This window comes from Juglans regia, chromosome 10, assembly GCF_001411555.2.
Source record: "Juglans regia cultivar Chandler chromosome 10, Walnut 2.0, whole genome shotgun sequence".
Classification (NCBI taxonomy): domain Eukaryota; kingdom Viridiplantae; phylum Streptophyta; class Magnoliopsida; order Fagales; family Juglandaceae; genus Juglans; species Juglans regia.
Window position 1 is genome coordinate 16,630,689 of NC_049910.1, and position 72,089 is coordinate 16,702,777.

General features: G+C 38.0%; 2 protein-coding genes across 2 annotated transcripts; both read right to left on the reverse strand.

Moving 5' to 3' along the window:
• Nucleotides 1-28,120: 28,120 nt before the first annotated feature.
• Nucleotides 28,121-28,796, reverse strand: LOC109008005 (glutaredoxin-C9-like). The gene has a single exon (XM_018987930.2). It carries the CDS (start codon nucleotides 28,708-28,710, stop codon nucleotides 28,264-28,266), a length of 447 nt encoding a protein of 148 aa, XP_018843475.1. The 5' UTR covers nucleotides 28,711-28,796; the 3' UTR covers nucleotides 28,121-28,263.
• A 19,682-nt stretch (nucleotides 28,797-48,478) lies between these two features.
• On the reverse strand, nucleotides 48,479-54,813 carry LOC109008006. Its single transcript, XM_018987931.2, has 2 exons — nucleotides 53,164-54,813; nucleotides 48,479-48,876 (listed from the first exon to the last, which is right to left on the reverse strand). Exon 1 carries the CDS (start codon nucleotides 54,678-54,680, stop codon nucleotides 53,907-53,909), a length of 774 nt encoding a protein of 257 aa, XP_018843476.1. The 5' UTR covers nucleotides 54,681-54,813; the 3' UTR covers nucleotides 48,479-48,876; nucleotides 53,164-53,906.
• Nucleotides 54,814-72,089: the final 17,276 nt, after the last annotated feature.

Sequence of the window (72,089 nt, forward strand, 5' to 3'; positions counted from 1 at the left end):
ATGGAATGATATCTCCTAGACTATCAACATGTTCGGCCAAGGTTGTAATGGCCTTATGTAGTGGTTGGCTTTATGCTGGTGTAGGCTAGAGAATGCTTGTGGTGAAGGATGGTCATGCAAAGCCTAAGTGATTCTTGAGACGAAGTCACATGGACAACTGTTACCCGTAGAGCGGCGAAAGGAGCCATATCGTGTGCATGGATTTTTAGGGGAAGCCCGGCACATGGGTTTAATGCAAATAATGAAATATGGTGGTTTTCATGGATGTCGGAGCACCTAGAAGATCTCAGACTCACAAGTTGCGTTCTAAGCTTTATTGCTTAGGATTTATAATGTATTAAGATAAACACATGTTACTCAGAATACATCCGTTTTAAAGTTATACCTTCGTTGCTCGGGTTTCTTATTGAGTAAAAAGATATATATTATTTGTTGCTCGAGATTTTATACTTCCCTAAGGTATTGCATCTGTTTGCCTGTTGTTTTTAAGGGGATGTTTGGAATTGTTTTGGTATCACCACATTTTATCTCATCTCATTTCATTTTCTTTCTAAACATCACTCAAGTACAAACACTTCTAAATTAATTATTACAACATTTTCAAACTAATCATTACAACATTTTCAAATTTTCAAACAAAAAAAAAATCAACTTTTTCAAATCTCAAAATAAATATAATATTAAAAAATTATATTCTAACAATATTTTAAATTTATAATATTTTTTATTCAATTTTGTCTCTCTCATTTCCCAAAACTCTATAAGGCACCATTTGGATATTGAAATGAGATGAGATGATTTGTGAATAGTAATGAGATTGTTGAGTTGAGATGAGATGAGATAGTTTTTAAAACTTTTGTGTGTTTGGATTACGAAGTGAAATGAGATGGTTTTAACTTTTTAGAAATTTGATAGATGTGGGTCCCACCAATTATTGCATAGTATTTGTAATAAGTAATTTGATAGATGTGGGTCCCACAAATAAGTATTAGTAATTTATAAATTAACTTTTACACTGTGCATGGCATGCATAGTGGAATACGGGTGCACATAGCGTGCACCCATGTGGCTCACGGCTTCCAACAGTGAGCCCATTGTGGCTGTCGACAGCCTCTGAGCTATGTGCCTTCTGTCGCATTAGGAATGGTTACTAACCCATGAAGGTCATGCTCGCCGTGGCCCCAAGCCACGATGGCCATGAACATAGAGTGCATCTGTGACTCTCACTGCGAGCAGTGGGTGCACATTGTCGTGCACCCAAAGCGCCCTCCCCGTGGCGTCGTGGGCAGCCAAGGCCACCACCGACTATTTTTGTCATCGACAAGGTATCCTTCAACCGCCCAAGCTTCTCAGGCCACGCAATCACTACCAACTTCACACGGCCAGCTGAGGCTACCAGGGGCCACAATTGGACATGCTAGAGTTTTCTATCGTCAATGTAATGGTCCCCGACAACAAAAAGTGCTAGTGGGATCTTCCCCACCGGTCACACAGCAGCGGACTCCGGATCCCAACCATAGAACGAGTTGCTTGGCCGTGGACCTCGCCATAAGCTCCTTGGTGTGACAGGAAGTCTCCTCGGCCCAGTAGGTCCTCGCCCAATTCTGTGATGGGCAACGATAGTCGCTTAGCCACGAGCTTCTTGCCCAAGGATGGAGGATCTCGCCACCACCCCGCCCCCCCCACCCCCACCTCATCCATGGAAGGCCTTCACCACACCATCTCACCATATTCCCTTGTTCACAACATGCTTACTTTCCACCACGGCCATTTTCCCACCTTACCACAGCAAGCAAGCTTCTTGCTCACTCAGTGGAACCTATTTACATGAGCATCCATGCATGGTGGTCCAATCCATGTCATTGCACCAAGACGGAGGGATGCGATGTGGTTAATAGTTCCAATGAGGGGAAGGGGTTCAAAAAACCCAAAGATTGAAGCTTTGTGGTCTTGCTCACGTTGTCCTTTCATCTACAAAAGACTTGGGATAATAGGCCATTTGTCATTAGGGAAGTGAGATGGTTTTCAATCTCATAAAGGGAAACAAAGCATTTGGATAAGAGAGTATCTCTCCGTACAGCATAAGATGAGATAAATCCAATCCATCTCATCTCTAAATCCAAATAGGCCCTAAAACAACTCAATCTATCTCACTACTACTTACAAATCATCTTACTGCCATTCACAAAATTCGAATCTCATCTCATTCCTCAAACATCCCCTAAGTGTTATACTTGTATCATAGCTATAAATGTTATACTTCTTGTAAGATATAAATGTTATTAACAATTTTTAAGTGTTATACTTCCCTAAGGTATTGCATCAAAGATATAAATTGTTGCTCGGAAATTTTTAAGTGTTATATGTGTATGATAGTTGTCACTCCAAGCATTTATATCACTTGTTATGGTTTTTAACTTGCTGAAATTTTTGAAATCTCACCATGGTAGTCCTACTAAATGCATTTGTTGCTCGAAACCATAGACTTCAATAAATTTTAAGGGTGTCAAATCGTGTTAATGGGTCGTATTCATGTCGTATCTAGTCATGTATATTATCCGATATGGGTTAACCTGAATACGACCCGTTATGCTTAACCAGTCAAATTTTCAAATCCTAACATGGCCCATTAAAATAACGGGTTGACACGACACGACCCGTTTTGAAAACTTATGAATTAATTAAAAATATATCGACACGACTTGACCCGTTTCAACCTGTTTATGTAAATGAGTTGAATTAACCCAAATAATCCATTTGACTTGATTAATATAATTTCAAATAAAGTTAAAATTACAATATCTCCCAAAAATATAAAACTAACTACATAAGTCCAAAATTACAATCCAAACAATAAAAATACTAAAATTACAATCTAGAGGAAGTGTGGGAGGCGGTCGATTGTGACTTGTGAGAACTGAGAGAGAGTGAAGGCCTAAGAGAGAGTTAGGAAATACATAATAGGGTCAGGGTCTTGTTGTTTTTAAGTTTAAAAAGATATAGTTGTAATTTTGAGTAAAAAATTTAACAGGTCGCTAATGGGTTAAGTGGGTTGACCCATACTTATTTACCCATTAATGAATCAGCTCTTAGCAGGTCAACTTGTCTTGATCCGAACCCGTTAACATCAAACCTAAATTTGCTAATTTTATGTCATGTTCATGTTGGGTTAATGGGTCGTGTCACATATTAACACCCCTAGACTTCATTGCAGACATAAATGACAAGGTGTGTATGAGCAAGACGACCCAAACACATTGACACCCCTAGACTTCGTGCTGAGGGGAGGCATATGTCGAAACATGTTTGATAGGAAAAACAGAAAAAAGAGTTTCATGGAAACGGTGAAGGTGAAGGAAAGTAGTGTGGATAAGGGGAAGGGTAAAGTAGGCAAAGAACAAGAACATGGTCCTATCATTATTCAAACTTCAAATGCTGCCCACCTTGAGGTGGTTGAGGTAGGGAAGATAAACTCTTTTTGTTGGTGGATGATACCGTGGAAGAGAGAGGGCTACGAGGAGATTGAGTGTGAAACTAATCTGATAACCCTTCCAAAAGAGAATGTGATTCATGTCCCAGTGGCTGTGACACGGGAGGTGCTTCAAGAGACACCAATATTTAGAGATGAGACTCTGGTGGCTGAAGAGGTGTTTCCGAAAGCAAACTTTGATGGTGGTCAGAGAGGTGCAGTTACATAATTATTGGAGTGGGATGTGGACTTGAGAAGGTAGGCGTTATCCATATGCCATTGAAGGAGAAGACCATAACTTATGGTTCGGATGATGAGAAGGGGCAAATTCCAAATCCTGCTAAAGAAAAGGCCTATCATCGGAACCTGATCAATTTGTTAAGCAGTCCCAACGGAAGTAGCAGTTATAGTATAGTGTGAGGAAGTCCCAACGAGTGTCCACTCGCTCATCTAAATTTGACCTATGATTGAGACCTTTTTGGTCTAGAATGTTAGAGGTTTGAGACGTTCCAAGAAAAGGTTAAAAAGCTTAGTGAGGAAAAATAACGTGGCAGTGGTAGCAGTCCTAGAACCTTTTCAAGAGGCTACTAACATGTCTATATTGGCCCTATTTTTGGGTCTTCTTAATTTCTATTGCAATGAAGTGGTTGGTGGCAAGGTCTGGGTGCTATGGAAGGAAGATTATGATTTTGAACGTTCTAGTATAACAGACCAGTCATTATCTGGTTGGTTATGCGTGGCTAATACTAAAATGTTGGTTACTTTTGTTTATGCAAAATGTACTCAATTAGAACATAGAGGACTATGGAATGAACTGAATAATATTCATATGGAGGAACATCCTTGGGTGGTGATTGGCAAGTTTAATATTCTTTGGTCTGATGGTGAACGCATTGGGGGAAATCTGAGGCCTTTATCGACTATGAAGATTTCAATGAGTGTTTAGTTTTTTGTGGCCTTGTTGAGATGTGGTTTCAAGATTGAGCCATGGTGTGGTGCAATGGTCATGAGGTTCATTCTCATAAGTGGGCTCACTTGGATAGGGCGGTGATTAACATGGCCTTTGCCAACCTGTTTGGGTCTTCGTATTTGGAGTATTTGCCTCAAAAATCTTCATATCATAGTCCTATGGTGTTATTATTTGTTATGCCGAGGGTTTCTTATGGCCCTTCTCCTTTTAAGTTCTAGAATATGTGGTGTTCACACACTAGTTTCCTCCCGTGTGTGGAAGAAATTTGGAAACAGCTGAACCTAGTGCTAGATTAATTCGATTGGCTGCTAAGCTGAAAAAAACAAAGGTGGCTTTGTGATCCTGGAACAAACAAGTCTTTGGTCAAATGGATCAAACTATTAAGACTCTAGAAGAGAAGCTAAAAGTCCTAGAACAACAGTTGCAAGTTGAGTACATTCTTGAAGTAGAGGAGTAGTTTTTTATCACTAAAATGGATCTTGCTAAATGGAGAATAGGGAGGAAATTTGTTTAGCTCAAAAAGCAAAGAAAAAATGGCTACAAGAGTGGGATCAGAACACCAAATTTTTTCATGCAACTGTCAATCAAAGATGTAAGTTCTTGTCCATTACTAATATGCAGCTTCTTGATGGTACTGTGCTAGACACACTCAAGGCAGTTCATGCAAGGGGCTACGGTATATTTTTGTGTGTTTCTATCAACATTGCCGAAGGTTCATTCAGTGAATTTTTCTAGTTTGTTGGATTCAGTAATTTTGCAGGAGGAGAATGAGATGCTCTATGCATCTCCTATGGAAGAAGTAAAGCTTGCCCTATTTCAATTCCAAGACAAAGTTCTCTTGAACCAGATGGATTTGGATCCAGACTTCAGAAGACATGTTGCGAGCATGCGTTATGGAGCTAAGTGGTAATTGGGAAAGTCACCTGCCTTTGGTGGATTTGCCTACAATAATAGTTTTCAGGCTACCATTCAGATGCACCCTACAAGGCTTTATATGGAAGAAAATGCAGATCCCCATTGTATTGGGGTGAAGTGGGAGAAAGGAAAATGGTAGGACCCAAATATTTACAAGAAGTTCGAAAACAAGTAACCATGATTCAAGAAAGAATGAAAGCAGTCCACAACAGGCAGAAGAGCTATGCCGATAACCGACGTAGGAGTCTGGAGTTTGTAGTAGGAGATTGGGTATACCTCAAAGTATCACCCATGAAAGGAGTCGTACATTTTGGTAAAAAGGGGAAATTGAGTCCCCGATACATAGGACCCTATGAGATAATCGAAAGAGTCTATCCAGTAGCTTATAGATTGGATTTGCCAGCAGAGATGCAGGGAATACGTAATGTGTTTTATGTATCAACCTTGAAGAAGAGCTTTGGAGAATGATGGCCTGTGGTAATGGAGCACAGTGAGTTTCGGCTTCAACCCGACTTATCTTATAAAGAACGGCTACTGTAGATTGTGGACCGCAAGGAACAAGAGTTGAGGAATCGGAAGATACCTCTAGTGAAAGTACTCTGGAATAACCTAGAATTTGAAGAAGCAACTTGGGAATGGGAGGATACAATAAGAAGTGAATACCCTCATTTGTTTGTATCTTAGAATTATTTATGTATGCATGAATTGTTTGACATATATATAGTTGTATGCATGAATGTTTTGTTCTACGTGAAATCTGTATGTTCCCTATTTGTTAGCTTAAGCGTGGTACCCTTGCGTACACCTACCAAACCCTTGGAACAGGGGATGGCACCATCTAGAATGACCCCACGTATGTCTGTTTCTTTAGTGGCACAGTTGAGATAATGAAGTGAACGTCGTATCAGAGATCATCTCAAAAGAAAGCAACAAGTGATAGTGGAACAATCAAGACAGATGGAGATATTTGAGCATCATCACACTCATGTGATGGATGCAGACTCTCGAGGAAGGCTTCATTTTCAACGAGTATTACCACATGAGGAGCGGCAACAGTGGTGTGGCTCAAAGGAAGCAAAAAGAAGAAATCTACATAATTTTGATCCAGAGGAGAATCAAGTTGCACAGCAGAAGAACACACAAGTAGGTTTATACCCTGTGAGACCTTGAACACGTCTGCAGATCGTATTCGCTTCCATGAAGAAGGTCAACCAATTGAGGACACGGAGCTTGAGATAGAGCATAGGTTGAACGAAATGCTAATCAATATGTATTTTGATTACGACTTGGAAGCCATATTTTACTTTTCACAGGATTCAATGACAGAAGACGTAGATGAAGTGCCCTCATCCTTCACATCCTCCGAGAAGTCTATGGCCGTTTATGGAAGAGGTAGTAGCCCGGTATTCCTTCTTATGAGTGTTTTGATTAATGGTTGCAGTGCTGATTTCGAGGATGAAATCTTTTTCTAAGGAAGGGAGGATGTGATGACCCAAGTTTATCTAGACTTGGCCCTTAAAATTCGTTCTAGGTTGCCACGGCATTTTAGGAGCCTTAGTTACTTTGGAATGCCTTAGAGTCTTTGATTTAGTAACTTGAGCCCAATAGAAGAGTGACCTGAGATTACCTTCTAATTTTCGACCCTATTTAGAAACCCAGGCCCAATGGCTTTAAGCCCATGACCCAAATCTTAAGTCACTAGTGCCATGTATCATGTAAATGTTACATTAAGAATCTAGAATTGATAGTGGAATAAGGGGGAGAGAGAAGTGTAGGAAAGCACCAAGAAGTGGCTTACAAGCCTACCCTAGAGGAATTGCCACTTGTCAACTTGCTAGAAACCTTCTAGATAAATCAAGATACAAAAGGAACCTCGGAAGACTAAGGGATTTTCGACTAGCCCATCTTCCCACATGCCTAGACCCTTGTCTTACCCAAAATTCGAGTTCCATGGTAGATGTTTTGGGATTGGAAGTCTAGGGAAGTGAAATAGAGCTTTTCTAGAACATCTGCATGGGAAACCGAACGGAGGCACCTAAGATTTTGAATTTGGTCAGTTTTTGCACATGCACTAAGCTTCTAGAAGAATAGATGAAAGGACTTTTGTATCAAGGACAAATATGCCCTTAGGATTTTAGCTAACACACTCTCAAGCACCCCATTCACTTGCTACTTGTCACTTAGATTATTTTGGACCACTAGCACATGAAAGGTCACCTAGGGAAGGAGCACTAGGAAGATGAAGCATCAACTTGGGAAATGAAGAAGGAGTGCATGGCTAGGGTTATGGCACACGCCCAATGCCACTTGTCATCCATGACAAAAGTTACTTGTTAGGAAAAGGAAGAGGCATGAGATTTTTTACCATGCTACCTTTGAAGAAATATTCACTTGCTTAAGGAAAGGAAAGGCATAAAGGGGAAAGAAGGGAATTTTGGCCAAGGAAGGAGAAACCCTACATGCCACCCCAAGATGTCCCTTCCCAATGCATTCCAAGTGCGGAATTCTAAGAGGCATTTTCGGCAAAAGAGAAAGGGGAAGAAAAAACTCATACCACTTGTCATCCATGCATGGATTTTGGAAGCAACCAAGGAAAGAAGTGAAGAGCCTACTATAAAAAGGAAACGGTGCATGCCAAGGGGCTTTTCCCCTACCATTTTTCGGAATTTCCATGAACTCTCACTCTCTCCACACAATTCTCACATGTTCACTTGAAGGTTCTCTCACTTTCTCGTAGTTTCTTTCCAACCAAACAAGGAGGATCCTTTCAAGAAAGAGGATTTCGACACCATCAAGGATAGACAAGGTAAGGATCGGTTTTCTCTTATTTTTGCACTCACATGTCACTTTCTCAACCTAAAAATGAGATTCAAATATCATTGGACTTCGAGAATGATAGAACACCCACACTTTCTACTGATTTCTTGGAAAATGATTTAGGGTTTTCAAGAAAAACCCTTGAAGCCAATTAGTGGGGGGAGTTCATCCTCCATGTTTTTGACCACCACATGTATTTTTGCTTCACCTTAGTTTTTGTTTTACTTCATGCGTGAAATGAATGGGGTTTTAGCCCAAAAACCCTAGAAGCCGAGTGGTTTAAGATCAAGTGATGCCCTAAAAATCCTCACACACTCAAGAACATGAGATACGGTTTTTAGTTACTCTTTCTAATATAGTATGTTCAGATTTACAGCTTGCTAGTGTTTCTTTACACTAATTTTTTATATATATACTCAACTTACTCTTGGTTAATACTTGTATATATTTGTATAAATCCTTTCATCGTTGTGTTTGCTTTGTTTCCTTTCTCTTGATTGTTTGTTTAAGTATGCTAATATGATCTTGAGTAATTCTATGGAAGAATTATATGTTTCAGATTTGTGATGAAAATGCAATGAAATGTTCCTATAAGTTTCGGTTTCTACTTGATTAAGGTTGATGGTTTATGCAACATGATGTTCCGGTTTGAACATGTCTTGGAAGTTTTGGACCTTGGTCAAAAACTTATGATTTCATGTTTTGTTTCACTATGCCTTGATTTCTATATTATATGCTTGAAGTTTGGAACATGTTTAAGAGATGATTCTTCATGTTTTTGTGCCTATGAGTTTCGGCCTAAGCAAGTTCTCATAATTTCATGTATGTGTTTTGATATCGCATATGGTTTATGTTATTATGCTATGAAATGAACATGTTATGATTGGTTATTTCATGCACGGCATTTCACATGTCATATGTCAAGGGTAAGTACAGATGTTTTAAGTCTCATGTCACATGCATTTGGAAAAAAGTGTTTTCAAAGAAAATGTTTTCAAAGAAAAGAGTTTAAGAGTTTTATCATGACCCCAAATACTAGGGCGGGGGAATGTCCTAGTGGAACTCTTTTGTCCACTCTAGAGTGCTTAAGAATAGAGTGGTAACCCCTGGGTCAACAAAGTACAGTCGACGAGTCTCGAATAGATTCTTTTTAAAGGATGCAGGAGCGAGGAAACATCTAATGCTAATGGCTGCATATGGCATGTAATCCGACGAAGTAAGGTCAAGTTAATATAAATATCTGTATATGGCATATTAATCACAGTGTACAGACCGTTGATGGTAATGTAACTAACAAGAACACGCGGTGCTATGGGGAACCCTGTTGTGTCCACCCTCTAAACAAGAATATGAGCTTATGTGCTAAGGATCACTCGGTGCAAATCTTGTGATATGTTCTGATAAGGCAGTTCTGATTAAGATCACGTGATTAAGAAAAGTTAAGAAGTTTTTTCGAAAAGCTAAAGTCTCTGTTACAAGTCTTTTGAAAATGGTCAAGTGCACAAGTCAAGTTCTGGTCAAAGGCATAAGTCAAGTACATGTACACGCACGCATTTCATGATATACCTTTTGTTTGCTTGTGTTAACTGTGATATGTTGTGTGATTACCTGCTAAGATTTCTTGAAATCTCATTATGATAGTTTCCATTACCATTCCCCAACCAGAATGGTAGAAATTGTGACAGGTGTAGTAAACAATGACAATGACCAAGAGGAAGAGAGCGACACCTCCTCTTCCGGAGAGGATCATGCCTAAGATGGTTGTGAGTTAGCCTGAGCCCTCCATCCTAGAGCGAACTGAGTCCATCGACCCGAAGATCACTAGTATACTTAAGTTCATTGCGAAATTCAAGCAGCGTAACAACCGAGACAAATATAAGGCTTTGGAAAAACATGTGAAGCCCGAATCCTCGTGAAGAGTACGGGAATGTAAGTTATTTTATGGAACAAAGAAGAATTAAAAAAAGAGAAAAAAGTATTTTATGGATTTAGACCTGAACATTTGTAAAACTATGTTTTGAGAAGCTCTCGTGTTTTGGGAGTTCTAAACTATATTCTATGATTTGGGATGTTATATCTTTATGATACATATTTACGTTATGGGCAATGTTTGGGATATGATATTAGTACAGTGCCATGTGCTTTGCAATTGCTTATCGCGTTGCCTAGTTTATCCGACCTTTATTATTTTTGGCTGCTATGTTATTGCATACTGCTAGTGTACTTAGGTGCATAGCATATTATCTGTTACATACGAGGGGTGTGTAGCCTTGTGTTACATATCCAGGCATCTCAGTCACCGTTCAATCCCAAGCAGGGGCTAGTGTAACAACCCGCTAGAAATTCACTGGTGGAATTTCTATTGACTTTAGGAATCTCGTGAAAACCCCATGAGTTTTTACGAATCGACTAATCGTATAAGTTTTAGTCTGTCAACATAGTCAGTGTTATCACTCACTATGGTGCTATAAATATGAGTTTTATTTATTTGAGATAGTTAGAAGTGTCAGAATGCGTTATGGTCTACGCCATTAGACTCAGTTGATTATTTAGGATTTTATGGCGCAATAAGTTTATTTTCATATTTTCGGACGAAACGGCTGTTTGAAACTATGAAATTATTTTTAGGGGCACTTCGAGATTGAATTTCGGTAAAAGATTTTCATAGTAGGTTAATATGAATATTTAGAAATTTTTAGTGCTAAGTTTATGATTCACTTTTTCGGAGTGAATAGTAATCTCGATAAGTGCACCAATTGCAGTGTTTCAAAATCACAATATGAAATGTCCAAATTAGATTAGAGAAGTTTTATTTGGACACTTGGCAAGATCTTAGCCACACTTAGTGAATAATATTAGACACTTGGCACCATGAGGAGCATTTGATGGATTTGAAGGAATCAAGGTGTGAGATCATGCCACCTAAGCAAAACTTTGTTTCATCTGCTCAACCAAATTGTACCAAACCAAAGAAGGTTTTAATCGTAGCGAAACCCTAAATGGTTGGAATCCAATTGAAAGCCCAAAAGCTTGGTTGAAACCGAAACCCTAAACGGGTTCCCAAACCCTAAAGTTGGCCTTTAAACCCTTTCTAATCTGATTTCTAGCATTATATTTAATCACTTGATTAAATCACTTCCACATGCTATTAATCCTTCAATTTGTGTTAGAACATCATTATCCAACCTTGTTAACCTTGAAAAATTGATTGGGCCAAGTGATATTGGATTTGGGCTTGATAGCAACCCAAACCCTCTTTAAACCCCAAAATTTAGGCCCATCCGGTTTAGGCCCACGAAATTGACCACATTAGCATTGCTTCATGGCTAAGCTTTGTACGCCCACTTGGCTGGCCAGATCTTTACAATAAGGGCCTAGAAGGTTCTAGAAGTACAAAGCTAAAGGGGCCATCTCACTCTTTCACTTTTACACTCCACCTTGAGAAAAGATCTTGGACTGATTTTTATGAGAAGAAAAGGGAAACACACAAGCTTCCTTTCAGTCCTATCACTTTCCATAACTTGTGTAAGAGGCTCTCCAGTCCACGTCCCATGAAAAGCAACTCTCATTTACACTTTTCCTTCATAGAACACAGAAGACACTCTCAGACAGTTTTTCTTATCTCTTTTGAACGCCTGTTTCGAAGCTTTTGTAAGTGTTTTCTCGCAAACTTTCCTTCATGAAAGTTGTTTCTTTTGGAGTCTAGTTTACGTCGATACATTATTCATTCCATTTGAAGATCATTGGAATAGTCAAAAGTTGTTTAGAACCCAGAAAGGTCATTCTAGGCGATAAACTGGAGAGTGTGTTATATTTTGGAGTTTTTGACCAAGCTAATGAATAGATCTTGGTCCGAAACTTTTATGGAGTACTGTTAACATGTGTATATGATTATTGGTTGAGGATTTGTTGCATGATTAAAAGTTTTAGTGAAATATTTTCTTAGGTCTAGAAACTTAGAAACTGGTAGAGGAAAAACAGTTTCTATTTTGAGAAAGTTTAAATCTTTTATGGTTTAATCTTATTCAATGGCTTTGATATTTTTATTGGAAGATCCTAAGCCTCTTATATACATGTTAGAATGTTATTTTGAAGATATTTGATGTTAGTTTCGAGGATATGAAATTTTATGCAATGAGATATTCGGTTAGGCCAAAGTGATGATGTTCTTAGTTAAATTTATGTTTTGGTTGATGTTCAACCATGTGATCTTGAGTTTGATGCTTGGATCTATTTTATAACATCTTTTTAAAACATGTGATGTTTTGGTTCGAAGATCACATTTTTATAAGTCATGGATCAAGAGGTTGATCAAAACAAGTTAGAAACAAAAATCTGTTTTGAACTTAGAAGAGAAACCAAAATGTGCAAGTATGGTTTTAGTGATTGATGACTTTTGTTCATGATTCAAAACATGATTATTCTTAGGAATATGCTATGAGTATAGTAGAAGAAAAATTTTGATTTAATCATGAGTTTTGAAATTTGAAAGAATTACAACAAAAATCAAAGAAAATAGCCTTTGTAAGTTTCGGCCCTATAGAGTTTTAATGGTTGTGTTTAGTTTTAAATTTTTCTCAATTGATATTTGAGCTTAGGACAAAATTTACATAAGGTATGTAGATTTTGGTAATTTTTGGAGTTAGGATGCAATTTCCTTAAGTTATGAGTAAAATGGTCATTTTCCCACATGTAGAGGGTAAAATAGTAATTTTCCTCTAAGTTGATATTTTTTTCATATTCCTAATTGTTAGTGATTAAGTTCTAATGTTTAAAAATCACTACTTTCAATTTGTCGTGATCGCACTTGGGTTTTGTCTCGAAGCGCAAAGATCGAGGTAAGTTAGCTTTTAACTTACTATCAGTTTGTGTATGAGTGATAAGTAAGGGAACTAAAGTATATGTATGCATGTCATCATATGTGTCATGCCAAGTCATTACATTTTTATCTGTTACACAGAATTTATTCTGTCACAAATTATTCATCTGTTAAACAATATATTCTGTCACATATTACTATACGTTGATATACATTGCAAGTATGTCATGTTAAGTATGCCATTTGTTACATGTATTTTATGTCATGTAAGATTCACTGACACATGTTATGCCGTGTTAAGAAATGTTGTCTGTTTCATGATATGTCATGTTACGAAATGTTGCATATTACATGTATGCCATGTTATGAAATGTTGTCTCTTACATTTATGTTTCAAAGTATGTCATGTCTGTCATCTTACGTTTATGTCATGTTACATTGCGTCAGGATTTCTGTCTTTTATGTCACGTTTATGTCATGTTCATGTTACGTCACGTTACGAAATGTTGTATGCCAGTTAAGTTATTCATGTCAATCACGACCCTAAGTGCTAGGATGGGGTAATATCCTAGTGCAACTCCTTTGTTCATGTTGGAGTGTCTAAATAGGTGTGAAATTCCCTAGGTTGACGAAGTACAGTCAACAGGTTGCGAATGGGGTCTAATTAGCTAGTCACCGGAGCGCGCCAGGCACTAACGCCGATGGAGCCACACATTATGTTACATGTGTCCACAGCAAGTATGGCACAAACAAATAATTCATGGGGCCACAACAATTGTGGAGCATACACTACGTGAGACACAGCAATTGTGACACGTAGAATACGTGGGGCTACAACAACTGTGGAGTACGTATTAACGCATTCACAGCTATAGACACCTGTGATGTGATGCAGTAATCGGCAGGGACACACGGCTCAAGGGGACCTGTGTAGCACCCATATGGTCACTTTAATGATTAAGTCTATTAAATAAAATTCCAAGTTCATGCATTTCACGTTCAAGTCATGTTTCACGTTATGTTATGTTCAAGTTTACATTCACGCAATCATGGTAATCCCATGAGACAAGAATATGTTGCAAGTTCATGTTATGTTATGTTCACGTTCACGTTATGTTCCAAGTTCACATTTATGTTATGTCATGCTCAGGTTCATGTTATGTTCAAGTTCATGTTCAAATTATGCATGTTCACGTTCATGCTATGTTTCAAGGTCACGCTCATGCTATGTTTCAAGTCCATGTTATGTTTTAAGTTCATGTACATGTCATGTCACGTCAAGCTAAGTTTCAGTTTCAGTTCAAGTTATGTCAGCTCATGCCATGTTATGTCAAGTTATGTTATGCTTATTATTTCATACCATGTTATGCCAGGAAATGTTATGCTTACTATTGACTTTGATTGTGCATTCATGATTTTACTGCCATGCATGCATCATTAACTTGTGTGAAAGTTTTTTGTTAACTTAATGAAATTTGTAATCAAATCTCACTATGGTAGTCCCAACTATCATTCCCCCCGAATGGTAGATCTTATTATAGGATCTGAAGGAGAATCTGGAATCGATCAACTGGAAATGATCGACTAAGCGATGGTGTGACGTAGATAGTAGTACAATAGTTACCTCATTACTACTTGTATTTGTGGTGTTCAATCTCCAACACTCTTTTGATCACAACCAGTTTGGACTAGTGTTGTGATCTCAGTTGTTTAGTACATCATTATGTATGAAGTATGTTTTAAGTATTTGAGATATTTCGGTTTGTTGCATAGTATTGCTAAAGAAAAAAATTATCTGCTGCGAGTATTGCATAATGTTATATGCATGTTAGGAATATTGCATCTTATATGTCATGAATGGAGGCAGGTAACCTTGTGTTGGATGTCTCGATGCTTCAAATGTTCGTCCGATCCCAAGTGGAATTTGGGGGCGTCACAGCTGGGGCGCCACATCCTCTCTCACCTTATTTGTTTATTATTATTGAGGAAGTTTTGTCACGTTTGCTTAAGAGGAATTTTGAGGAGGGGCACATTGGTAAATTTTATCATCTTGTGGGTGCACCTTTGGTTTCTCACTTATTTTATATGGATGATCTTCTTGTTTTTGCTAATGGTGATAGTTGCCATGTTAGAAGGTTAATTCAAACCTTCGAATTATATAAGAGCTGATCAGGCCATAAGATCAATAAAGGGAAGTCGGCTCTTTTTTTGTCTAAGCATATTAGCCTTGGACGGCGTCATGGTCTTCTTAGAGTTTCTGGGTTTGCGGAAGGAACCTTTCCTATTTCTTACTTAGGGGTGCCTTTAGTTTCTGGTCATCTTATGGCTAGATCTTTGGAGCCGCTTGTGAATAAAATTTGTGACAAGGTGGCAGGGTGGAAATTCAAATTATGGTCACAAGGTGGGCAACTAATACTACTGAAACATGTTCTTTCCTACATGTCTACACATCTCTTATCAGTTCTCAATGTTCCTAAAGTGACTTTGAAGATGTTAAACTCAATCTTATCCTCCTTTCTTTGGGGTGATGTAAATGGTATTGCTAAGAAGAAATGGTGTTCTTGGTCCAAGTTGTGCAGGCCGACGTTAGAAGGGGATTTGCGCCTTTGAGACTTTTCTGATGTCCAGCGCTCTCTATACATGAGATTTGCTTGGCGACTTATGGCTATGGACTCAATTTTTTAAAGCAAAGTATGCTAGACGTGGTCATCTATTGCTTGTAAAAAATAGAGTTTCATGTTCAAGGTTTTGGAAATCTGTTATGTTAGTTTTACCTCATGTGTGTGAAAATATGATTTGGAAAGTTAAAAAAGGGAAAGGTCTCATTTTGGTTTGATCGGTGGATGGAAAATGGTCCCCTTTGTTTGAGGGTGCCTAAAGTGATCAATTCGTTGCTTCAAGTTAGGGAGTGCTGGGTCAACAATGCATGGGATTTCAAGTTCCTTGAAAGCTTGGTTGGTGCAGGTATTATGGTGGAAAGTTTGTCCTAGATATCTGTTGGGAAAGAGGGTTAGGACATCATTCTTTGGATGCCTTCCCCTAATGGTGGTTTTTCGTCAGCAAGTGCTTAGGAGATGATCCGAGTTAAGTCGGATCCTAACTCAGGTATGCACTGGATTTGGAATAGAGTGTTGCTGAAGAAGATCTCCTTGTGTATGTGGAAGGCCCGTTATCAGTGCTTATCAATGGATACATGGGTCTAGTCTTGTTGAATTTCCATGGCAACAAGGTATGATGGTTGTTTTGTTAGAAATGTTGGGTCGCCTGACCATGTTCTATTTTCAGGGGAGGTTGCAACACAATTGTGGCAGAGAACAGCACTGGAGTTGGGTGTTTCGGTTATGAACATGATGGGGATGCGTCTCCTAATGGTTTGAGCTTGCCAAGAAGACCTCGCAGAGAGGTATGCTCATTGGCTTGATTCCTTGCCTTATTACTTGGAAACTATGGCATAGACATTGCAAGGCTCAAATGGAGGGATGTGTGGAGTCTTTTGAAGGTGTCTGGTGGTCTTTAAAAGCTTGGCTGAGAACTCTGTCAGGAGTGTGCTCACTCTCATCTTCGGATGAACATATTTCGTAGTTGTTAGATCTTCCCATGCAGCTTGTTCACTGCAAACAATCTCGGATTGTTTCATGGAGTAAACCATCGTCTGGGTATGTCAAGCTCACTGTCGATGGTAGTTGTCGATGAAACTCGAGGACCTGCTACGAAGGAGGGTGATTCGAGATAGTCATGGTAATGTTTTGGGCGGTTTTTCTGCTTGTTTTGGCCAAGGTACAACTAATGCAGCTGAACTTAGAGCCCATAAAGAGAAGGTGGCTTTGTGTAAATCTCCGAATTTTTTTTTTTTCTCGAGACAGAGTGTGACTCTAAGTTAGTGGTGGACTCGGTCATTGCTGGGAGTTGCTCAATTTGGTATCTTTGGGATTTCTAGGAGGAAACCCTTAAGGAATCACAGGGCATTAGTTTCTTGATTCGACCTCAGTTTCGGGAAGTGAACCAACCTGCAAATTTTTTGGCTTGTAGAGGTGAAGAAGGTTTGACATGTCGTTTTGTGGGTCAAGCACCACTGCCAAGTTTTTTTAGGGTTATCATTCGGTTGGATAAGTTAGGCTTACCATATTTACCTCATTAAGCTTTTTGGCTTATTTAACTTACTAGTTTTTACATGCTAGATGTTTGCTTAGATTGGACTATATTGGTTTACCTAGTTCACAGGTTTAAAGTTTTATTGTACGGGTTTGGAATTGTTTGTTTTGTTGGTCTTTTGTCTTACTGGTTTTGGTTTAAAAAATAGTTATGTTTAGATTAGTTTATTGGTTTATTTGTTTAGTTTATTGCTTAGGTTATTTTATTTAACTGGTTTTTATGCTTATGATGGTTTTATTGAATATTTGTAAATCTCAAGTGTCCTGCTTGTTACCACAGTATTATTCCATTATAAGAGAGTGTAATCAATAAAATTAGGGTACCGTTTTAGTATATTAAATACAAAGAGGGTACTTGTTATTGGAGAATTTTTTATTGAATAGTTTCGCTTTGCTCTGTTGACTTAGTACCTTGGGAAGTTGGCATTTTTTTGAGACTTCGTCATATTCTTAGTTCTTTATTTTGAAGTAAATGGAATAAAGCAATGAGGTCTATGAGTAATTAAGGAATTTGAGTTTATATTTGTACAATGAGATATGATTTTAAGTGTTAAGAGGTAACTCTCTGACCCATCCGGGACCGAGGCGTTACAATTGGTATCAGAGCCAGGTTTGAGGTTCTGCAGACTATAAACATATGAGATTTGGATATCTATGGGTTGCAGGGAATAACGTTCCTTTCTGAAGTGTAGAGATTTGAGGACTATTGGGATGATAATGTGGATATAGAAGGTTTGGAATTCTGTAAACTTTATTGGTTGAGTTTTGGAATATGCGGTTTAGAGTTTCTGAGTATAATAAAAAAAAAAAGGAGAGAGTGAGAAAGATTTTGATGAGGTCGAAGGTTTTAGAAATTTTGTAGGTCCAGTATATGATTTTGAGGATATTTAAGACTTCCGCATTTGCTTACTCATGGAAGATGGCTTACAAAATCTGAGGTTTAGAGGTTCTGCATACTTTTAAAATGATCTGGATGAGACTTGAGGTCTTAGACATTTTAGTACTTAAGGAATCATTTTCATGAGATTTAGAATTTTGCATCTGGTAAGCTTATTTTTGTGGACTGTAGGAAATGATTTTGATAAGATTTAAGATTTAGATTTTAAAGGCGTATATAAGTTCATCGGAAGTCAGGTTTGACATTTGTAGACTCTATAGTTTGAGATTTTGGACTTCGCTTTTTATTTTATATTTAGATATATATATTTTGCCGATATGCCTCTTTTATTCATTTTTGGGTAAGTCTCTTGGTCCACCCAAATAAAATTATTTTTTTTTTCTTGTTGGCAACTCAAGTTAGCGTTTTGATCATAGTACCTTTGGAAACTATTTTTTTTTTATAAAGATTTTTTTCTTGTATCTTTTGTTAAAAAAAATTGTTTTTCAATGATATGACCAATTTTGAACACAACTACATAGTGTGATCCTCCTATTCTAGGTGCGAGTCAATTCTGTTTCGACTACCCAACCCTATCCACCCCAAGGGTTTGTTTTGGCGTATGGATTTATGTGTTCTCGAATCACTCCAAAACAAAAGGATGGTAAGGTTGTTGTGGGTAATAGTGGGTGGCCATCATACATGATTGTGTATTTAATGGCTATTATTTGCAGTTGAGAATGGAAGAGAGTATCTAAAAGTACGAGTATGCATGGATTTGGTAGACAAAAATCCTATTACATTATTAACGTGTGGTAACAGTTATCTTGGTAGGTACTGAAAGGCATTAGACTCTATGTTGATATATTTGTGGGTTTTAGTCTTAGAAATTTTACGAAGTTATCAAGGTGGCATAGCGGAAGCGTAATTTTTTATAAGACGATGGTTTGGTGATGATTGGGAAATGAGTTGCGACGTGAGATCACGTAGGTTTTAAATATCGTGGCTATAGATTTCAAGTTTGAGGATTTATAAGAATGAGAGATTTTTAGGGATCTCGAGCTAAGTTGGATTTTTTTCGTGCATTGAGTGTGAGATTAAGGACCTAGAACTTAGGAGAGTTTATTTTACTATCCATATGAGGTTAACAGTTTTATATGCTATTTTCAGATGAAGTTAGGTTAATCGAGCCGTTGTGGGAGTTACACTTTGAAATAGATTGCACACTTGGATGTATGATAATCGATGCAATGTGCGTGAATGTGCATCTATGGGAAATTATTATTAGGCTTGTAATTCCATTATTGAGGTTTATACTTTTAAGTTTGAATTGGTTCTTGAGTTATATGAAAATTGACACTAGGTGCATGAATGAGTATGACAAGAGGATTATAAGGTATTTAATGTACTTGCAAAAATATTGAAAAGTTAGAATATGGAAGTATTAGATTTGACATAGCGAAGAACGATTAAAATAGGCAAGGATCATGAGGTATAAGAATTTTTTTTAAAACTTTGCTTTAGGTGTAACAAATTTCGAGGACGATTTTTTTTTTTTAAGGAGTGGAGGATGTAATACCCAGCCCCTAAAACCCAAGCCCAGACAGAATGGAAGCCCAACCTTTCATGAGGGAACAATGCCGTTTTAGCAAGATCTTCCTCCTCACATTTCAATTGTTGTCCTTGATTTCTTCTCTTCCCTTTCAGTTTTCTTTACTCCCGAAGTTTGCTCCACCCCGGTTTCCAAAACCTCCACGTCTCTACAATTTCTCTTCTACTCCTTATCCTCATATCACAACTCCCCACTTTAGAACAGGCTCTCTCCCTCTGATAGCCACCATGAAAGGTCAACATTCTTCTCCCGCTGCCATCTTGCACTAACGCTGCACAAACACCCGAAAAACACCATGCATCACTGAGTATAAGCCGACATCTTCTCTTCCCTTCATGCCGTGGTCACCTGCCCCCTACTTTATACCCTAATCGAAGCTTCTCCCTCCGCCGTTGACCACCATGGAAACAGCCCAAGCGCACGGCTCAACGCACATACAAGGACCTCAGTTTTGGTCAAGCCAAAACAGAGCACCCACTCTCTCAAACATTTTCCCCCTCTATGTTCAGTTCCTCTCAGTTTCCCTCTCCTCATCTCTCAACCGTCCCTGCCCCTACACGCCAGATGATTGCAGGTCGCCTTCGTTGCTCAACCACCACGATGTCGCCCATTGCTGAACTACTGCAACAACCCATCACCAAGAGCATGGTTCCGTTAAACACAGCTTCCATGCTAGCTACACAGTTACTTGCCGTCTGTGCGCCATAACCCAGTAGTGAACCCGCAAGTGGAGCCACCACAGATCAAGAGCAAGACTCCATGGAAAAACTACAGCCCCCACGTTGCATGGTCCATAACTCCCTCTCCCTCTTTCTCTTGGATTCTATCTCTTTCTCTCTCGATGTCAGTGCACTTCAGCCAAGCCGTACACCATAGATCTAGTTCAGTCGCTGCTTCCATCATCCTTGGCCACCCCTCTCGGTGAGTATGGACTGATCCGTTTGATTCTGAAAGTTATAATCTCATAGCTCTTTCTTTGTTGTGACCATGCATGCTTTACCCAAAGAGCCCTTGTATATATTTTTTATTTCCCTAAACACCCTTGTCATCAGATGGTCCAAAAGGCATATTTTTATATTAAACTTGATTTCATAGAAAATATTTAAAGACTTTAATTATATTATCCGGTATTAATTTTATAGTTTAATTTTAGTAGAAAATTGTAAGTGTTTAAAATTATTTTTTTTAAAAACACTTTAAAGCCTTTTATACGAAATAAATCTTGGATAGTTTTCAATTAGATATGACTAGTTATTTACGATGATTTTTAATATAAGCATTATTAATAATATTTTATGAATTAATATTGATTAAGAAATTTATGACTTCCTACTAGATTATATGTTGGCAGTATTAAGTTAGTGTTTTAATAATAGTTTATCGAGATATGAGTTTTAATTATGATTATGTTAATTTTTGAAATGAGTTTAAGTTGTTTTGCCATGATAAAATTATATTATAATAAGTTAAGATTATTTCTAAAGAATAGGGTTCTTGCTGCTGCACGGGGTCTAGGCTTTACGTGAGGCTGCATGGCAGCCGTAGAGGGTGGCACCGGTCGGCCTTCCTTTGCCGATCTGGTGAGTGCAGTCCCTCAACCTATGGTAACCGAAAATTATTGCACTTTTAGAACCGTTTCAAAATTTAGAGGGTGCTCGTAAATTGGCTAGAAGTCTAAATTTTGATATGGTTATTTCTAATGAGGTGGAAGGGGGGAAAATATGGCTTTTGTGGGATAGTATTTATAAGGTGCATGTTGATAAGTTGGGTATGCAATTTATTTCCGTTGTTGTAGAGAATGGTGCGGAGAAAATTTTGATTCATGTGATTTATGCTAAATGTTCCTGGGTGGAGAGGCGCTATCTATGGCAAGAGCTTAGTAGTAATCATGTGGGTGTAGATCCTTGTCTTGTTGTGGGAGATTTTAATATTATTAGGAATGATTCGGAAAGGAGAAGAGGAAGACCTCGGCCAATTGTGGCTATGGATAATTTTAATGATTGGATTCATCAAAGGGGTCTTATGGAAATGGCTTCGAAAGGGAGTTGTTTCTCATGGTGTAATGGGCAGTCAGGATTGGCCCGTTCGTGGGCTCGACTTGATCGTGCTCTTATGGATAATTCTTTCAGTAATTTGTTCCCTAATATTATTTGTTCTTATTTGCCTAGATCTACTTCAGACCATGCTCCCATGTTCATTGAGTTCAAGAAAGATCCTTTCGCCTATGGGCCGTCTCCATTTCGGTTTCAACAAATGTGGGTGGATCATCCTGGTTTTCTGGATTGTGTTAGAAATGCTTGGAATTTACAAATGGTATGTTCCCCGCTCTTGTGTTTAAGTAAGAAATTAAAACATACCAAGGTGGTGCTTCGGGAATGGAATAAAAGAGTATTTGGTCACACAATAGGGCGTATTGATGCCCTTGAAAAACAGATTGAGGAGATTGAGTTTCAGCTTCAATCAAATTGGGAGGTTAATTTGGAGAGAGAACTACATGAAGCAGTCTCTAGTCTAGCTAGATGGAGGTATCGGGAAGAGATGAGATTAGCTCAATTGGCTAAGCTTAAATGGAAGTTGGAGGGAGATAGCAATTCTAAATTTTTTCATGCTTGTCTTATTAATAAAAGAAGGAAGAGAGTGCTGGAGATGAGATCGAATGGTATGACTTATGAGAGTCCGGAAAGTATTCATCAAGGGGCGGTGGAATTTTTTCAAGATGCATTTCGTGGAGAACCGCCCATAGAGCAAGCTAGACTGGAAGGCCTTATTGAGACGGTTATACTAGAGGAGGAGAATGATTCTTTGATTAGGCCGCCTACTTTAGAGGAAGTGTTTGAGGCAGTATCATCCATCCCAAATCAAAGCACTCCGGGTCCTGATGGGTTTGGAGCGGGTTTTTATAAAAATTGTTGGGAAGTGGTTAAGGTTGATGTTTGGAAGGCAGTAGTGGAATTCTTTATGACCAAGGATCTTCCAAGATTCTTCACGGCCTCATATTTGGTCCTTATACCAAAGATGGAGTCACCCACAGGTTTTGATAAGTTTCGTCCTATTAGTCTTTGTTCTGTTTTTTATAAAATTTGCTCTAAGATTATTGTTTCTCGTCTATCTGGTATTTTACCTCGCTTGATTTCTTTGGAGCAAGGAGCCTTTATTCCTGGAAGGAGTATTTTTGAGAACATTAGTCTCACTCAGGAGTTGGTGCAGTCTATAAATAAAAAAATTCATGGGGGGAATATCTTGTTAAAAGTTGATATGGCGAAAGCTTATGATCGGGTGGATTGGGGGTTCTTGATAATGGTTTTGCAAAGGTTTGGTTTCTCTTCTCAATTTTGTGAGTTGATTTATTCATGTATTTCTAGCCCTTGGTATTCAGTCATGATGAATGGAACGGTTAAGGGTTTTTTCCCGGGTGGTCGTGGGCTCCGTCAAGGTGATCCCCTATCTCCTTATTTGTTTATCATCCAACAAGAGGTCCTTTCCCGTTTGATTCATAGGAGTGTGCAAGAGAATCAGTTTGGTTTATTCTCTCAGGCCCGAGGTACTCCTATTATATCTCATTTGATGTATGCTGATGATGTTATGGTTTTTTCTAATGGTAGTCAAAGATCGGTGCAGGTTCTTCAAAACATTTTGATTCAATATGAGAGGTGGTCAGGACAAAATATTAATGTTCAGAAATCTGCTTTGTATTGTTCTAATAAAATTCCAAACCGGCGTAAGCAATGGATTTTAAGGCAGACGGGCTTTATGGAAGGAACCTTTCCTTTCAAATATCTAGGTGTGCCAATAATTCGAGGGCGTTTGAAACAGGCTCATTTAGAGGAAATGGTGAATAAAGTGAGGCAAAAGATTAGTGGATGGAAGATGAGACTTCTTTCTTCGGGAGGAAAACTTGTTCTTTTGAGGCATGTCTTATCTAGTATGAATATCCATCTACTTGTTGTTTTACAGGTACCTCAAGTTATTATTGCCAAGATCCATAGATTGATGAGTTCTTTCTTTTGGGGAGAAGCTGATGGACGGAACAAAAAGAAATGGTTGGCTTGGAATAAGATATGTAAGCCGGTGGAAGAAGGAGGGATTGGGTTACGAAGCCTTGAGGATGTTCAGAAAGCCTTGCATATGCGCTTTGCTTGGAATCTTATTCAAGGAAATTCATTATGGGCAAATTTTTTCAAAACCAAATATGTTGGAACCCGGCCATGGTATTTTATAGAAAATAATAAAGGATCTCGATTTTGGAGAATGGTTGCGAATTGTATTCCGTTGTTGTTAAATAATTCCAAATGGAAAATTAGAGAGGGTGATCTTTTTTTCTGGTATGACAAATGGAGGGATAATGGTCCATTGATTAATGATATGAATATTATGGGTTCTCCTTTTTTGAAAGTTAAAGATTGTAGGTTGTCGGATAGTTGGGATGTGGAGTTATTGGAGGAGTTAGTAGGGCATGATAAGGTGGAGGAGATAATAACGGATTTAGCTGGATTAAAGAATGGAAAGGATGTTCTAGTTTGGACTCCTACGGATACAGGTATTTTCTCTACAAAATCTGCATGGAACTGTATTCGTATTAGAGGTAATTCTATGGTTTGGCATGCATGGATTTGGCATAAGAATCTTCCTTTAAAAATGTCTATCCATTTTTGGAGGACTTGGTTTATGGCCTTGAGTGTGGATGACAGATTATGCCGTATTGGTATTCCTTTGGTATCTAAATGTAATTGCTGTAATCATGGTCATATTGAGGATATTAATCATGTGTTTTTTGAGGGAGAATTTCCATTCAGAGTGTGGTCTTTTTTTGGAAATCTTATTGGTATACCTCTTGGTAGAACTTGGAAACAGAATGTTGAGATTTGGTTTAGGAGGGCTAGCTCATCCTCACAGGTGGGCTTTATTGTTGGCATTATTCCCATTATAATTACTTGGCGCCTATGGAGAAGAAGGTGTCTTGCTCGAATGGAAGGTATTGTGGAATCGCATAATTCTATTGTTCATTCTATATGTGTGTGGTTAGGGTCCATCTCACAGGCGGCTAAGCAAAATAATAATCTGTCTCGTCGAGATGGTATGATTTTGGATGCTTTGCGGATAGTTCCGGTGGTTCCGAAAGTTCAAAGTTGTAAAGTGGTGAGGTGGGATAAACTGCCGCTGGGGTGGTTTAAATTGAATACGGATGGTAGTAGTATGGGTAACCCGGGCTCTTGTGGTATTGGTGGGGTTATTCGGGATGCGACTGGTGGTATGGTTCAGGCTTATGCTTCTTATATTGGGTTTGGTTCTAATAATAAGGCGGAGCTTATGGCTCTCCTTTATGGGTTGAGAAGATGCAAAATGCTGAATATCTCAAATGTGATAGTTGAAATGGATTCTATGATAGTTATTTCTTGGTGGAGTAAAGGGAGATGTGGAGTTTGGTATCTTGAGGACTTTTGGGAGGAAATTGTTGAGTTAGCTTGCACGGTTCATTGTCGGTTTCAGCATGTTTATCGTGAAGGTAATAGGGTAGCAGATTGGTTAGCAAAGGCAGGGGCCTTAGGATCTGAGTGGGATTTTTCGAGTAGTTATAATTTGCCTCGGGTTCTTAGAGGCTTGATCCATTTGGATTCTTTGGGTTTTCCTTCTTTGAGATGTTAGTTTGTAAAAGTTGGGGTTATTTTGTAAGCCTTGGTTTTTGGGTTGTGGTAGGTTTTGTTTTAATAGTGGTCTTTTACTTTTGTTCTAGTTTGTTCTTGATTTTGGGCCTATTTTCCATGGTCCTTTCTTGTAACCACGGTATTCCTCCGTCATAAGTGAGGGCTTTTTAATAAAATTTGGGAGGGGTCACTATTGGACATGTGACTTCCTGCTCTTCTAAAAAAAAAAAATGTTAAGATTATTTTTAATGATAATATATTTATTAGATTTCTGATAATTATACAATTATCAAAACCATTTCCGTATTATGAATTTAAGTAGATGGAGAGTTTTAGCAGTTCTTTTATAAGTTTAGTAACGTTTAGTATTCCGTATAGCTGACAATTGGTATTCATTCGGCACGATTATGGAAATATTCAGAAAAGCTAAAAAGTCTACGTAAGCGGGGTTCTTATGCTAGGTTTTATATGAATTATTGAGACTGGGGTTGACTTTCTGAAAACTTTGCATATTTTGTAATGAAATGAGAACTTGGGAAAAACTAACTTCGGTCGCTTATATGCATTACTCATGAAATCTATACGAAAAAAGAAAACTAATTTCTGATATGCATTGTGTAAACATGAGCTAAATTTTGTCATTCTGTTTCTGAAATCTGAGAAAGAGTGATATTGAGAATCTGAAAATTTGTGCATTGATTTAAAAAGATGCTCCGACTTTTGTTTTCAGTATGGGAGAAGGATCTGATTATGTTTTGATACTTTGTTTTGTTTTGATATGGCATTTGAAAACCTTTGGCATGGTGTACTGATTTTGTATCTGACTCTGTTCTGCTCTATTATGCTCTACTCTGTTTGGGTTGGTACCAACTTTTCTGTCTCTGAGTGCACCGATTTTAAAAACAAAGTGGTTTTATTGTGATCTTTCCTGTGTGCACTATCGGGACTCCGAGAAGAATAAGGGAAAGATTTCACCTTTGTCTCTGCCTGGTTTGGCCACTGGGGTTAGCACAACCCTACCACGGGGGTGAAACATGGTCTCTGCTCTGTGAGATGCTCTGTTTTGATGTGATGATGATACTTAGGTTATGTTATGCCAAAGTACTCTGGGTTTTACTTGTCTCAAAAGCGTCGCTCTGTTACGTTTGAAAACATGTTTTGTTCTGCATGATAACTCTAGAAAATATTTTGTTCCGCATATTGTACTTTGTAAGTGCCCATGTTTGCACGCTAGCATGTGTTCTCTATTTACTGAATTGTTGATAACTCACCTCTTATCTCCTCAATATTTTTCAAATATTTTGGATACTTCAACGGATGTTCAAGAATAGGAAGCATGGGTAAGGCTTTGTGAGCATAGTATATTAAATACAAAGAGGGTACTTGTTAATGGAGAATTTTTTATTGAATAGTTTTGTTTTGCTCTGTTGACTTAGTACCTTGGGAAGTTGGCATTTTTTTGAGACTTCATCGTATTCTTAGTTCTTTATTTTGAAGTAAATGGTATAAAGCAATGAGGTCTATGAGTAATTGAGGAATTTGAGTTTATATTTGTACAATGAGACATGATTTTAAGTGTTAAGAGGTAACTCTCCGACCCATCCGAGATCGGAGCGTTACAGTCCTCTTCTCGTACAAAAAAAAAAAAAAATCGTTTGGTACTAAAAATCATAGATTGGTGTCTATATTTTGTTTTTACTGTTATCACTTAGTAACACATGTGCTCGGTTAATTCTTTTTCGTGCCTCTCACCACACTGGTATCTCTCATCCCTGTCCTCTTTCCACGATACCACTGGTCCACTATAATAACTATTGTACGTTGAGCATCCATGGGATAAATAAATCACTATAATACACATGAGATAAATAAATATTTGGACCACCACCCTTTTTCCATATCAATTAAAAATCTATTGTCCATCAAGAAACGTTATTCTCCATCCTTGTATTTATTATTTTTAGTGACATAATGTTTTGACATAACATCTTTTACCACTTTAACAAATAGCTAGCACTGTTAAAATAATTGAGTATCAACGGTAACATGCTTATTCCTATTTATGCATGGGATGAAAATTGTTATAGATACAAAAAGATTGAATAAAATAAACTGATAAACTAATATGATTTTATAAAATTCGTTAGATCTAATTTATAATAAAAGTAATTTTATTATCTGACGTACTATATCAAATCACGTCAATTTATAAATCTATCAATCATTTTCCTTCTACAAATATTACCTAAAATATTTTCATTACACAAATGTCACTGGTGGGTGATTTGGTATTTCTACTATTTAATGTTATAGTCGTTTGAATTTAGAGATAAATTAAGATGGTTTGTGAATAGTAAAATAAAATATTTTTAAAATATTATTTTTTAATATTATTATTATTTTAAAATTTTAAAAAATTAAATTATTTATTATATTTTATATAAAAATTTAATAAAATTATTTTTAAATTTAAAAAAATTAAATTATTTTTTATATTTTTTATAAAAATTTAAAAAAAATTGTACTGATAAATATGAGATAAATTAAGATAATTTGTGAATTCAATCAAAGTAAAAATTGACCGAAGAAGAAAGCAGAAAGTTGGGTGGATACAAGACACCTCGATGTATGCAAATCATCATGCTTTGACCAGCAGGAAAAAATAAAATAAAATAAAAATACAAAACTATTGGGGACTCCTGGAAACAGCTATGCAGTTTCGAATGGGGAAAGCGAAATGGACCGGAAGCTCTCTTGAGAGAGAGAAGAGTGGGGAAAGATCCGAGACTTGAGAAGACATGAAGAAGAATGTTCACTGAAAAAGGTTTACCAATTATGAACACAGAGATAGCATAAAAGGAAAATCCTGCATTTCTGTAATAGTAATTATTAGTACATCTTCTCATGGAGGATCAGCTCAAGAAAAAAATCTTCAGAAAAAAATAAAAATCGAAGAAAACAAAAAGGCTAAATTCTACAAAGCAGCTTCAATCAAAGCCACAAGGCCCCGGCATCTTTCAATATAGGAACCAATTCTCCAGATATATGAGTAGCCATAACTCGATCCAATCCTCCGAACAAACTCCCACCAATAAAAACTGCCGGAAACTGCAGTACTTTACCATCTTTTCCTGTATTGCTGATCAGGGTCTCCAATTCCTTCACAACGCCAATTTCATCCTTCTCATCAACCTCGTAAACGGCAGGATTCACGCCTAGGCCCAAAAGCAAGCGCTTCACGACATGGCTCATGCAGCATCCGCGCCTTGCAAAGACTATGACTGCGTTCTCTGATACCATGTTGAGCATATCTTCTCCTTCCCTCAGAACGACTTTGGGCGGCGACACAAGGGGGTTGTCGTCGACTTTGAGGGAAAATGATTGCTGGGCTTTTGTATGGAGTGGTGGCCATGACTTGTAAGGAATTGCTTGCTGCATAGCTGAGAGAGAGAGAGAGAGAGAGAGAGAGAGAGAGAGAGATATGATGGTGTGGGTAAGGGATATGGAGGTTATGGCCGGAGTAGTGAATATAAATAGTGGGGAGGATGACTTGAAATAGTCGTACGTCAATGGCAGTTGGGGCCTTTGGTTACGCATTGTAATATGTCATTGTGGTTGTGGCTGACGTTTTCTTTTGGGCCACTCTTTGTGCCTTCAAGATATTTAATTTTAAAATATAAATTGATTTTAGAATAATTATACAACTATTATATTTTTATTTATAAAAGTTATTTTATTAATTTTTTATTTATAATTTAAATTTTAAATTTTATAATTTTTAATATATCAATAACTGGTATGTAAAAAAATAAATATTTTTTAAATACATTTAATATTTTTCTTGATTTTATATTTTTAATATTTTTGTAATCTGCATAAGTATCGAGTACTCAATTTTAAAAAGTGACTAAATATAATATTTATATAAAAAATTAATTTTTTAATAATAAATTTACTTTTTTTCAAATTGAATGAGTGAGACTTACATAGTCTGTGATTATATCTAATATTAATTTTATCTCAATTCTTTTTAAAAGATATTATAAAAAAAATTTTTACTATATATATTCATCTAACTAATATATTGATCTAACTAATATGTAATTTATTATTTTCATTTAAAAATATGATATGTATTATTTTTTGAGTGACGTTACTGCTAGCATCACTAGCGCAACAGTATTTAGGCAATACTGCTAGTGTGGCATATAAGTATTGGACGTAGAGATTTGATTTTTCTTAGTTCTAATTTTCTTTAATAATTAATGCATGATTGTCACATTTATTATGATTAATTTGCGAGTGTCGTTATAAATAAAATAATATTATATATAATTATAGTGTATAAATATAGTAAAATTATTTTAAAAAAGAATATAATTTATTATTAAAAAATTAATTTTTTTATATTAATTTATTTTTAAAAAAATTATTATTTAATTATTATTTTTTTAAATAATATATAATTATAAAATAAGTAAATATTATACCATTATTTTAAATGAATAATGCTACGTACTCGTGATTTTTCATTTGAAGCGTTTAAGTCGATGATGACGTGTACACAAGGTCTACGAAAAAGTTAGAAATAGTACATCCGTGTATGTGAATTGCATGTATGACGGCTCTTTCTAAATGAGCATCTAGATGCACTGGTGCAGCGTGGGTGTGACGTAAATTTCTGTCATGAAGTCATCGTCATAAATTTGGTGTGGTGTCACGATGGTCCCGCCACGTGGTAGGATAAGTCCAACCCTCCACATGACCTCCTCAATCACGTCACCAGACCAAAAATCTGCATTATGCGGGACCCAACCACAAGAGTAATAGTGACGCACCAATCATTTCCCCAGCAGGCCACCTATATACACTGTATCTACTCTATCCTTTTGCCTTCAAGTCTAGCTAATGGAATTTTTCATTTTCGAAGACGAATATTATTACGGATTTGAATAACAAAAAATCTACTCAACCTCTTACTATTCATACAACCTCCACACTCTATATTATTTTTAATTTTTATTATTTTTTTCTTTTATTAAATATTTATTATATAAATAATGAATAAAAAATTTAAAATAATTTAAAAAGAATAAATTAAAAAAAAAATTTTAAAATATTAAAAATTTAAAAAATTTTAAAAAGTATGGAGTGTGGAGTATGGTGAAGGTTGTGTAGCAAAGCTCATTTATTGAGTTTAAAAAAAAAAGTTAAATAAAAATATTATAAATTTAAAATATTATTTTTTAATATTATTTTTATTTTAAGATTTGAAAAGGTTAAATTAATTTTTTACTTTCATTTCAAAAGTTAAAAATTTTATAATAATTAGTTTGGAAGTGTTTGTGTTTAAATAATGTTTGAAAGGAAATAAAATGAGATGAAAAATATTTTCAAACATCTCGTATCAGGATGCTAGGAGAATGAGATAAGATGAAAATTTTGTAAATATAATAAGATAGTTTGAGTTTAGTATTTATTGGGTTTGGGAAAATAAGAAAAATAAATAAATAAAAAATATTATAAAGTTAAAATATTGTAAGAATATGATTTTTTAATATAATTTTTATTTTTGGATTTGAAAAAATTAATTATTTTATTTTTTATTTAAAAGCTTGAAAGAGTTGTAATGATTAGTCTGAAAAATTTATAATAATTAGTTTGTATATGAATTATGTTTAAGAAAGAAATTAGATAGGATTAGATGAAAAAAAAAAGAGATGGGATGAATGGAAACTTTTTCCAAACATCCATGATTTCTCATCGAAATTTTGAAATATAGTGGGAGGTGAATTTACAAAGTGAATTTTATCATATAGAGTGGGAGATGCATTAGAAAGGAGTTGAATAAAATATTATAAAATTAAATATTTTTATATTATAATTTTTTAATATTATATTTATTTAGAAATTTGAAAAAAATTGAATTATTCTTGTATTTTATTTGAAAGCTTAGAAAAATTGTAATGATTAATTTGAAAGTGTTTGTGAAGGAAATGATATGGAATGAGATGAGATAGAATATGATGAGATGAAAAATACTACCAAACATCCCCTTACACTAAATTATAGGTTTGGTGGGTAAATGCATCACTTCTAGTGAGATCCATTATATTTATAAGAATATTGAAAATGTTTAGTCGCAAAGAGATTTTACAAAAATAAACTCACATACTGACATGATTTCGTATGGTACGTTATATATACTTTATAATAAAAGTAGTTTTATAATTTAACCTATCATATCAAGTCACGTAAGTTTATGAATTTACCTTTATGCAATCTGTTTATGACTAAAACATATATAAGCTTAAAAAATCCTCTCTTTAATCTCAACTACCACTATCTTAAAAATCCTCTCCAAGTTTTGCTCCTGTGTAGAGGCCTACATCCTGTCCTGGTACAGGAACTACATATGCAGTATTATTTACAGGCTTAGTTAGGAAATATATGTAGGTACGATGGAGGAAGATCTGGACCGTCTTTACAAGAAGTTATCTTTAACGCAACAAGAGGAGGAAATACTGGTGGATGCAGGAAAGTTTGATGATGTAGTTATTCTAGGGGGTAAATGTTTTATTGTAAAATTTTTTATGGATCGACATTATAACAGAGAAGCCTTTAAAGTAACGATGAGGAAAGTGTGGAGACCTGCAAAAAGTATAAGATTCAGAAATCTCAATTCTATTTTCATGTTGATAGAATTTGATGATATTCAGGACAAAGATAGAGTACTTTGAGATGGACCATGGTCTTTCAACAAACACTTGGTGTTGATGACAGAAGTGGAGGATTGTCAATAGGTTCTCCAAATTCAAATCATAGAGCCATTGTTCTGGATCCGGCTTCATGATTTACCTCTTATTGCTCGTAATGAATACATGGCAAATTTGATCGGGAAAGTGGTGGGTGAAGTGGTAGTGGTAGAGGTGGATTTAGATGATGGGAGATGGAATGAAGGGAATTCATGCGAGTGAGGATAAAGCTGGATATCACGAAACCTCTTCTTCGAGGAAAGAAGATCAATCTGGGAAAGGGGGAGCTTTTATGGGTACGGTTTTCTTACGAACGCTTACCAAACTTGTGTTATTGTTGTGGACGACTGGGCCATAGCCACAAAGATTGTGTTATTTGAAAAATGAGTCCAAACAAATTCGAAGGTGGATTACCGTATGGTCAGTGGATGAGAGATGCTCCTTTTAGTGGTCAGGGAGGTTTTTGGCATGATCAGAAGATGGGACCAAAGTTTTCTGATCCAATGGCTACTCCGGTGAAGGAAAACAAATAGTTGTCTAGTTCGGCAATGATTGGTGAGAAATCTACAAAAGATTCTCAATGAGCAAATTTAGAGGAGGCGAGATCTTCGGAGTTTATCCAAACGGATACAAAACTGCCTAAGGAAGGGGAGGAAAACATGGAAGAGATGTGTATGTTGAAAGGAGGAGATGGTGGGGAAACAGAAGAAAAGGGTTTTCAAACTTCAATTAAGGATGTAACGGTTACGAGGAGGAATAAGGGGATTGGGGAGGATGATTCATGTGGGCTTAAACAAGGGACTTTACAAATGGGCTCTGAGGTGAATGGGCTGAAGGCTCTAATATTTTTGGGCTGGAAATGATAGAGTTGAAGCAGGTGAGTAACAGGCCCAAGAGGCTATTAAAGCCCGATGTCTCCATGGGTAGAAAATGGAAGAGGATCTCGCAAGTAAGCAATGGCTCTCGAAAAAGGTCGTTGAAGGCTCAGCTGAAACTAGTTCTGAAGAGATGAAGGGAGCTAAGGGAGGGTGAGGAAGATCAAAGGAGAGCATCAAATAGGGTTGTTTCAAGGCAGCGACTTTAGGAAGAGGATGAAATTTTGTCTAATGATTTGGTATTGACGGTGGCTAACTCTCAGCCTCGCCGGGAGCCATGAAACTCCTCAGTTGGAATGCCCATGGGCTTGGAAACCCACGGGGCATTCGAATTCTTTGCAATTTAGTAAAGAAAGAAGAGCCCAGTATCCTATTTCTACAAGAGACCAGATTGCATTTTCGTGACTTTGGGAAATGTAAGTATTTTTTGGGTTTTACAAATTGTCTTGCTGTTGATTATGTGGGTAGGAGTGGGGGTATTGCAATGTTGTGGTCTGAGGAAGTAAATTTGACTGTTTTGAAATATTCCAAATTTCATATTGATGCTTGTATTAAGGGAGTTGAGGGTACATGGTATGTTACCGGGGTGTATGGGCATCCAGAAACAAGTCTTAGACATGAAACTTGGGAGGTGATGAGATCTTGTTCTAGGAAGGAGGGGGAAGCATGGTTAGTGTTTGAAAATTTTAAAGAGATATTAGATCAAGATGAGAGACGGGGAGGGGGGGGGGGAGAGAGAGAGAGAGAGAGACTGAGGCCTGAAAGGGAGATAGCTGATTTTAAAAATGTACTTATTGATTGTGGATATGGGCTTTAGGGTGTAACAGAAGGGGGAAGGTTGTAGTATTAGTGAAAGGCTTGACAGACTTTTAACTAATTCTCAGTGGGAAGATCTATTTCCACATGCTAGAGCAACTCATGGGGTAGTCGCTTACTCAGACCACTTACCAATTTGGCTTGAAACAGAAGTAAGATTGGTGGAGAAGAGTAAAAAAAAAAAACTATTTAGATTCGAGACAATGTGGATTGGTGAGAAGGGTTGTGATGATATTGTTGCAGATACTTGGAGGAGGGGAATTAAGACCTATAGTTTTCATAAAGTGATGGATTTGATTTCTAAGTGTAGTACAAAATTGACAATATGGAACCATGTGAAGTTTGGGAATGTTTATAAGCAATTACAAAGGGCAAGACGGAATTTGAAGCACGTACAAGACACAGATCCTGTGTATGATGATAAAGAAAGTCATGAAGAAGCTAGAGAAGAAGTGCATAAGTGGTTAGAGAAGGAAGAGGTGATGTAGAGACAGAGATCAAAGGCCATTTGGCTCAAAGAGGGGGACCAGAATACAAATTTTTTTCACAAGAAAGCATCACATAGAAGAAAGAAGAATACAATTCTGAGGTTAAAAGATGAGTCAGGCAGCTGGCAGGAGGGGTATACTCGTGATATTTTGATTAAGGAGTATTTCAAGAATCTTTTTACTGCTTCTAGTGAGAGGGGCAATATGGATTTTTTGAATATTTTAAATGGCAGAGTCACTCCTGCTATGAATGAAACTCTTGCAATGGCTTATACTGAACATGAGATTAGTGCTGCTCTAAAGGAAATGCATCCCTCAAAGGCACCAGGTATAGATGGTATGGCAGCCTTATTCTTTCAAAAATATTGGAATGTGTTAGGAAGTTCAATTACAAAAGTAGTTCTCAAGGCCCTCAATATAGGTGAGTTTCCAACTACTTTAAACCATACATTCATCACTCTGATTCCAAAAAGAAAAGATCCTGCTCACATGGTTGACTATCGACCTATAAGTCTATGTAAGTTATGTAAAAACTGATTTCACAAGTCATTGCAAATCGATTGAAAAGGGTTCTACCTGAAGTCATTTCAGATACACAGAGTGATTTTGTCTCTGGCCGATTAATTAGTGATAATATTCTGGTTGCATATGAAACTATCCACTATTTAAAATAGAAGAATGAGGGAAAAAAGGGTTATATGTCCATCAAATTGGACATGAGTAAGACATACAATCGTATTGAGTGGCAATTCTTGAAAGAAGTGATGAGGTCAATGGGATTTGAAAAGAAACTAGTTGACATGATCGTGTTTTGTGTGTCTAATGTATCTTTCTCAGCATTGGTTAATAGTGATCCAGTTGGTCCAATTATTCCTAGTAGGAGGCCTAGACAAGGGGATCCTCTATCCCCTTATATATTTCTGCTTTGTATTAAGGGTCTGATTTCCTTGTTAAAAGCTGTTGAGTTGGATAACACTGTGCCAAGTATTAGAATTTGTAGGAGGGCCTCTTGAGTGAACCACATGTTGTTTGCTAATGATAGTGTAGTGTTTTGTAAAGCAAATATACATGCCAGCAACAATTTATAGACTTTGCTCAGTAATTATGAGAAGTTTTTGGGTCAAAAGACCAATATGAGTAAAGCCTCTATGGTGTTTAGCTCGAATGTGAATTCAGAAGTGCAGAGTCAGATCCTTCAGATGTGGGGTGTTGAGAGGGTACAACAATATGAAAAATATTTAGGGTTGCCACCAATGGTTGGAAAAAATGTAGGCCTCTGTTGAGATTAAAAACAAAGTGTGGCAAAAGTTTCAAAGTTGGAAAGAGCACCTATTATCATAGGGGTAGGGAAGTGCTAATTAAAGCAGTAGCACTTTCTATACCAACCTATGCAATGAGCTGTTTTCTATTGCCAAAGGTGTTATGCTCAAAGATGGAGTCTATGATGGCTAGGTTTTGGTGGGGTCAAAAAAAGAATGAAAGAAAGATCCATTGGCTGAGTTGGGAGAGAATGTGTGAGCCAAAGCATAAGGGTGGGCTTGGTTTTAAAGATCTGAGAAGTTTTACTTGCCTTGCTAGCAAAACAAGGTTGGAGAATCTTGCATGAGGAGGGTTCTCTACTTCATAAAATTTATAAGGCTCGATATTTTCCCAAGGGTCAATTCTTTGAAACAGGGCTAGGGTATATCCCCTCCTATGCTTGGAGAGGTTTATGGGAAGCAAAGAAATGGTTGATTCAAGGTTGTAGATGGAGGATAGGAGATGGATAGAGGGAAAAAATATGGAAGGACTGCTAGATCCCGAGGCATCAAGCTCTTTGTACAAAAATGTCTATGAGTAGTGAAGAACAATTGGAGGAAACAATGGATAGCTTGATTGATAAAGATACAAACTGGTGGAAAGTAGATAAAGTCATAGCTCTATTCAATCCAAATGTTGCAGCTGAAGTCTTGAAGCTTATCATCTGTCCTGACAACCATTTTGATAAGTGGATAAGGGGTTATTAAAAAAGTAGAACATTTACTGTGAGAAGTATGTACAGACTGATCAGAGATAGATTACATGGTCAAGAAGGGGAGTGTTATGATACTAAGCAGCAATAGGCTCTATGGAAGTCTATCTGGAAGATGAATGTGCCAAACAAGATCAAAGTCTTTGCATGGAGATTATGTAAGGAGAGTCTTCCAACTCAACATAATCTGAGCAAGAAGAATGTCAGTACAGAGGGGGTCTGTTGTTTCTATAAAAGTGTATTGGAAGACTTGTCGTATGCCATATTGCATTGTCAATCTATTAAGAAGTATTGGAAAGAATTTTTGCCCATGATGGAAAATCTGGAACCACAACCATCCATGATGGAGGCTATAATGAAATTGAAAACAAGAGGAAGTATGGAAGATTTGGCAGTGTTTTTCCCAGTGGCCTGGGGTGTTTGGTTTAGGAGAAATAAGATGGTTCATGACAAAGAGAATATGGAGCCTAAACAAGATGCATTGTCATTACAGAGGAGCTTTGCAGTTTGCAAGGACCTACCTATTATGAAGACTAGGGACTATTTCAGATGGAAACCTCCACCTGCTGGAGCTTTGAAATTAAATGTGGATGGTGCTATGTTTATAGATCCACACAAGGCAGGTGTTGGGGTGGTGCTTCAAGATGAGAGGGGTGACATTGTTATGGCAGCAAGTATGCTAGAACCTACTATAGCTGAGCTTGAATCCATAGAATTACTTACTATATTTCGGGGCATGCAATTATGTGCAACGATGGGGATCAACAGACTCATGGTGGAAAGCAATTGTTTACTCATGGTGAGGGAATTGCAAACTAAAGAGGATTCAAATACTATGTATGGTATTCTACTATGTGAAGTAAGAAAGAGTCTGATGTTATTTGAAGATTGCTCTATTCATTATGTAAGCTGATTGGGTAATAAGGTTGCTTATAGGCTTGCTAGGTTTGCTTGTAATGTTGAAAGCTTAATGATGTGGTATGATTGTATTCTAGACTTTATTTATCAAGATGTATGGCTTGATAAATGTCTGTAATCACTTTTTCAATATGAATTATAGTTTGTTTTGTTATATAAAAAAACACATATATAAGATTGATGTGGCAGGATTCCACATCAGTGATTTATTTGATGTATCGATAAAAACATTTGTAGATTTATTGTTTATAAAAAAAAATAATAATGATACACATACAACTCTTTTTTTACGACTTTTATATATATATATATAAAGTTGTACGTGTATCATTAATCTAAAATAATAAGAAAAAAATTAAAAAAGAAAAAAGAAAAAGAAAAAACAGAAGGGCTGCATCTACTATTAATATAGACATGTCTCTATTTTTTCTTATGTCGTTCACTCGGGAAAAAATAAAAAAATATTAGGTATTGATTGATAAAATGGTCCCCCGCAAGCACCATCGTCTTGTAAAACCACTACTTTGATGATAGTTATTGCCTTTCTTAAAACACAAATACCCTTAATTATTTCATTTCAATCCACATGAAACAAAAATCACTTGTTTCAGTAATTAATTATCTTTGAATTTCGAAATATGGAAGGCAAAGGATAAAATTGATTTTGCAATGTCGGAGTTCTTCTTCTTTAACCCTCTCCCTTCACATAATGTTAGGGGTTATGCCTTGGCCAATAAAAATGGCATAACAACCACTTATGGCTGGGCTTAAATGTCTAGCCGTAGGTTATATGTTGGTGGCTATATAATTAGTCCCTCATTTCCACGTTAAGAGCAGAACAAACACTTCTCTTTCAAGTGTGTATGTAAGTGTTGTATGTAGTATGTGAGTGTTGTTATGGTCTTACCACGTGACACACTCTACTATCGACGAGAATAATTTTGGACGAACAACACCCGTGGTAAAGTCCATGGAACAACAACACCCAATCCAAGATTTTCCACTCAAGATAAATACTTTCGTTATGCTCTAATCTAGTTTTTCTAATATTGGAATAAGAGCCAAAGTCAATTGTTCTCGATTTGATTTTCAATATGCAGTTTATTGTATATCTCTTTTTTACCGTTTCATCTTCTCGAATTGATATGACTGAGGATCTCCGGTAGGATGTGCAGCAGCTTGAACTGCTAGTGGTTACGAAGCACTTTGCAATAAGAGGTAGCGCCGGTCGAGAAACGAGGGAAGAGGTTTTCTACCATCGCACCGTGAGCACTGTCGGGGTGCAGCGCTGCCCATGGTGTTGCGCTGATGATGACGTCGCAAGCACTTACCAGGTGCTATACCACAGCATCGCGCGCGCCGCGCACCGAGTATTTTTAAAACAAATGGGTCCTTTTTTGCCAAATCTTCTATATCCAACCCACGTTTTGGGGGAAAAAAAAAAAAACACACAGCCCAAAACGTTTTTAAAAAAGGCCTCCAAGCAAACTGGCCGATGAGCGCAACAAACAAAGGCCCACGTTACAACTCGGCGGCCAATTGGCTATTGACAAATTCAATGTGAAAAACCTGGTCAATTGAGCATTAATAAAATAAGGTTGAGTCTAATTGACAATTGGAACGAAATTAGTTACAAAAATATGGAGTTTGTTACACACCCGTGAGTCTCATACAAAAATATAGAATTTGAGCCCCACATTTATAGAGTTGATTGTGGATAATTTTCCAATCCAATGATAATTATTGTTTAAAAAATCCTTAGTTGCAAGCAAAGAGAAAGAACCCATTGTGAGATTTTTTGTTTTCAAGCCTAAAGTTTCTCTCTTTGTGCACAAATTCATTTAACTGTGCTTTAATAAGGATTTGACGAATTCATTCATGGGTAATCAATTTTATATTAGTCAAAATTCAAGAGCTAGCTGTTGTGATGTAGAAAGGGTTTAGGTCACTCATGGAGTACTCACAAGTCAGATCTATTATCCAACGAGTCCTGCTAGGTCAGTCCTCCGAGCACAATCCCCACGTACTCCTTTGTGTGTCCCTTGAAATGTCAACTTGAGTAAATGACGATAAACCCCCCACTCTCAATTTTACCTAAATAGTGCTACTACATACAGTCACAGTTGTAGAGGCACCTTGCACTTTGTTGACGTCACCACATCAGCAGTTATTTTATATTAAAAAAATGAGAAAATGTAATGAGGCTTAAGTAATAGATGAATTAAATTGAAGGATTGTATGTTAATGGATATTTGAATAGAGGATTATTGTAGAAGACGATTGACAGGGATATTTGATAGAAGTGAATCAAGGTGTTGTTCGAGGCGCACCATCCTCCATACGAATTCCGCTTCGACAATTTTCCAGAATAATCTCACACACGTTCCAGAGCTCCCTTATATGCTCTGCCATTAACTAACTTGGCTCACATATGCCTTACACGTGTCCATCTATAGCTGTAATTAAAATGGCAACAAAGTAAAAAGATAACAATGCATAAACTGACTTCTACGCAACACTGCGTTTTATTCCTTTCGTTCTTCATATCATATCTCATGGCCCACGGTCTCCTCCAAACTAAAGCCCAATTTACTGCTCCGTGGGCTTCATAACAGATCCCTTCCCTTTAGAGAACCTAGCCCACCAGGTGGGGATAATCTTCTCGAAGCCTCTGCAGTGACTCCCACGAATTCTCCTCTGCCGATAGTCCCACCCACTTCACCAAAGCCATGGTTTGAGCTCTATTCCCATGTTGGCGCATTCGGTGCTCCACCACCATTTCAGGTTCCGGCTGCAACTCGCCGGCGTCGTTGACTAGAGGAAGTGACGGAAGTGCTTGGATCCGAGTACCCAGTTTCTTCTTGAGACACAAGATGTGGAAAACCGGGTGTATTTTGGACTCTGGTGGTAACTCAAGGCGGTAAGCCACCGTTCCCAGGCACTGCATCACCCTGAAGGGCCCGTAAAACCTAGGAGAAAGTTTCAAATTTTTCCTTGCAACTACTGTTTTCTGGCGATATGGTTGTAAATAGAGGTATACCCATTCTCCTATTTGAAACTCCCTCTCAGTTCTTCATTGATCTGCAAATTTCTTCATTCTTTGTTGTGAAAAGTTGAGATTTTCCTTGAGTAGGAGCTTGATCTGTTCTCTATCTTTCAACATTTTGTCTGTTGCGTCATTCTGTGAGGTACCCGGAATGTATGTAATGAGCCGTGGTGATGAGTAGCCGTAGAGGGCTTCAAAAGGTGGCATCTTTGCTGATGTGTGGTACGAGGTGTTGTACCACCATTCAGCAAGGGGAAGCCATTGAGACCACTGTTTCGGTTTAGAGCCCACAAAGCACCTTAGATAACCCTCCAATGCCTTATTGAGGACTTCTGTTTGCCCGTCACTCTGCAGGTGATAAGCTGAGCTATAGCTTAGAGAAGTACCCTGCAGTGAGAACAAGGTTTTCCAAAAAGTGCTTAGGAAAATGGGATCTCTGCCTGAGAGTATGACCTTGGGAAATCCATGTAGTTTAAACACTTCCCTTAAGAAAGTCTGAGCTACTCCGACAGCTGTATAGGGGTGTGCCAAGGCCATGAAATGGCCATATTTAGTCAACCTGTCCACAACGACCAGGATGACATTAACCCCTTGAGAAGTAGGGAGACCCTCCACAAAGTCCATAGATATTTCTTCCCAAGCTTGGTTTGGAATGGGAAGGGGTTGCAACAGACCCGCTGGGTAGAGATTCTCGTGTTTATTGACTTGGCATATTTCATAGTTTCTTATCAGCTCCTTAATATCCTTCTTCATTCCATGCCAGAAAAAATTCTTTTTAGCTCTTTGATATGTTTTTAGAAACCCTGAATGGCCTGCTTCCGGGTTGCTGTGTATAAACTGCAATACTTTGGCTTTAAAACAAGAACTGGGAATAATCACAAACCTCCCCTTCTTTAGGACGAGCCCCTGCTGGATTGTATAACCCTTAGGTAGCGCTACCTTGGCCTGCCACTTAGCTAACAATTCTAGTAGCTCTGGTGAGGAGGAATAGCTCGCCTTTAACTCATCGATCCAATCTGGTGTGGGAAAAGAAATAATGGCCAGCACTCCCGCATCCTCATCCCCCTTTTCATCCCTTCTAGAGAGAGCATCCGCCACCTTATTTTCCCTTCCCTTCTTAAACTCAATCTTAAAGTCGTAGCCCATAAGTTTTGTCAACCATTTCTGTTGTGCCGTGGTTCCCACTTTCTGCTCGAGTAAGTATTTTAGGGCCTGCTGGTCCGTCTTTACAATGAAAGATTGGCCCAATAAGTAGGGCCTCCACCTTTGTATAGCCATGACAAGAGCCAATAACTCTCTCTCGTAAGTGGACAAGGCCAAAGCCTTACCTTTCAAGCCCTTACTGAAATAGGATATGGGCTGTCCAGCCTGCATGAGTACTGCTCCCACACCACACCCACTTGCATCGCACTCAATGATGAAAGACTTTGTAAAATCTGGAAGCCTTAACACGGGAGGTTGAGAAACAGCCCCCTTCAATTGCTGAAAAGCTTGATGAGCTGAGGCATTCCAAGTAAAAGCATTCTTTTTTAACAAGGCTGTCAAGGGGGCCGCTATGAGCCCATAGTGCCGTATAAACTTACGATAATATCCCGTTAGGCCCAAAAAACCTCTCAAGGCTTTTAAGTTGGTAGGAGTGGGCCACTCTACCATGAAAACTACCTTGCTCGGGTCGGCCTTAACCCCTTCACTTGACACGATGTGTCCCAAGTATTCCACTTCTCGAACCCCAAAACTGCACTTGGACAGCTTAGCATAAAGTTGATTCCTTTCTAGAACCTCCAACACTAGCCTTACATGCTCCACATGATCCTCCACAGTTTGGCTATACACCAATATATCATAAAAAAAAACCAGTACAAACCTTCTCAAGAAAGGTCTAAAAAGTTCATTCATTAACCCTTGGAAGGTGGACGGGGCGTTGGTGAGCCCAAAGGGCATTACTAAGAACTCATAGTGCCCTTCATGAGTGCGAAAAGTAGTTTTGTGAACATCCTCGAGAACCACCTAGATTTGATGGTACTCGAACCTTAGGTCCATTTTAGAAAAAATCACGGAACCATAAAGCTCATCCAACAACTCATCAATGACGGGAATAGGAAACTTATCCTTCACCGTCTCTTGATTTAGGGCCCTATAGTCCACGCAAAGGCGCCAACTCCCATCAGCCTTTCAGACTAGTAAAATTGGTGAGGAAAAAGGGCTAGAACTGTGTCTAATCATCCCTGATTTGAGCAAATCAGTGACCATTTTTTCAATCTCAGTTTTCTGGTAAAATGGGTATCGGTATGGTCTTGTGGAGTAGGTGGGGTTCCCTCTTTTAATGTAATTTTGTGGTCATGGGTTCTCTTGGGTGGTAATCCTACAGGTTCTTCAAAAACATGTTTAAACTGCTGTAATAACATGGTGAGCTGTCTGTTTTGGTTTTGGGTTGTGTTTGGGATTGTGTTTGGGGTAGTGTTTGGGTTTGTGACTGTGGATTGTACAGCAGAGCATTGGATCAAGACTCCTTTGGGTCCATTCATACTATTCAAGAGAAATTCCTTTCCTTCCCCAAATGATGGTCTACCCAAATGGAGACTCTTCAACTCAACCAATCTATTTTGCCACACAAACTGCATGACTAACTTGGAAAAGTTCCAAGTTATATTGCCCAGATTTTCCAGCCATCGTATGCCCAAAATAGCGTCACAACCACCCAAAGTTAACAAGTAAAAAGAAGTAGTGAACTGGTTACCTTGTAATTTGAGTGTTGTGGCTGTACATGCCCCTTCACTTGTGACCAACTCGCCATTGGCCACTCGTACCTTGAGCTTTTGAGTGGTATTCACCTTCAGCTTTGCCTTCCTTGCAATAGAAGGATCCAGGAAGTTGTGAGTGCTTCCTGAATCCACCAAAAACAGCACCCTCTCCCCACCAATAAAGCCATGGATTCGCATGGTATTAGGATTGGGGGTTCCCGTGATGGCATTGAGGGATATTTCTAACTTGGGTTCAGGTTGTTGGCCTTCTTGCCTGTCATGTGAATCAAAAAAAATTTCTTCACCCTTATCTTCCTCTTCTTCAGCACACCCTTGCAACACATACACCTTTGGGGATTTGCACAAGTGATTAGGATTCCACTTCTCCTCACAATGGTAGCATAGGCCCCTTTTCCTTTTTTCATCCATTTGAGATGAGGGGATTTCTCTCCTTGGTTTGAACTGTTTCTGACCAGCTCCCTGAAACTGACTTGGAGAGTAACTACTTCCTGATCCTGAGTTGGCTGGAGTATTTCTGTCCAACCAGCTCCTTCCTGAATGTTTTGAACTAGAGAGGTACTCCTCTTGTATTTTGGCAAGCCCAAAAGCCACATTGAGGCTTAAGGGGTTGAACATCCGCACGGGAAGACGGATTTCATCCCTTAATCCACTGAGAAAGCAACTCAGCTTGTGTGATTCAGTGAGTCCTCTAAGTCTGTTTGAGAGGGCTTCAAATTGAGCCTTATAGATGACCACAGTAGACACTTGTTTTAGGCGGGTAAGGGCCTCCATGGGATCGTCATAGGCTGTGAGTCCAAACCTAAGCAATAAGGCTCTAGAAAAAGTTTCCCAGTTATTAAATTGTGCTGTCTCTGCTGCATCTTGATACCATATTAATGCATCCCCGTTCATGTGATATGATGCCATTAACAATCGTTGTGCAGGAGGTGTTTGATGGTAATCAAAATAGTGTGAAGCTTTGAAAATCTAACTTGATGGATCGGTGCCATCAAAGTAAGGAAAATCTAGTTTCACCCCCCTCTGTCCTTCACGCCTGAAATCCTGGAACTCCCTGTCTTGTTGGTTATATGTCTCACGGTGAACCACTTGTGCCGTCTGGTTCGTGACTAAGGTTTTTACCATCTCAGTCAGTTGGGCTATGTCTGCACGCATTGCATGCATCCTTTCCTCCTGGGCTTGCATCCGAGTTTCTTGAGCTTCTTGCTGCTGCAACACCTCTTGCTGTTTGGATCTAGTGTTATCAGCCATGAATGAATGTATGCGGATGAATGGTTTTAAGGAAATGGTAGTCTGAGTAATGGAGAAAATAGAAGAAATAATGAATGGTTGTATGGTTTGGAATAGGATCGGAGACTTGATACCACTGTAATGAGGCTTAAGTAATAGATGAATTAAATTGAAGGATTGTATGTTAATGGATATTTGAATAGAGGATTATTGTAGAAGACGATTGACAGGGATATTTGATAGAAGTGAATCAAGGTGCTGTTTGAGGCGCACCATCCTCCATACGAATTCCGTTTTGACAATTTTCCAGAATAATCTCACACACGTTCCAGACCTCCCTTATATGCTCTACCATTAACTAACTTGGCTCACATATGCCTTACACGTGTCCATCTATAGCTGTAATTAAAATGGAAACAAAGTATAAAGATAACAACGCATACAACTGACTTCTACGCAACACTGCGTTTTATTCCTTTCGTTCTTCATATCATATCTCATGGCCCACGGTCTCCTCCAAACTAAAGCCCAATTTACTGCTCCGTGGGCTTCATAACAGAGAACACATAAAGAAAGAACTCTGACAATCATATTTTGCATTTCTCAAATCTTGCAAAATGGAACCGCGTTGAGGAATTGAAGTAGAAGCGTTGCCAGTGAACAAAATCTCCACAGTTTCAGTTTCAAGAAACTATTGAGGACATGATCCACACATTGTTCACTAAAGCAACCAACCCACGACAAAGAAAGATGATGGCTTGGTGTGCCTAATACACCTTCGATGACTAAGTCTATAAACACGTAAGCAAAAATATGCTAAAGGCTCTGAAATAGAGGGTTACTTGGATTTGGTTAATTATATAGACATAGGATTTGGTTAATAGGAATGAAATAAGGACTCGCGCTCTTGGTCTTTACTTATCGGTTGATGTAGTTTGGATGGGGATGATGAAGCTATCCCGATGACTGAGTAATCCATTTTAGTCGAGAATCTCGCCATCTTCCTAATAACTGGACTATCTTATCCTTCTGGAGGTTAAGACATTGATTTATAGCGGATTACGAGACTTCGACAGTGTATTCGCTAGCATTTTGGGCTCGTGTCATGTGGGCCTGTTCCATTGGGGCCAGAAAGGTCCCTCCATTGATTTTATATCAAGATGCTTTTCAAAAAGGCATGCATATAGGTAGAACCATTTTTTGTTATAAGTAGTGTTTGGAAAAGCATGAAATTAAGATGTCAAAATATTAATTTTTGGAAAACCATGAAATCCTACTTTGCGAATTACTTTTTATACTCTGAATAGGTTCATTTTTGGTATAGTTTTACTCATGATTTTTACACATTTTTTTCAAACTAGTTGCCTGTAACACCCTGTATTTTTTTAGTGTATTTTTTTTATTTGAAAGATTATTTGTTATTAATTTAAAATTTGATTATCTTGTTTTAAATTTTCAGATTTTAGTGGGTTTATATTTTTTATGATTTTTTTAATTTGTGAAAATTAAGTTTGATGTGTTTCCTTAATATTAATTATTGTTATGCATTTAATTTTCTTTTCATATTAAATTAACTTCTTGTTGGATTTAATTATTTATTTTATTTTTAATCACTACGTTTGAATGATTTTATTTCACTTGCTGTTTTAAAATCGTTTACGTTTGATCTTTTTTGTGATCCAAGATGTAAGGATTGGATCTCATTTCTTTCCCTCATTTTTTTTTTCTTTTCTTTCTATTTTCTTTTCTTTTTCTCCTCTCCTCTCCCGCGCGCCGCACGTCTCTCCCTCTCTCTTCTCTCCGTCCGTGCGTCGTCTCCCAGCTCGCCGCCGTGCGCCGGCAGTGACCGACACCGCCCCTCCCTCTCACCTCCCCTTCGACCGGCGACCACCTCCCTGTAATCTCAGCCCTCCTCGCGCCGCCGTTAGCCCCCACGCACCACACCAAGCCGCGACACTCCTTGCGCCGCTGCGCCACCGTTGCACCACCTCCGGCCACCATCTCTTCACCACTTCATCATCGACCTCCTAGCAACCTAATGCACCCATCCTTGGCTCCGATCTGTCACCAGTGAAGCTCATCTATCTCCATCTCCGATTCGTGCTTTTTGGCCTTCAACCGCCGCCCATGCTGCCACCCACGACCAACCACTACCACCACTAGCTTCACCGACATCCTTAAGCCCTACCCTAGCAATCTCAGGTCTTGGTTTGTCACCGTTCAAAAGTGAATTTTTTAGACCCACGGCCACAGTGCATTTGGCACTGTTTTGTTGCTACGTTGTCGCTTCTAGCACCTCCGTGATATTTCAAAAATTATATTATAGCATTGTAAGTATTTTTCCCAAAGAACTTTTGAGATTTAAATGTATTTTTTGCGCTAATTCATATTTACTGTGAATTTGTTGGTTGTGCCGGACTGAGTCTGAGGACTAAGGGGGTCGGTTGGATTGGATGATGGAATTTTTTGTGTGAGATTGGTTTATGCTTTGAAATTTGTTGGCGGTTTCAGGTTTAAATATTGGTGTTTTGAGTGTGATGTTGGTCATGGTGGATATTGGTGATTTTTAAGAAGTAATGATATATTTTGGGATTATGAGGGTTTTAAGTTTTGAGATATTAAAATAGGTTATTTTAGAAGTTTAGGCTTAAATATCAAAATCCGTGATTGATTGAAAACTTACGGAAATTGTGTGATTATTTTTATAGGTGACGATTTATAGTCGACTCGACCTTTTTGAGGAAAATTCTGAAATGCTAAGTTGTCCAGGTAAGCGGGGTTCATATACTAGTTTTGCATAAAACAAATAAAATGAGGTTGAATTTGAGAATAAATGTGTTTATTTTTGAAAAGAGATGATCTGAAAACAATCTCAGATGTTTATTCTGCATATGCATAAATTCTATATAAGAGAAAGTATTTTTCTGTCATGACTGGTGTAGACATGAGCTAGTTTTGTGCACTTTATTTCTGAACTACGTAAAAGAGCGAATATAAAAAGTCAAAAAGTTTTGTTATGAACAAATGAGAATATTTTGTTTATGTTTATCTCGAACATGTGAAATGATCTGAAGTTTTTTAATATTTTGTTTTGAAATGATGTGTCATATGAAAACCTTGGCATGAAGTTCTGATTCTGTATATGATTATAATCTGATTTTCGATGAAATCTGTTCTGTTTCTGTTAAGGCCCAGCCACGGGTATAATGGTGGTTTATAACCCTACCACGGGGTGAAACATGGAATATGGCCTAGCCACGGGTATAATGGTGGTTTATAACCCTACCACGGGGGTGAAACATGGAATTTGGCCCAGCCACAGGTATAATGGTGGTTTATAACCCTACCACGGGGGTTAAACATGGTATTTGTCCCGATGTGATGCTATGAGATGATATGAATATAATGTTTCAGTTTGGATATGCCAAATGACTTTCTTTTTGGGAACAAGTTTGTTTTTCTGAAAATTTCGCTCTGATGTTTTGTAACAAGTTTTGTTTATACATTCTGAAAGAAAATATGTTGTTTTGTTTTTGCATTCTGAAAGTAAATGTCATGTTCTGCATATCGAATTTTATAAATGCTCATGTTTACATGCTAGTATATGCTCTCTGCTTACTGAGTTGTTGATAACTCACCCCTTATCTCCACAATATTTTTCAAATATTTTGATGGTTCAGCTGAGGATCAAGATTTTGAGGCTTTGGGTGAGATGATGTATGTATAGTGGCTTGAATCAAATTTTTCTTTATGATATTGGGAATTTGGAGTCTATTTTTATATTGTTGGAATGTGAGTTTAAGTGTTAGGAAATAACTCTCCGACCCGTGCAGGATCAGGGCGTTACATTGCCGGTAGACTTTCAACATCATGAGCCTCTCGAGAATTGATGATTTAGTTTTACATTATGGTCGCTGTTGGCATTATGGTTACTTTTTGTATTGGGCACTATCATTGGAAACTCCGTAACTTCTCAATATTTGAAACTTGTACTCATTATTGTAAGATGTATGCTTATATACCTCAGTATATTCTTGTACTCGATGTATTCTTGCATACCTTAACTCTGTATGAGATGCTTGTATGTAATTTTGGACAGAAATTTGCTTTGCTGACAGTTTATCCAATCACTTGCAGAATGCATTACTATTTGCTTTGATGCATTAGCTTGAATGTTATTGATTGTTCTAAATTACAAAAGAATCTGGAGCTTGGTTAATGATGTACTGCACAGAAAAGCAGAGCAACTGCCACATTAGAGTGGAGCTTACTGATACAGCTGAAAATTTTGTTGAAAAGTATGCTATATTGAACACATAATAAGTTTTGTATAATAGGTCTGGTACAGTAGGACTGCATTGAAAACATAACAACACTGCATATTACAACAGGTCACCAGCCTGGTACACAGTTGGGCTACATTGAAAACACTAACTTAACAAAATTGATAAACCTATTAACACATACAAAGAAGTCCCCAACATATACTTAATCTTCCATTTGATCTTGATCCTAATATCTTTAATTGACTTTCAAGCTCTTTCCGATTATTAAGAAGAAGCAACACTCTCTTTCGTATGTCCTTTTCTCTTTTTTTGGATGTTCTCCTCTTTTTTGGTCGAACAACGATCAGCCAAAGAAGATGAAGAATGAAATGAAGACATTGCAAATCAGCAACACGAACACCCTTGAAACAAGTTGAGAGGCTGCTGCAACATAACAAATAATTCATGGATTATATAATATATGAAAAACAAATTGAGCACAAGATAGCGATTATAACAGGAGTTACTATTTTGAAGTTTTAACTATGTAATCTCAGTGCATGGAGAATAAGAATTTGGGCAATGGTACTAGGGATTCAACTTTAATTCTATACATATGTGCTTCGTGAATAAGCAAGGGGCAGCATAGTACAGAGGGCATTTAAACCTTGATTGCACGAAACCGCCAATGGACATGTGTCTGAGCTCTAATTTCAGCACAAAGTTTTAATTCAATTGAAACAACATATATTAAAAAACAAACTCTATCAAGCCAAGTCCATATTCAACTATATCCTTCGTAGCCATTACACCTAGGGGTGAAAAAAGAAACCGGTGAACCAGTAAACCGGACCGGACCGGATCGAACTGGTGGATTCAGTCTGGTACCCATTCCATTTTTCTCAAAACCATTCGAAATCGATCCGGTTTCGGTTTTTCTTTTTCAAACATCGGACCGGACCAATTCATATATATATATTTTATTTTTTGATATTATATATAATTTATATATATAATTATATATAAAATAATTTTATATTATATGATAAATTACTTATTAATATAATATTAAAATTTAAAATCCTATATTAATAACTATAGTTTATCACTATAGTTTATAGTATTAGTAGTTATACTAATACTATATCACTATATATTATAATATACTATAATATATTACTATATTATATATTATAATATATCACTATAGTCTATAATACAATTATAATATACTACAATATATTATCACTATATTATTATATACTATAATATATATATAGTATATTATATACTATATAATATATATAGTATATTATATAGTTATATAATATATCGGGAAAACCGGACCGGAACCTGTAAAATCGAATGTATTGGTTTAGAGGTGTAACCGGTCTGATATCGGTTTTTCAAATCTCAAAACCGGTATATACTGGTTTAGTTCTAAAATATGTTCAAAACCAGACCTGACCGGACTGGTTACACCCAATTTACACCAAAAGAGAATTTCATTTTTTTTAAAGCAACTTTACCAGACCATTATTCAAAATAAATTCATTAAAGTCTTCCTTGTCAATTCTTGGCTTAGGAAGTCAAACCATCTTCTTACTATCACTTGGAATGATATTAAAATCACCCCATACCAGCCATTGACAAAGAGGGAGATCCAAAGAACTCAAATCCCTTGATAAAGTTTTTCTTTCAATATAGCCACAAGCTGCATAGACCACCGATAACACAAATAACTACTCCTTAGCTTCGAAATGTCCCAATAGTTACCTTAGAAGTAACTTGAATAATATTAACATATAACTTGGAATTTGAGCTCTGAGCTAAAATATTTATGTATGTCATTATTGTAATAGATCTCCATTACAATCTTATTGATTCCTATTTTGTGACTTTGAAGTTTCTGACTTTTTTGTTTTATGCTATGTATCATCACTTACAATGAAGTGTGAAAGGTTCGTATATTTTATTACAATGAATTTTGAAAGGTTTTCAAGTTGCTCTGTTTAGTATTTGGAAAGGTTTTTATTGATAGGATGCAAATGAAGGGTTGGTAGTGGGCATGAAATCAGATCTAGCACAAATGGTTACCCAAACCTCTCAAGGAAGGGTGCAATATTCAAAGAAAACAGAGTTCGAGATCTGCCTGATGCTCAAGATCTGCCTTATTAACAGTATTATTCTAAGAAAAAAGGATTCCAACCTTTTTTTGTTTTGACAAGTAAAAAAGGATTCCAACTTTGTAGAATTCTGCATTATAATTGTAACAAAAAGTGGTAGTAAAGCAGACAATAGCATTAAATATTTCACGAGTGTCTTTATATATACACATACATACATCAACATAATTGGACACCTAAACAGTAAGAACTTCTATAGGAATTATTATTTTGAATAATGCAATTCGGTCTCCCAAAACTATTCATTCTGAGTTCTAACCGGTTCTCTTTTAAAAATCAATCAAAATTAAGTTTGAGTTAAATCTGGAATGCTTTTTAATAGGGGCTCATGAAGTTCTCAAAATCCCATATGTCAGTGCACAAACATACATATCCATGCGAAACAAAAGGTACAAAGCTCAAAAGAATCCAAATACTATACAAAGCCCCTTTTCTATTCTATTGGTTTTTTAACTGGAGTACCATTAGTTTCAGTTCCCCTTTATTTGTCAAATTTCTTAAGTTGAGATTTACACTATAATTTGCAAAGTTTCTTATTGTAGTTTGCCGTTTATATGGCTGAATGTGTAACATAATAATAACACATTCCGGAATGCTAAGAAAACCAAGGAAAATGGATGAAAATTTGAAACTATGATAAATGTGAGACCCAAGAAAACAAAAACCCACCACCCGAAAACCAAGGAAAATGGATGAAAATTTGAAACTATGATAAATGTGAGACCCAAGAAAACAAAAACCCACCACCCAATCCAAGTGAGCCTAAAAGCAAACATTTGGTGGGTTCAGATGTAACACACCCGCAAATACTTGATAAAGAAATGCACTGAAAATGGCTCACTTCAAGGAGAGCGCCTTGAAAATACAGAGGAATGAAGAAGAAGAGGATAGAAAAGGAAATAAGGAATTTGATTTAGGTTTTTGGCTACCGATACAAGTCCATCCTTCTGCTACATATACTAACTTCACTATCTAGCTCTTGGGCCACAGGCCAACTTAACGCAACGGTAAAAATAAAACAACTAATACAATTCTAACAAACAATAAATGGGCCATGGCCCGACTCAACAAAAAATCATGCAAATAAAGGAGATGATAGCTTTGGCCCATAGGCTGAGCCCAACTACTAAACTCTTATTACCCAACCAAAGCCCAATATGGGTTTGGCCCTACTGTCACTATTATAGACGTGTGACAAACCCTCCCCCTTCAAGCACCTTGCAATCAAGGTGTGGTTATGCTTTCTTGTAGCTAAGACTGGCTTCTTACCCTCGAAGTCCTTGAGCTGACCCACAACATTCTCCTCGATGGCATTTACCGTATAGTGGACCTCATAAACCTTCTTCGGCTTTTCTAGTAATGACAATAGCTTCCTCGACCTAAGGCAGAGAATGACAAACTGGTGAAGACAACAAGCCTCAATGAAACCCTGTAAAGTCTTCGGCCACTCGTTCCTCGTCAACAAAATGTTCTGTCCAATTACCCCATATCCAGCATTCACCATACTTTCCATTGTATTCCAAGTCACCACAACTCTCTTCGGAATCTCATTAAAGAATTTCATATTGCCCTCCATCTCCTCTTGCTTCACATATTCCGTTCTCATCATATTCAAAGAGACCAAAGTTCTATCCAACATTTTATCAAAGAGCATCCTCACAATACCCAACTGCAATGAAGGCACCATTTTGCTCCTGTTATTATCGCCAAATTCCAGCATTTGATGTTCAAGCTGTAATTTCAGCACTGCTTTTCCTGATGCAATTATTAATTCCATTATAGGGGTCGCTCCTAACCCATTGATCATGAGCACAACTCTATTGCCTCGTGTAATGGGAACAAAGTTGGTTTCCAATGAGAGTATTTGATTAAGAACATGAGGGACCACCACATTCAGCATATGCTGAATGTCTACCACAGAAGCATGATTCATCATGAATTCCAATGCCAAATTCCATTTTCCATGGGCCCAAAAATTCAAATGTAAGCTACCCTGGTAGTGTGCAAACAAATCGAGCGACACCCATTATTCCAACTATTTCTGATGCACATTTTGCTTTAGTCACAATATCAACACAAACCATCTTGTAAAGATTTTCTTCATTTAGCACCACCAAGGCCGCAACACCTCCCGACTGTGCACTTTCTACCTTTCTCATGAAGTCGCAATCACCACATACAGAAGAGACAATAAATCCAGAAAACTTCAAAGATGAACTGGAATAGCAGTTTGCAGTATTTCCAATAAAAGGCAATATCTAACAACTTTCTCAATTTTACTCGAACTAGAAAATTCTACTCTAACTAAAAAACTACAATAATCCCCAAAGTTCCTAAGTACTGTACTCGTCCCCATCCAAGAAATAAAATCTCGTATAGGCATTTTATCTTAGAAGTTAGGCACACAACTTGGATAGCCATTCTTACCATACAATCCCCGCTTACTATGATTATATAAATTGCTTAGCTTCTTGTTCAAATAAAAAATGAGAAGTTCCAAAATCACGAATGTGGCAAAATTAATCATTCCCAACATTATTACCAGGTAGTAAGTAACAAGTTATGCACCTTCAAGCAGACCTCGCCAATAAAATGGCCCTCTTTCATCCTTCACGTCAAAGGAGAAGTTGGTAACTTGTTTCTCTAGCCAGCTTTCTTCATATGAAAATTCATCCATTTCAGTAAAACCTTTTCAGGGGGTAAGCTCAATAGCTCCTCCACCTCCTTGCTATCATCCACGAATTCTACCATTTGAGGAGTTTTCTTCAGATGAAACAAATTTGTGGCTATCTCTTTTATCCACTTGAATGCATATGGTTGCAAAGGAAATAATTTCCTCCCAAGCCCTCTCTCAAGCCTTTCATCAAACAGTTTCTCAGTAATTTTTGAATTATTTCCCTTCGTGACAGCAACCTAGAAATTAGTCATTCCCAAGTCACAATGCCAACAACTTCACTCGTAGTATGCTTAGAACTGAATGCTCTGGTCAATTTTGCCCAATTGAAATCCAGCTTAGAGGGAGTCCACATAGGCGTAGCATTTGTTGCTGAAGAATCGGAATGAGGAGATAAGTGTGAAGGAGACATCACGGTGTCGTCGAGATTTGAGTATTACGATGTCGCTGTTGCAGAGCTTGATGTAGGCTATGAGACACCTCGTTCTCAGCTGGGTAATATGGTGTTGCAGAGCTGGATGAGATTGTTGACATTGGCGACGGTGATGGTAGGTATCCAGTTGCCGTTGCAACGTCTTCAGGTAGCTGTACATATCGTCCTCGTTGGAGGTCTAGTCCGTCGAGATGCTAAGGCGCTTAGATCTAGTGGAGAAGAATGAAGATAGTGGCTCAGACGAAGGCTCTAGGTCCATTACCATAGCCGGAGCTACCATTACAAGACACGATTTGGGATTTCTTTTGTTGTAGTCTTGGTGTAGGAAATATGAATCAAGTGAGAGGGTGTACTCTTCAGCCATCGGAGGAGTCAAAAGGCCCCATAAATTTTGGATGAACTTCCATGGGGGATGCCATACCAGACGCAAAGAAGCATGGGCTTCTCTCCTGCAAATGACAAAAACGATGGGCATGAATGGCCACAATGTAATGTCACTTTGAACAGAAGCATCACTGAATCTATGGCCAATCAGACTCCTAACTTTGAAGACAGTGTTGATGGGTTTCATGGTGATTTGGTTCTTGGCCCCATTATTGATGAAATACTCCTTCTCGACGAGATCAACATCCGATCGTGCGTTGATGGAGGAAGGAAACGAAAGATGAAAAGGGAGATCTAAAGGTTGAAGAAATAAGACGGGATTTTTGAAAACAGAGGAAAGAGGAATCGAATCGAGATCACCCTCCGTGTGTTCTTCTTCTTGCATCGCACAAACCTGGTGTTTCAGATCAGTTAAATCTTTATTGAAGTTGTTTCTGAAATCTTCAAAGTTGTTCCTGACACCTCTGAATGTCTGCAAGATAACTTCATGACGTGGTTGTGATTGTTCGACCAACTGCTTGATTTTGAGTAATGATGAAAGAATTTCTTCCATTTCCACCATTTCCATAGATGGATACACAAAGATTGGTGTCTCTGATACCAACTATAACACACCCGAAATTACTTGATAAAGAAATGCACTGAAAATGGCTCACTCTAGGGGAGCACCTCTAGAAAATAGGAATAGAAGAAGGAAGAAGAATACGATAGAAAAGGAAATAAGGAATTTGATTTAAGTTTTTGGTTACCGATATAAGTCCATCATTCTGCTACATATACTGAATTCACTATCTAGCTCTTGGGCCATAGGCCAACTTAACCCAACAGTAAAAATAAAGCAACTAATACAATTTTAACAAACAATAAATGGGCCATGACCCGGCTCAACAAAAATTATGCAAATAAAATAGGTGATGGCTTTTGCCCAAAAGCTGAGCCTAACTACTAAACTCTTATTACCCAATCCAAACCCACCATGGCTTTGGCCCCTACTGTCACTATTACAGAATTGTGACATCAGATTATTCAAATTTTGATTTCACGTCCTTTCGCTCCCCCCACCCTTATTTTCCAAGCAACCAAACAGCAAGTTGAAGAGGACAGAAATAACAAAAATTAAGAAGGAACATAATGGTAATGAAGATGATCATAAGAAAGAACAAAGAACAAGAAAATCGTGGGAGTGTTTTACTTTGTTGAATATAGTCTGCAGATTCCAAGAAAAAAAGGCAATTAGGGCTGAGGAAGGGGATAGCGGAATTAAGCTGAGGAAGGGGACGATAGTCTCGAGCTAACGAAGGAGGTAGTGACCTCGAGCTGTGGAGGAAGACGGACTCAAGGAAAGGAAGGAGACAATTTCATTAGTTCATTCAATATGCATTGTTTCTATATATGGGGCGTTTCCACTTAAATAAAACGAATCGTTTCATTCTCAACGTGGCTTATTCCATGTCAGGCGTGCGCAATATCTCCTCTCACATGGGACTGCATATAGATGTATACTTATCTATAAAGGTTTTGTGAGTTTCTATTCTATAATTGATTTTTAGGTAGTGCCCAGATACTTGAAATTTCTAATTTTAGAGAGTTAAAAAAAACTTCACTTCATAAAGAAATGATCAGTAGTCTTCTTTGAATTTTATTGCTTTTGATTTATGTTGATTGTTGTTTGGTGCAATAACTCTGTTGAATTTTCTAAATGGCTTAAAATTAACGTAGAATACCAATTTATCACCTCTACGTATGTTATCGGGTATAACCTGGAATTTTCAGACAGTACACAATAATACCTTTAAACCGACAGCACTGATAAATCAGCCTCTGTCAAAATAAGGTAAGCTATGGTACTCTAATTCAATATTGCATCGCAAGTACACACCCCAGGAGAGCACTAGAATAGAGAAGTCAACCAGAACTCACGAAAATATTGAATTTGATAACTATTATTTATGCACAACTATTTTTATTGTATAGAAAGCAAGTCATAGGCCGATTGACTTGATAAGTTATAAGTTATACGCTGATTTGATCAGTTTTAATTATAAAATGTTAATTAAAAATTTAACTCAAAAGAAAATTGAGTATCACATGATCAAGTAAATATTTTTTTTTTTAAATTCTCAGCCGAAATATTTCTTATTTAGATAACCGCTCTCCCCTGTTGATAGTTAGAACAGTTACATGATGGAGTAAACTGGGTAGGGTACCTAGGAAGTACTCCCGGCCTCATATAATGAGTAGCCAGGGTAGCAGTAGGACTAAGAGTAGGATGTCATGTCATGCTGCAATGCCGTCGGCTCCTTTTTCCTTTTCCCCGTCTTCTTTCTTCTCCCTGTCCTTCGCCACACTAATTATAACTGTAGGTCCTACATTCTTCTGGAGTAACCTTGTTAGTTTCACGGTATCAATCCTATCCCCTTTGACCTCTATTTGGTCCGTGACTTATATAAAAGATGCTGATACTACCCTGAATGTCATATATACACCCACCACCAATTAAAAATTTATTAACAGTTTTCAATATTATATGTTATTAATGCTAATAATAGCTTTGGAGCGGGCCTTTTGTCCATCCAGCTTGCCGGAGAAGAACTTGTGGCCATCCATGGACACCTTGATCACCACCGTTTGCTGCAAAACCAAAGCAGTTTTAAATTTGCAAAAACTATCTTCGTTCTGAATTTGGTGGATTTATATATACACTGAATTTGATCGCTAGAAATAATTGATCGACTCATATATATGTTTTCTCACAGCATGTCCGCTAGCTAGCATGCAATTTCTATATGGGAAATGCTATGCATCAGCCTCACACCGGCACACACTTCACATCACTTTTTTTTTTTTTTTTACACTCAATAAGTTGAGTGTGTGCTGGTGTGGGGCTGATGCAAATATTTTTCTTTTCTATATATACCTTCATTGTAATTGGTTTCGTGGATAAGATCAATGATGACTATAAAGTATTGGACCAAAAACCTCACGTTTTTAGTGAAGTTTTTGGTCCAATATTTTAAAGGTGATAATAGTGCTTAAAATTATTGAAGGAGTGTGGCTAGTGAGGGCAGATATTACTTTGGTTGTTTTGGGGTACTCGAACATTTGAGATACAACTGCTATTTATAGGCCTGTTACCATACTTTGCCTGATACCGAGGAGTGAGCTTGAGTCTGTAATGTCTCTTTTTGTTAGGGAGGTTTGTGTAAGATCTGTGTTGGGCGATTTTGTGAAGAAGCAATAGGAAGCAATAGGAAGTGTGAAGGTATCGTGGGGGCTTAACGGCTACTGGAAACGATGCGTTGCAATTAAATGATACAGGGCGTTTTGGCAATTGTAATAACCCATTGCTTTTCAGTTGATTAGTTGTATTAAACGGCTACGTTTTATAGTGTAGCCTTAGTATAAATAATAGACTCATGTAAAGGGAAAGAATCTGGAAAAATCAGTTGTGAATTTAGTTGATTGTAAGGAGTTTGGAGATTACTCAAAAATCTTTCTCAAGGAATCAAAAGTCGATTTCTTGGTTTCGATCTTGTGTTCCTTTCTTGCTTTCTCAGTTAATGCTTTCTTGTTCTTATTCACGTACATTACTGGGTTCATAACAAGGAAGACCATTACAAGTGGTATCAGCTAGGCAATCCTCTCATGGCGAATAATACAAGGGCAACAACAGCGGCAACAAGGAAGGCACAACAAGAAGAGTCTTTACAGCAGCAAGAAGGGATGCATAAGTAACTCGAGGAGCAACACAATGCAATTTCTGGGATTACAGGCAGGTTAGACCAGTTAACATATATGATGCAATCTTTATTGAATGTCGAACCTTTGGCATGGCAATGAATTTTAATGAGAGGGGTTCTTTGCCTTGGAGGGTCAGATTGGATTTTCCTCACTTTGAGGGAACCAATCCTTCTGCTTGGGTGTTCAAGGCAACTCAGTATTTCGAGTTCCACCAGATTTCTTTGAATCTATCACATGGAGGGTGAGGCCTTCGTGTGGTATCAAGATACTATTGATGGTGGCATTTTCAATAGTTGGGATTCATTTGTGAAGGCTCTCCTAGTGAGGTTTGGGCCTACGACTTATGATGATCCCATGAAAGTTTTAACTCATCTTAAGCAAACTTCCACTGTGGCTAATTACAAATCACAATTTGAGCTTTTATCCAATAGGCTCAAGAGGCTCTTAGAAAGGCTTAAGTTGAGCTGTTTTATGAATGGATTGAAGGATGAGATTCGATTGCTTAATTGAATGCTCAATCCTATCAATTTGAATGCAGCCTTTGGCCTTGCAAAAATTCAAGAAGAGTACTTATGGGCTTCTAGGAAATCTTGGAGAAATAGTGGGTTGAGTGGAGACAAGATTCAACAAGAAAAGGGCGTGGATAGTTCTAGAGTGTAGAAAAGTCCTATACCAATCAAGAAAGTTTTCTCATCACAAATGGATGAAGAAAGGAGGGGACTTTGTTATCATTGTGATCAGAAGTGGAATCCAACCCACAAATGTAAGGATCCCAATGTCTACCTTTTGCAAGTTAGTCAAGAGTTTTCAGACTCCTCTATGGTGAATGAAGATGAGTTGTGCTTGAGGGAAGAAGAGGGACGTGTTGATGTTGGCCAAAAAGGGGAAGAAAGTGTAAAGGTGTCTATTCATGCTATCTCAGGCTGTTCTACTAGCAATGCAATGAGATTGCATGGTAGAATTGGGGCTTGCGCTGTTGAAATTCTAGTGGACTCAGGAAATACACATAATTTCCTAGATCCACTAGTAGTTCAAGAGGCTAAGTTGAGTATTGAAAAGGATTCGAGCTTGCAGGTCAGAGTTCCTGATGTGGCCAAAGTGTTGAGTCGAGGAAGAGGTGAAGAAGTAGTCAGGATACAAGGGTCTAAGTTTTCTGTTCCATTTCATGTGCTAACATTGGGGGGCTATGACATTGTTCTTGGTGTGCAGTGGCTCAAAACTCTGGGGTTGATTCAATGGGATTTTACAAAGATGTCAATGAGTTTCAGGTTGGGGAAGGATGATGTAGTATTGCAAAGAGTTAGCACTGGCACTATTGATGTGCTGATGGGAGACAAGTGGCTTAAACCTGATTTTGTAAATGACCAAGGGTGGTTCTTGCCATTATTGGCTATAGATTAGAAAATAGCACCTAAGTGCATTCTAGGGGTCATTACTGACTTGTTGAATGAATATTCAGAGGTTTTTTTAGAACTTGTTGGCTTACCACCTACTTGGGCTTTTGACCATCCTATTAACCTTAAGGATGGGACAAACCTTGTTTCTGTTAGGTCATATAGGTATCCCCATTATCAAAAATTAGAAATTGAGAAGATATTGCAAGATTTATTGGCTTCTGGGATGGTGAGACCCAGCCAAAGTCCTTTTTCATCACCTGTTTTGCTTGTTAAAAAAGTTGATGGCACTTGGAGGATGTGCATTGACTATCGTGCACTTAATCAAGAAACTATCAAAAACAAGTTCCCAATACTTGTCATTGATGAGTTACTAGATGAGCTCTTTGGTGTACAAGTGTTTTCTAAGTTAGATTTTTTTTTTGACCGAGGATGTTCGGGCCAACTTGCATGTACCTTGACTAATCCCACAGGACCCTGAAGTTAACGACCAAGTAAATCTCTAGTGGACATAAGGGGACTCGAACAGGTGACCATTGGGGAGCAAACCCAAGGCTGGGCCAATTGAGCTACCCCTCAGGGTTTCTAATTTGGATTTCAGGGCTAGATATCATCAAATTTGAGTTAAGAGAGCAATACATTCTCGAAACAACCTTTAGAACTCATGAGGGGCACTATGAGTTGTTGGTAATGCCTTTTGGGCTTACCAATGCACCATTAACTTTCCAAGGATTAATGAATGACATTTTGGTTTGTGTTGGTTTTCTTCCATGACATATTGATTTATAGCAGAAATATAGAAGAGCATGTTCATCATTTGAAAACAGTTTTGCAAATATTGAAGCAACACACTTTTTATGCTAAGATGTCAAAGTGCAAGTTTGGGGCTACTGAGATTGAGTATTTGTGCCACATCATCTTGGGGAAGGGGGTTCAAGCATATCCTTCCAAGACTTTGGCTATGGTGCAATGGCCTACCCCTAAAACTTTGAAATCCTTAAGAGGTTTTTTGGGCCTTACAGGCTACTACAAAGAATTCATAAAGCATTATGGCTCCATTGCAGCCCCATTGACCACTTTGTTGAAGAATAACTCATTCCATGGAATGAAGCAACTGTAACTGCCTTTGAAGCTTTGAAAAAGCTGTTAGCCACCCTCCAGTTTTGAAGCTACCAGATTTCTCAAAGACATTCATTATTGAATGTGATGTTTCAGGCATTGGCTTGGGAGCTATCCTTATGCAAGAGGGCCACTCAATTGCCTTCTTCAGTAAGGCTTTGAAGAGTAAAGCCTTGTTGTTGTCCACATATGAGGAGTTGTTAGCTCTTGTCTCAGCAGTAACTCGATGGTGACCTTACCTGCTTGGCCATACTTTTAAGGTAAAGACTGACCAACAGGCCTTAAAGTATTTGATTGAACAAAAAGTGGGGGACTGAGGCCCAACATAAATGGATCTCTAAGCTAATTGGATATGATTTTACAGTTGTTTATAAGAAAGGTAAGGAAAATGTTGTAGCTGATGCACTTTCTAGAAGAAATGAAGAGGAATTGGCCATTGTTGCCTTAATATCTTTCCCTACTCCTTTGTGAATAGAGGAACTCAAGAGTAGTTATTCTTTGTGCCCCCAAACGTCTAAGATCTTGTCTAAGTTGCAACAAGGACAAGAGGGTCCTAAACACTATTCTTTGCAGCAAGGCTTACTGTTAAGAAAGGGAAGGTTGGTTGTGATAGCATCTTCACCTTTTCAGGAAAAGATCCTACAGTTTATTCATAATAACCCACAGGCAGGCCATGTGGGCTATCACAGAACAATATAAAAGGCTAAGTTGAACTTCTTTTGGGTAGACATGAGGTGTGATATTAAGAAATTGGTGCAAGAATGTGAAACCTGCCAAGTAATAAACATGAGCATGTGCAATACCCTAGCTTACTACAACCACTACCCGTTCTAGATTTTCCTTGGCATGACATTTCCATGGATTTTGTGGAAGGGTTGCCATCCTCTAATGGCTATTCTGTTATGTTTGTTGTTGTGGATAGGTTAACAAAGTTTGCTCATTTTTTTCCTTTGTCACATCCGTACACAACCACTAAAATTGCAAAAATTTTCTTTTTTGGTGTCTTTAAACTCCATGGATTGCCTAAATCCATTGTCTCAGATAGGGATCCAGTTTTTACTAGTTCCTTTTGGAAGTAATTGTTTCAATTACAGGGTACTTCATTGGATTTTAGCTCAGCCTACCATCCACAATCAGATGGATAGACTAAGTCATTGAATAAGAGCTTTGAAACTTATCTAAGATGCTATGCTGGACAGAAGCCTAAAGAATGGTCTGCATGGTTGTCGATGGCTGAGTGATGTTATAACACTACAACCCACTCCTCTATAGCCATTACTCCATTTGAAGCTCTTTATGGTTATCCCCCACCAAAGTTGTTGTCATATGTGCCTAGTACTTCTCTTAATCAAGCTGTGGATCTCCAATTGAAGTTTAGAGAGCAGATTTTATCCTTGTTAAAGGAAAACATCCACAAGGCTCAAAATAGGATGAAGTTCTATGCTGACAAGAGAAGGTCTGAGAAGAGTTTTCAAGTTGGTGATTGGGTGTTTATGAGATTACAGCCCTACAGACAAAAGACAGTTTCTTTGAGGCATAATATAAAGCTTGCTCCTTGATTTTATGGACTTTTCCAAGTTTTGGAAAAGATAGGATCTGTTGCTTGTAAGTTACAGTTGCCATCTTCTTCCATACATCTTGTTTTCCATGTATCATGTTTAAAAAAGAAGTTGGGTCAAAGCATTTCACCTCTGCCAACACTTCCTCCAACAGATGCTAGTGGATAGATTTAGCCAGAGCCAGAGTCAATTTTAGAGAGGAGGGTGCGAAGACACGGTAATCAGCCATTATTGAGGTCCTCATCGCTGGGGAGCTCCTGTTGAAGATAGTTCATGGGAATCATTATGGAAGTTGAGAGGGCTTTATCCGCACCTAGTGGGCAAAGTTCTCTAAGGAGGCAAAATTTTGATAAGATCTTGTGGACAAGAGTATTAAGGGAGGGAGAATGTAATGGCTGTTTTTGTTAGGAAGGTTTGTGTAAGATCTGTGTTGGGTGATTTTGTGAAGAAGCAATAGGAAGTGTGAAGGTATTGTGGGGGTTTAACGGCTATTTGAAGCTTAACGGCTATTGGAAACGGTGTTTTGCAATTAAATGATACAGGATGTTTTGGCAATTGTAATAATCCATTGCTTTTCAGTTGATTAGTTGTATTAAACGTCTACGTTTTACTGTGTAGACTTAGTATAAATCATAGACTCGTGTAGAGGAAAAGGATTTGGAAAAATCAGTTGTCAATTTAGTTGATTGTAAGGAGTTTGGAGATTACTTGAAAATCTCTCTCAAGGAATCAAAAGTCGATTTCTTGGTTTCGATCTTGTGTTCTTTTCTTGCTTTGTCGATTAATGCTTTCTTGTTCTTATTCCTATACATTACTGGGTTCATAACCAGGAAGACATTATAGAGTCGATATTTCAAAATCTGACTCAGACTTTCTTGGAGTTCGAATCCAAATTCTGATTTCGAGTCAGAGTGAAGTGAGATTTTTGGAGGGGAAAAAAAAACAAATCCACAATCACAAGAACGAACCGATGGCATACATCGGATAAAAAATATCAATTCCAACACCAACCATAAAACTTAAAAACGCAAAGGAGAATTGCGATTCGAGAGAGAAAGAGAAACAAAGAGCATATGGTTCCTACAACTTGGTAACGTCGTCGATTTCAAGTTTCATCTGGCACCCAGTGGTTTGGGTTTGTGATGTTGAACAGAAACAACATTAAAACAAAGAAAATGAATAACAAAGAGGCGTGAGCAACATTTCAGAGGAATAGAGAATGATTGGGTTGCATAAATGTGAACCTTCATTTCCAATGGACTCGCCGCTACAGCTGTTGATACGAAAAAATGCCGCTGCTTGCACTCTCCATAGGCTCCTATTGGCGATTTAGGTTTTGGGCGTCGATGAGAAAGGCTTCTACACCTCATATTTACCTACATCTCATATTTACAATTTTTATAAAAGATGTGATGTGTCTTTTATAAAATATAAAAATATTTTTTATAAGATATAAAGTGAAATGATAAATAATATAAGAATAATCTTTTAGTATGGGATTCTTGGTTGTTTTTACTATTGAGCAGTAATATCAGTAAGTAAATCTGGTACGATACACGTGGAGGCAGTCAAATCAGACTTTTAGGTGCTTCTCGAATTTATTATTCTTATGCTTTGTTTGTTTTTACAGATGAGATGGGATGAGTTGATATTAAAGTTAAAAAATTGAATAAAATATTATTATAATATATTTTTTAACATTGTTTTTGTTTTGGGATTTGAAAAAATCGAATTGTTTATTTTATTTTGTATTAGAATTTGAAAAAGTTGTAATGATGAGATTAGATGAAATGAAATGAAATGTTTTATGAAAACAAAGAGGCCTAATTCTCATTTTGAGGATGACATTTCGTAATTCAAGATTTTATTATTCTTAATTCTCATTTTGAGATCAGACTTATAGAAGATGCTTCTTAATTCTGATTTCTGTTTGTTTGCAGTGAATATTTATAGAGTGAAAGAGGAATAAAAAGACAAGTGAAGTAAAGAAAGAATAGACGCTCACTCACGTACAACTTTTGGAGATTTCATGAAGAGAACCCTGAGAAATGCTATTTTAGGTATAGCAGTACCATTTATTTTTGTGTCCTGCTTGAGGTTTTATCAGTAATTGGGGTATTCGTGTGTACTTGGAATGATTTCTTGTTTTGATGCTTGAATATTAGAAAACTCATTTGGGTCTATAATTGTGAACCATTCAGGCATTTGGGAAACAAATTTGGAGTTCCTGCTTTAATTTGGCAATGTGATCTTGAACCTACAACTGCTTTTGAGAATGGCTTTGAGTGAAATGGTACTACAAATAGTAAAAATGAATTGGTCATAGCTCATGTGACCCCCCCTCCCCCCTCCCTCCCTCCCTCCCTCCCTTGTTTCGGTTCTCTCCATCTAGCGTTGACATGCGCCTCCACCAGACCTCACTGCCCAGCCCATCAGCTCCACCACCCTTCGGTGACCTGACCCACCCCAGCCACCACCCCGCACGCTCCTTTTTTTCTCTCTCCTAGTCATATCGTAGAGCTGACTGGAAGTAAGTTTTTTTTTTCGCCTCTTTGCTAGGAGAGAGGCGAATGGGGGGACAAAAGTGATTGATGGAGAATTGTGTGTGATTTTCTCCAAGGAAGAGATTGAGAGATCTGCTACCCCATTCAAGTTTTCCATGGTTTTGAAGTTTCTTAAGCAAAGGCCATCCCTAGATGTCATCCATGCATTTATTCGGAGTCGATGGGGGTTAGAATTTCAACCTATGATTTCGTCAATGAAAAGGGCCAAAAACGTCTTCATCCGTTTTTCTAATGAACTTGATTTCATCAAGGCTTTATCGAGGGAAGCAACAGGTGTTAATGGGATGCCTTATCGTGGCTTTCATTGGCATCCAGATTTTGATGAGGAGGCTGAACCATCTCTAGTGCCGATTTGGGTATTTCTTCCAGGTTTGCCTCCTAATTTCTACCATGAATATTTTTGTAAGAACATTACCTCTCCGTTTGGGCTTTTCCTACATCGTGATAATGCCACAAAATGTGCCTCCAAAACTGATGGAACAAGAGTTTGCCTGGAGATGAATGCAACTGTGGAACCCGTCCGAGGTATATGGATCGGCATGCCCAAACATATCTCCAGCTTATATGTGGAGATTGAATGTGAAACACTCCCTACTTTTTGTTCTAGATGTAGGGTCCAAGGTCACAGTCTTCAAAAGTGTAAACAGAAAGAAGGGGCTAAGAATGCTGGGGATAAGAAGGAGCTAGCTGCTGAAACAGAGACCAATGTACCAATGTATTGGTCGCATGGTCCGACTCCGGGGAGGCAGAAAATGTGGTATTTGGGAAAAAAAGGAATAGATGTAGGCGACAGAAATGGTGAGTACCAATAATGCCTTTGTGTTGGAGGTCCTCCAGGAGCTAGAGGCTGTGTCGAGCTTGGGGGAAGGGCCTAGCTTTTCCACAGAAGTGCCTTTGATTTTTGTGACGGGAATGGAAGAGGAGAAAGATGGTACCAATAGGGAGGTAAATACAATGGGCTTGTGGTCAAATGAGAGGGACCGAGAGGTTTACTCTGGGAATACTAAAATACATGAAACTGGAGCTCATGATAATCTTCTAGATGGACCAGAACTCTCGCCAATAGGGGTACAAACTATAAATCTGCTTCTATGTTTGGAAGGGAATGCCAATGTGGGTAGTGACGAAAGGAGTGTTGAAATGGTGCCGAAAACTTTGCCAGAAGAGGGGTTTGTGCTGGAGTTGCAAGATACCGAGCAAAGGGACCAATATATTTTGGGTAATCTACGAGATGGTGTGGTCGAAGAAAGTTTTTCAGAAACAGAAAATGAAATTGGGGATCATTTGAGTAAAAATAAACAATATCTATTGGATAGCGAGGAAAAAATGGAGAAAACTCAAGGAAAGGGTGGAAAAAAACTCAGGAGTTCGACTCGGGTTCCTCGCAAACCCGTTTGCATGGATTTATGATTTGTAGCCCATTATATTGGAATATTTGTGGTCTCAGATCATCACAGAGAAGGTTGTGTAAGTTGGTCAGAAAGTTGAAATTGAATTTAATTATGCTAGCTGAACCTTTTGTAGATGATAACAGGATGGAAGTGTTGAAAAATAGGCTAAAGTTTGAAAGTAGTTTCTCAAACCAATGTACTGGTGGGAAACTTTGGGGAAGTGGTTTACTGGTCTCGATTATTAATTTCAGTTCCCAACATATCACAATTTCTATGGTTATGAATTCTCAGCAATTTATCGTGTTAGTGGTTTATGCCAAATGTAGTTATTTGGAAAGGTGAGATCTATGAAGGTTGTTACAAGTGGATGTCGTGCACGACACTTTTTGCCTAGGTCTTGGGGATTTTAATATCATTCGCAGGGAGGAGGAGAGAAAAAGTGGGAGACCTCAGTTGAGGGCTGCTATGGATGTTTTCAATGATTTCATTGATAGTTGTGGACTCATGGAAATGAACTCAGTAAGGAGTAAGTTCTCCTGGTGCAATGGCCAGAGGGGTTTATCTAGAAGCTGGTCGAAGATCGATAGATGTTTGTTGAATCCCCTGGCTGCTAATGCCTTGCCAGATGCCTATTGTAAGTATTTAGCTCGCACGACATCTGACCACTCTCTGATGTCTTTTGTTCTACATTCGTTTGATATTCACTATGGACCTACCCCTTTCAAGTTTCAACAAATGTGGGTCTCTCATGATAATTTTAGAGATGTTAATAATACATGGAATGATCCAGTTGTGCTTAGGAGTATTTTTGTTTGGCTACCAAGTTGAAGAAAGTGAAAGGGATTTTAAGGGATTGGAATCGTAGGGTATTTGGGCGCACCAAGACAAACATTCAGACATTAGAGAATCAGATCGAGAGTTTAGAAAATCAACTTCAGATTGGGTTTTCGGAAGCCATTGAATCGAAATTATTGGTAGCTAAAGAATAGCTTGTTATAAGGCTTCAAAGAGAAGCGATTAGACTTAATCAACAAGCAAAGCTTAGCTGGATGGAAAAGGGAAGGCATTAGCGCAGTTCTTCAAGACTTATGCCTCACTATCCAAGCCTGTTGTTCATGAGATGAGACTTCGGGATGGGTCACATTTGACCAATCCAGAAGCTATCACTCAGGTGCGGTGGATTTCTTTAGTTCCTTTCTTTGGGCGAGACCTCATAGAGATCTTCCAGATCTTTCGCCATATGTTCAGACCAATATCTTAAAGGAGGAGAATGATTGCCTCCTTAAGCTCCCTTCGATCCAAGAGGTAAAAGATGAGATGTTTTCCATTCCAGTAGATAGCAATCTTGGCCCTGATGGGTTTGGCTCTGGATTCTATAGAATGTGTTGGGAGATTGTTGAAGCTAATGTGGTGGCAGCAGTTAGAGACCTGTATAGTGGGGTTCCGATGCAAAGATTCTACTAAGCTTCTTATATTTTTCACATTCCGAAAATGCAGCAACCTACAGGTTATGATAAATTTCGACCTATAAGCTTGTGTTCTGTCATTTATAAGGTATTTTCAAAAGTTCTGGTTCGGAGGATGTCTCCCATCCTGAGCAAAATTATCTCCCATGAACAAGTGGCATTCTTACCTGGGAGAAGCATATTTGAAAACATTACTTTGGCCCAAGAAATGATTCAGATGATAAACAGAAAGGTCCAGGGGGAAATATTCTTATTAAAGTAGACATGGCCAAGGGGTCTTGACTGGGATTTCTTATTGCACGTCATGACATCCTTTGGTTTCTCTACCCAATTCCGTGATTTGATCAGGCAGTGCATTTCAACTCTGTGCTTCTCAATGGTTATGAATGGGTCAGCCAAAGGGTTCTTTCTAATGGTCATGGCCTACGCCAAGGTAACCCTTTGTCCCCATATTTATTCATTCTTGTTGAAGAAATATTAACCCGCTTGTTAAAACATAATTTTCAGATGGGGAAAATTGTCTCGTTCGCCCATACCCGTGGCACTCCCCTTGTCTCCCATCTACTTTATACTGATGATATTGTGGTATTTACAAATGGTGGTAGAGCTTCTCGTCAAGCCATTTGCAATGTGTTTACATTGTATGAAAGTTGGTCTGGTCAGGTGGTAAGTAAGAAAAAATCGTCTATTTTTTCCCCAAATATGTTAATATTGCTTGGAAAAGAAATTTGCTACAGTTGACCTCTTTTTCGAAAGGCTCATTTCCAGTCAAATACTTGGGTGTTGCTCTCTTTAGTGGACAGCTAAAGGTGTCTTACTTTGAGGAGTTGCCAAATCGTATACGTGGTCGACTAGAGGGGTGGAAAAATAGGTTCCTATCGACTGGTGCTCGCCTTCCTTTATTATACCATGTTGTATTGAGCATGCCAGTTCAATTGCTCTCGGTGTTACATACTCCCAAGAAAGTGGTTTCAACCCTAAATAGGATTATGAGTAATTTCTTTTGGGGTGCTTCGAATGGTAAACAAAAGTGTAAATGGGTGGCTTGGCAAAAGGTTTGTTTGCAGACCCAGGAAGGGGATCTGGGTTTAAGAAAATTTGAGGAAGTTCAATTGTCTTTATTCATGAAGCTTGCTTGGAATTTATTGTCTCGAGATTCTCTATGGGCAAATTTTTCCAGGAATAAATACTGTAAGGCTGAGCATGTGACTTTGGTGGATAATAATAAAGGCTCATTTCTCTGGAAAGGTGTCATGGCTTTGGTTCTGAAGATCCTTAATAATGCTTGGTGGTGGGTTAAGGATGGACAAGTCTCTTTCTGGCGGGACCCTTGGCTAAAGTCAGGCCCTATGGTGGAGTCTTACGTGATTATTGCACATCCATCTTTAAAGGTGAAGGAGTGTAGAATTCAAGAATGGATGGGATGTGGATTTGCTAACAGAACTGGTGGGGGAGACAAAGGTGGAAGAAATTCTAAATTGTCTAGGGACACATAAAGAAGGTGCAGATGTGTTGATTTGGAAACCGGCTTTGAATGGGGTTTTCTCATGCAAGTCAGCTTGGGATTGTATTCGTGTTGGTGCGCCGAAGTCTGAATGGGCATCTTGGATATGGCACCCCGCTCTTCCTAAGAACTATTCGGTTACTATCTGGAAGGCTTTTAATTATAGTCTCAGTGTTGATGCTCGTATTCAAAACTTGAGAAATCGCCTGGCTTCCAAATGTGAGTGCTGTGAGAAAGGGTGTATGGTAGATCAAGACCATGTCCTTGCCACAGGGATCATGGCTTCAACTATATGGAGACGTGCTTATATTCTTATGGGTATGCCGTGTGAACAGAGGAGATCTTGGAAAGCCAATATGGAGATATGGTTTCGAAAGGCATCTCATACCACTCAAACAGGTACTTTACTTGGCCTTGTTCCTATTATTATAACTTGGTCCCTTTGGGTTTGGAGATGCAAAGCCCATATGGAAGGGAAATTGAATAATGGAGATAGCTTGTGGGGGTCAATAAAAGTTGCTATAGCTTGGATTGGTTTAAGATTGCGCTAGCAAAAAATTTAATGATGGGGATGAAAAAGTATTACAAATCTATGGATCCCGATGAAAGTGGTTAATAGTCCGAGACACTATTTTGTGAAATGGAACAAGCCAAGTGCAGGGTGGACTAAACTTAATGTGGATGGGAGTTCTTTGGGTAGCCTGGGTCAGATGGGCGCAGGTGGTTTAATTAGAGATGATAAGGGTTGTTTGACTTGGGCTTTTGCAAAAGAGATGGATGTTGGGACAAATAATGAAACTGAATTACGAGCTTTATATTATGGGTTTCAACATTGCAAGGATTTAGCAATTCAAAAAGTAGAGATTGAAATGGATTCATTGTTAGTTGTTAATTGGTTGGTAAAAGGAAGACGTAGCATATGGTACCTTGAAGATTAATGGGATAGGATACAAGAGATTCTATCTACATTGAAAATTAAGATCATGCATGTCTTTAGAGAAGGTAATGCAGGGGCGGATTTTCTAGCTCGCTAGGCTTCGAATAAAAAATCTGGAGCATGGGCGAACTTCAATGATATTCCTTACAATCTGAAAGGGATATTAAAAGTTGACAAAATGGGCCTTTATGCCCTCAGAAGGTAGTGTCCTGTGTTTGTTTTTTCTGTATTTCTTTCGTTGGTTTTTGATGCTTTGTTGTTGGTGTTTGGTTATATAGACTTTAAGGTCCTTTTTACACTTGGATTCTGGGTGTTCCTTGTAGCCCCCAAGTTTGGTTGTTCCACGGTTTCTTCCATCATACGTGAGGGTTCTTTGAATAAAATTGGAGAGGGCTCACTCTTGAACATGTGGCCCCAACTCTTTTATAAATAAAAAAGAAAAAAAAAATGGACAACAATGGTGGTGCATCCTTTTTTAGTTAAATATGTTGCATAAATATCCAAACTATGTTTTTTTTTTTTTTTTGGATTTGGGGAGGGGGGTTTCGAACTCCAAACCTCTATTTTGGAGGCTGGGGGTTATGCCAACTAGGCCACAGGCCCACATGCCTTTGACAACTCTTTATCCAAACTATGTTAACTATGTTTATTCTTAGGAAATTGTTGTGTTGGTGGTGGTGAATGGCGGTTGTTATGTCCCCTGAATAAATTACACCTGCACTAATGAGAGTGTTGTGCATCTGAATTAACTGGCAATTGATGACATGGTTCCTAGTAAAATGGTAGTGGAATGAAAATTTTATTTATTTAAGGCCATCACCGTTGGAGAGAAAAATTATATACATTATTAGGGGAAAATGCTATATAAAGCATTTACATTGGATTAGCCAAATGCCAGTTGAAGTTATATTTTAGAGAATATCCATTAAATTGAACCTACATTAGATTAGCTAAATACAATTCATCTAAGACATTAGCGACAGTAAATGCATTCCACATTCCATATATGAAATGAATTGTAGCACCTTCATACAAATATTTTATTATTTCCTATCGCACGGTCGTTTTCCTTTTTCCTTCCCACTAGTCTATCTCACGCCTCTTTTCCTTTTCTTTCCTGTGACCATTTTCTTCATTGCACAACTCCTTCTCCTTCTCTTCTGCAAACTCCTTTCCCTGCACATCTCCTTCTTTGCACGACCATCTCCTTCTTTGCACGTGTTAGAGCTCCGTCCGTGCTAAGGAAGAAGACAGGAGCTAAGTTACGAAAGTCAAGTGCTTGTGGGATTTGTTGAAGTGAATAAAGAAGACTTGAAGTAGTTCAAAGGAGTCTGGAACGACGTCGTGGAAGTCTGGGACTTGAAGAACAAGACGCACCGTATTGCTGGGTGTTTTTATTAGCTGTAGATGGGTGCTACGCCCCGTTTCAATTATCTTTATTATTATGGGGTCTGTAAATGCAGCATTTGGAAACGCTGCTTTTGTCTATCAACTATCTGTTTTCATATTGGTTTGTCATTTATTTTCTGAATACTATGAGGTCAAGTTAGTTTATTCGAAATTCTGTTAGAGCAACGTCTCAAGGCATGGAAGGTAATGGAATTGAGCATCAGAGAATATTGTAAGAAGGAATTCTATAGGAGGCTGGGAGCCCTCGAAGTTACTCCCGTAGCAATACATTTCTTCTAGCCTTTTATCCAAACACCTGGTGTGCTCATTCACGATTGTATCAGTCCGTAGCATTCCATTTCCATTACATTCCTCAATACAACAACATCCCATTGAATTAATACTACAGCCACACTCTTCCATTTCCACCATCTTCACTATTGCAGTAGAGTTACAAGAGGACTCTAACAGTGGTATCAGCTAGCAGTCGTTCCTATGGCAGAAAATACACTCTCAAAAAATCAGCAATATGATGTCCTCAATCAACAGGTTTAGGATATCCAGTAGCAAAACGTTCATCAACATCAAACAATGGAGGACCTAAAAGCAAACATACATCAGTTAAATGATCTGGTACGTACCATTGTCATAGCCCAAAATACCCAAGTTCCCCAAAACAGAGACCATCACCAAGAACATCCCCATTTCCAAAATGAACAATTCCAAAATGACCATGACCAAAATGAACTTAGAAGGCCTAATCTGAGGGGAGTTAAAATTGATTTTCTCCATTTTCATGGTGATAATGCAACAGCTTGGCTCTTTAAAGCCAATCACTGTTTTGAATTTCGCCAAACACCTTTACCTCACCGTTTACTTATGGCCTCCTATTATATGGATGGAGAAGCTCTTG

Bases quoted from the DNA above. Each gene is read 5' to 3' on its own strand.
- LOC109008005 (XM_018987930.2), bottom strand. From the start codon at position 28,710: ATGCAGCAAGCAATTCCTTACAAGTCATGGCCACCACTCCATACAAAA.
- LOC109008006 (XM_018987931.2), bottom strand. From the start codon at position 54,680: ATGGAAATGGTGGAAATGGAAGAAATTCTTTCATCATTACTCAAAATC.